General features: G+C 38.8%; 7 protein-coding genes across 7 annotated transcripts; all 7 read left to right on the top strand.

The window, feature by feature from the left end:
- The first annotated feature begins 30932 nt into the window (after positions 1–30932).
- LOC121960985 (beta-1,4-galactosyltransferase 1-like) lies at positions 30933–36880 on the top strand. The gene is made up of 2 exons (XM_042510888.2): positions 30933–31382; positions 35291–36880. Exons 1-2 carry the CDS (start codon positions 30990–30992, stop codon positions 35957–35959), a joined length of 1062 nt encoding a protein of 353 aa, XP_042366822.1. The 5' UTR covers positions 30933–30989; the 3' UTR covers positions 35960–36880.
- A 2236-nt stretch (positions 36881–39116) lies between these two features.
- Positions 39117–41498, top strand: LOC121960986 (beta-1,4-galactosyltransferase 1-like). The gene is made up of 2 exons (XM_088071905.1): positions 39117–39556; positions 39966–41498. Exons 1-2 carry the CDS (start codon positions 39203–39205, stop codon positions 40674–40676), a joined length of 1065 nt encoding a protein of 354 aa, XP_087928031.1. The 5' UTR covers positions 39117–39202; the 3' UTR covers positions 40677–41498.
- A 2798-nt stretch (positions 41499–44296) lies between these two features.
- On the top strand, positions 44297–47314 carry LOC148186026 (beta-1,4-galactosyltransferase 1-like). Its single transcript, XM_088071922.1, has 2 exons — positions 44297–44733; positions 45665–47314. The coding sequence occupies exons 1-2, from the start codon at positions 44365–44367 to the stop codon at positions 46373–46375; spliced, it is 1080 nt and encodes a 359-aa protein (XP_087928048.1). The 5' UTR covers positions 44297–44364; the 3' UTR covers positions 46376–47314.
- A 1965-nt stretch (positions 47315–49279) lies between these two features.
- Positions 49280–52748, top strand: LOC148186025 (beta-1,4-galactosyltransferase 1-like). The gene is made up of 2 exons (XM_088071903.1): positions 49280–49902; positions 50777–52748. The coding sequence occupies exons 1-2, from the start codon at positions 49534–49536 to the stop codon at positions 51443–51445; spliced, it is 1038 nt and encodes a 345-aa protein (XP_087928029.1). The 5' UTR covers positions 49280–49533; the 3' UTR covers positions 51446–52748.
- A 2036-nt stretch (positions 52749–54784) lies between these two features.
- On the top strand, positions 54785–56165 carry LOC148186024 (beta-1,4-galactosyltransferase 1-like). Its single transcript, XM_088072021.1, has 2 exons — positions 54785–55177; positions 55497–56165. The coding sequence occupies exons 1-2, from the start codon at positions 54788–54790 to the stop codon at positions 56163–56165; spliced, it is 1059 nt and encodes a 352-aa protein (XP_087928147.1). The 5' UTR covers positions 54785–54787.
- A 2531-nt stretch (positions 56166–58696) lies between these two features.
- On the top strand, positions 58697–62771 carry LOC121940346 (beta-1,4-galactosyltransferase 1-like). Its single transcript, XM_088071882.1, has 2 exons — positions 58697–61305; positions 61777–62771. The coding sequence occupies exons 1-2, from the start codon at positions 60913–60915 to the stop codon at positions 62443–62445; spliced, it is 1062 nt and encodes a 353-aa protein (XP_087928008.1). The 5' UTR covers positions 58697–60912; the 3' UTR covers positions 62446–62771.
- Positions 62772–65515: 2744 nt separating this feature from the next.
- On the top strand, positions 65516–69338 carry LOC121966086 (beta-1,4-galactosyltransferase 2-like). Its single transcript, XM_088072029.1, has 2 exons — positions 65516–65905; positions 67013–69338. The coding sequence occupies exons 1-2, from the start codon at positions 65516–65518 to the stop codon at positions 67772–67774; spliced, it is 1152 nt and encodes a 383-aa protein (XP_087928155.1). The 3' UTR covers positions 67775–69338.
- Positions 69339–71752: the final 2414 nt, after the last annotated feature.

The following is a 71752-nucleotide window of genomic DNA, read 5'->3' as shown; positions in this document are numbered from 1 at the left end:
ACACGCAAACGCCACATGCCCATTTATCCTCGGCTCCTCACAATGAACAAAAACACCAAATGTATACATCAATACAGCCATATATTTTGTTTGCTCTGACAGCTTTTCAACAGTTACTCTTCCCTATGCAAATGAGCCGACTCTCCCACTCCCAATCGTGGTGAAGTGATATGAGCCGCTGAATATAAATGATTGGGAATGATTGATAGACCCTCCCACTCGCCGCCCTCCACAGACAGATAGAAATTCAGACAGACATATGCATCTCTCCTGCTTCTTCCTTGCATTCCTCTCCGTCTCTCTCACTCTCTCTCTCTCACCCACTCACTTACTAATCCACTCAGTCACACATAAAAACAGGCTAATTGTCAACAAGTTATAAACCATTAATTGTGCTTTAATTCAGCACCGATGGCCAGTCAATATTAGAACTCATGCATTCAATATTAACCTGAGTTTTAACCAATCTTAAAAACTATTATACATGTGGAATCTTTCCTATAATTAGTATATTAATAAAATGTTTTCCCCGTCCTAATTTTATGACAGAAGCTGCTTTAAAGATATTTTGATGACTTGCTTCCTAAGAAGTCGAACATCAACTCTGTGGACTGCAGGACATGACCAGTATACATGAATAAATCAACTCAATGGACCATGAGAGTTTTCAATAAGTCACTGCAGCCATTTTAAATCCCTCAAGGTGTCAACTTTCCTCCACGTCGAGCCTTAACGTGTGACAAGTAACTGCTGAAAAATCCATCTAACTGGTTCTGCAACATCCCGATTGACAGCACAACTCACCTCACTGTTCAGTGTATTAAATTTGACTGCAGCTCTCCCGTACCTGTGCATGCACTTACTGAGATCTTTCCATGACAAAGCAGCAAGCGATGAAGAAACAAGACCCATACTCAAGAGGGCCAAACTCGAGCAGGGGCCTCTTTAAACATACACAAGAATGAAAGCCTGTTTACAATCAGAAACTAACAAAACCACACAGCTAAGACTGAAAATACACAACGCTGTGGACAATGAAGAGTGAAAAAATAAGAGGAGATAAGGCTATATACGGCATGCCGACGCAGACAAACACCAAATATCTACAAAAGAATGTATTTACCCGACTGTTTCCATCCGTTCCCTTTCCCAAATGCCCGACTGGCCAGGTGTGTGTATGTCAGTGTGTGTGAGCTACTGTTGGAGGGTCTGTGTGTGATTTCTTTCAGACAGGAGACTGGAAATGGGGTAGAAGCCATTACACTGGGAGAATCACCCAGAGCACCCCGAAATGAGGGGCAGGGGCCTGTCAGCACGCATGGATGTGTGTGTGTGTGTGCGTGTGTGTGTGTGCAGGCAGGGTCCAGCCGGTGACCTTCTTCCAATGAGCCCCCCATGATTTATTTACTGTGCCCTTATCCAACCTCTCCCTGCACACACACACTCAAGCGTGCGCGCACACATACACACACGGGCAAACACATGATTTCTAGTATTTCAGTGATAAGGTAGAATCTGCAAATGTGGCTTTTTTTCACTCAGGACAGGACAGATGGGAGAAAATGGTGTTTGGTGCGAGGAGAACAGATCTGTCACCCTATCTCTTACTGCAGTAGCATCTTATTTTCCCCTCCATTTCTCTGCTCTCTCTGTCCTCTCCTCATTTTAGCTTCTTCTCCAGAGCCAATGTCTGCCTCTCACCCTCATTCTCCCATCCTCGCCCTCCCTGCACCTTCCCCTCTCACATTTTGTACCGCCCAGACTGGCGAGTCGAGATGCCATCTCCCGCTTTCACTCTCTCCCTCTCTCTCTCTCTGTTTCACTCTTTCCTTCTTCTCTTCTCTTTTTCTCTCTCATTCATTCGTTTCCTGTCTCCCCCACTTTCCCTCTCTCTGTCTCTCTCTGTGAGAGGGGGTGGGGTTTAGCTGTCGTGGAGCGAGATGAATTTCTGATTGCTGTCGGGCAGCAGAGAGCTCTCTCATTGGTCAGAATGAGCCAGAGAGGAGAGGCAAGGGCTGCAGGAAAGAAAAAAAAAGAAAAAACGACAATTTTTTTTTCATTGGCTGCATATGACCATAATTGCACCCCTCCCTTTTTCTCCCCCTCTGTTTCCCTCTCTCAGCAGAGCAGCAGCAGGCTATAATTTGAACCACCAGAGCCAATTATGCAAATTAGCTTGCCCCAGGTTGACCAATGACCTTCTCCCCCCCCGTTTACATTTGTTTACAATATGCAAATTACCACTGGGTTCAAAAACTCGCTAGAGGGTGTCAAAACACCTTTAGACTAACATTTTAGTGCCACAAAAATGCCTCACCCCCTGCTAGCTCCTCCCGCTCACAAACGTGAGTGAACATGTGCAAATGAAACAGAAACAGCTTTGCAGGAGATGCTGTTTGATCAAGTGTTTTTATGAGGAATTATTAATATGGCAAGGTTTTGCTTCTGACACCGAAATTACACTCTAAAATGTAAAAAAGACACTTTTAATGTTGTTTGGTCGGCCTTTCCCTTGTTTTTTCATCAGTCTTTCTCTCTGTCTCTCTACATCCTCTCCTCCTTGCTTCCCCACCTTTCTAGCCTTTACTCCCTCTTCCTTCTCTTTCTCACTCCCTCCCTTCATCCATGTTTCCCTCTCTCCATTCATGCCCCTCCTTCCTCTGAACCCCTCCACCACCACCACCAGCACCACCCCGCACCCACCTCCCCCGTTGGTACAGAGATGGAAGCTGGTCTGTCTAATTAGCTGTATGGTTTACCTTGGCTCAGTGGGGCCTGGCTGCCTTAGCCGGGTTTAAACAGGGAGATGGACGGGCTGAAACGCTGAAACCCTAGACTGTAATTAGAGACAGGCTCACAGAGGGCACACCACTGCTGACACAGAGCCTCTGTTCCACCACACACACACTTGGGAAAGCTTGAGATTCAGGCGCACACACAAGCTTGTGGCAAACATAAATGCATGAAAACAAAAGGTGTGGGCATTAAGTGCACCCATCCATCCAGGCACAGCCACTGGCATGAAAACACACATACATATGCAGAGAGTTGGCATGCACTCCTGCCAACAACGGGAGTGTCTGTGTGGCCTTAACGCACACAAACACACACACGGTACTGTATGGTCCGAAATATACATGAGTGCTCTCATTTGGTTCCATCTCTCTTATTCCAACTCAGATTTTTGCGGTTTATTTTACTGTATTGCAGCAAGATGTCCCCAAACACAGTACCAATTATGTCTTTCCCCCTCACCTCATCTATTCTAGCCTGCTCTCCACCACTCGTTCCTTTTTTTTAACACTCTCTTGCTTTTCCCTCCCCCAATCTCATCCCATGATTTATTACTTCTTTCTTCTGATTTTAATTCTCCCTCTCTCTGCTACGATTGTATGCTTTGTGGTAGGGCCTATTTCTATTTTCTCCTGCTGGACAGATTAAAAAGACACACCACCGCAAATCGGCCAAAGACAACACACACACAGCCGATGCCACACACATGAGCACACATGCACGTCTGCAGCTGCTCTGATTGCGCTGGAAGTGTTGTGTTTATTCCCCTCAAAGTTAACTTCATCAAAACAAGGAACAAAGAGACGGAGCCAATCAATGAAATTCATTAATGAAAACTGAAATGCATTTTATTCTTTTCTAATTACACGCATTGTAGCTCATAATTGAGCGGGGTGTATCAGACTTGAGATTACTTCACACTCGTGCGTGTGCAGCTTTCTGTGTGTGTGTATGTATACGTGTATATGTGTGTGTGTGTGTGTATGATTGTAGTGTATGTATGCGTGTACAGTATGTGTGCAGGCAAAAGGAGTCAGAGAAAGACAGGCATACAAAGAGAAAGAGATGGAGCTGTAGAAAAAAGTGATATGGAGAGAGGACTGAGGGAGAGGGTAAATGAGAGACAGAGAAATATGAAGCAACGAATTGTATCAAATCTAGTTTTCCCTGGTATTATACTGCCCCCCTCTGTTCATGAACAGAAGAACGTTTGCTGTCAGTCAGCTTTACCAGTGTCTGTGATGAGACCTTCTGTCCCACATCTTCTCAACAAACAACATTCGCACAAACTAAACCGACACACTGCATCAAGACGGCATGTATAACTTTGATTTGAGTTCATATTTTGACAGTATAAACTACATTTGGTTGAGTTTATTGACTTCCCAAGGGAGAGATCTTGGCAGAGAGCTCAACTGCGAAGACAGAGTCATCACTAAGGAAAAATGTGTGAAGCCAAAGCAAAATTGATTAGATTTTATTTTTCTCTATACTTATTTCCTTTTTATCTGTCTAGAAATGTGGTGTTTTGTCATGAATCCGTGTCAGCACAACAACCCTGCTGTTACATCTCATTGCTAAATTGTGATTGTTGTTCTTGAGATTAAAGTGGACCGTTATAAAGAGAGCATGTACTTACAGGTGTCATAGTGTTTTAATGTGTTATGACAACTGCAAGGCACTGTCATCATCACTGTGCATACGGAAAGTACAGACGCCTCGTATTCTTTTAGGCATCGTTCACCCCCAATCAAACAGACAATGATTAAAGAAAGGTTGATGCAGTGTGCCTGAGTGTGTGCGTGTGCGTGTGTATGTGTGTTTGTACTGTTTGCCATCTGGCCCTAACTGCCCCACAATAACAAATGTTCCAGCTCTCTGATTGGGCAATTAAAAGCAGCAGGGGCACTGTGTTGACGGGTGAGAGTGTGACATCCATCATCTGAAACAATCGGCCCCTACCAAGTAGAGGTGTGTGTGTGTGTGTGTGTGTGTGTGTGTGTGTGTGTGTGTGTGTGTGTGTGTGTGTGTGTGTTTGTTTGTTTGTGTGTTCGTGTGCACACATGCTATAGGCTCCTCAAACTACCCCATGCCCCCTGTGTCTCTATAATAACTTCATGAAATCAAACACACAACTCCTTATTCCCAGGTGATGCACAGTTGCCAGTGGCATCAAAAACAAAACAAAACAAAAAAAAAATCAATAATGGCCATGTGACCAAACCAGGAAATGCTTGGACAAAGGGGCACGAGGGGCGGAAAAGACATAGGGAAAAGTAATAGCAAAAACTGTCAAGTCTGCTGATCACTGAACATGACCCATAACTATTCTGTTTGCAAACGGGACGACATTTGGTCACCAAATATTGTTTATCAATTAGGATTTTGTACTGCAATTGGGGCTGAGAAAGAAAGAAATACTGAACTTTTTCAAGCATTTTTTTCTGAGGATCTGAGCACAAGCTGAGCATCTAGTGGCCATTAAAGGAAACACAACTTAGGACTCGCCTTTTTGAGCCTTGGAGGTTGCTGCTTCCTATAAAGCTACAACTAAAACTACTAATATGAATTATACGACTAATGTACATAAAGTGTGAATTAATGTGTCGCTTACTTGTCAAAGCAAATGAGCAGCTCGTCTCTTTTTCTCTTTTCAGAATAAGAATAAACACACACGCTTGTTTCAGTATATCCTAATTTTGTTAATCACTGTTTATCAGAGTGAATTTTAAGTCATTGAAATGTAAACTCAAAAATGCTGGGGTTATGGCTAAGAACTGCTGTTGCAGGTTTGAGTTAAACTTGGCTACAAGTTGAAACAAACACTGTATGGCAGTTTCTCCTGTAAGTGATTCTATATGTAAGGTATTAATGTGGACTACTTGGTGATGGTGTTTACTTGTTCATTTAGAGATCTGTCCCTCCACACCTGAATATTCAAGCATGCTGTCAGACTCTGTCAATAATTAAATCTGATTTCTATCAGTTGTAGTCTGAAGAGAGCGACCATCATGTGTCTCATTAAATCCCATGGGGACTCAGTGATTACCACAACCCAGCAATCTGACAAAAAGGAACTGAGTGATGTCTAACCAGTGACTGACAATCCACAGACACATACCAAACTGGCTCACTAGCATTAGGTGAAATTCACATACCGATCAAGTTAAGAAGTAGCCAACTCTTGAGTCTGGGTTTAAACTTAAAGTAACTCAACACATGGCAGTGTCTCACTGCTCTCTATTTAAAAGTTTCAAGTCTGTTTTACCTCTGACCACACCCAGCAGGAGGTGTTTTGTGGCATCTGTAATCACTGAGTAAGGACTATTTTCAGCAGTATTAAGGTACTCTTTATGTCTTGCAACTTGCCGCCCATTAAGGCCCTGATCTGACACAGGGCCTTTTGCAAGTTGCAAAATGCAAGGTGCACCACACTGCCTTTTAATGTTTAAGCCTTTTTGCAACTTGCTGCACCTTTTCTTAAAAATTGTTCTCAGGCATACACCAATTCACCTGTCCTTAGCTTAACTGCTATTTTTCTGTGAACTTTACTCATCCGTAAATTAATGTCTAGCAAGAAGGCACTTGCTCTGGCTCTGATTGAGGATGAGAAGCTGTTCCCAAATAGTGTACTGTCATAGGGAAACAGAGATCAGTGTGGGTACATGACACATCACAGGAAGTACCACTAGCTGGTGCAGGAGCCTCACCTGGATGACGGTCGGTTCGAGGCTTATCATAGGATGAGTCAGGGGCACTCTGACAATCTGCTGTCAATCATCAGGCCTAATTATGGCTGGTAGAACTCTAGAAAGTAGTTAATGCTACAATATGTTTAGATATGTCATGTAGCCTACCTTAGGCAACCATGAAAGTGAGCCTAACAAAAACCATGAACTGTTTGCTGTACTTGTTGTCATCGTCTGTCTCCCAATTCATCTGATTGGACAATGAGAAAAAAAATGCCAGTGACACCAGAGGCTTTTTCTGCTATGATTTTCAGTTTTGCCAACTTGAGGCTTTCAGGGTGCTCCCCAAAAATGTGAGGTGCACAGTGTGGAAAAATGAGAAGCATTCAGCAACACAAAAGCAGCAAGCGAAATGCTTCACTCTCATTGAAGACAATTACAAAAATTGCCCCAGGCTGCTAAAACACGCTCTGTCTGATTTGGGCCTAAATGTTGCTAAACATGCTATTTTTTACTGGCATATACGTGTTTTTGTAAACGCAATACCTTAAATCAATATTTTTATGCAAAACTTGTGGATTCTAACATTATTAACTGCAAATCTTACAAATAGGTAATCATATATATCTGATAGTTTGAGGATTTATCCTCCAAAGCTTGAGTGATCAGGAGTCACAAATTAAGTCTACTTGATTACCTTACCCACTGTGACATAAAAAAACAAACCATCACTGTCACTGAAAGCTGATGTGTACTTATTATAGAAAATTTCTGAGGGAAAGTTCTCCCAGAAAAATGAACAGAAATAAGTCATACAAGCCAATATTACTAATTTGACAAGTTTCACGTGTCTCTTTGGTATGCAAAAGATGTACTATATTTAAAAAAGAAAAAAATAAATAACACTCATGTTTCTGGTTCAGCGCATATTCAAGCAGGACTTATACTTTCTGCAGTGCAGAAATGAAGCTCAGTATCAAAGTGGAGCCTTAGTCTTAGCTGTTGATTGTCTAAGAGCATAATTAATACAGCAACTAATCCAACATGCCATCGAGCCAACCCAGAAATGTCCAATCACATTTAGTGCTTCAGCTAGGGTTTGAAGCTGCTCAAAGCCTGAGTCCACAGCTGAGGAGCTTTGAGACCACTGAGTGAGGCACTAATCATGACACCATTAACTAGGAAAACACTGGGAATTAGTCAGATGAGGGAAAGTTGTGCTTTTCTGCGGAGCTTTTGTTTAGTTAATTCCCTGTTGACAGCCAAGTGCTCCACTTGCCTGGAGAAAACTTCCTTGAGAGGGAAAGATTACTTTTTATCCCTAATTAAGGCAGCATATTTGCATAGCTCACCAAGTCATAATATATGTTAATGTGCATTTACATTGGAGAGCGCTGCGTAGGCAGTTAATGTGGCCTAAATATGTCCATAAATATTATTTTCTAATGTTATTTTAAGCCTTATCATGCATCTTTTCTATATATTTTATGTTGGTTGGTGGTTCTTCCCATGGTGTTCTTAGTGTCTTAGGTCTTGCTCAATTACACTGAAGTATAAATGGCTTACAACAAGTCACAAGGCATCTGCAATCAGAACATAACTCAAAACATGGAAGAAATCATTGATGGTTTAGGTTTGTGGTGGATGTGGTTGGGGCAAAATGTAAATGTTGAGTGTTTGGGATGAGGACAAGACAGTCAGGCCAATGTGGTGTGTGTGTGTGTGTGTGTGTGTGTGTGTGCGCGCGTGCATGTGTTTACTTTACCAGTAGACCATCCTGCAGACCAATCAACCACTGAAGAAGAAAGTCTCAAATGATACCATAAAATGAGAGGAAGAATATCAAAACTGTGTTTTCAGTGCATCTTACATAGACTGCCAGAGGGAATGAACAAATCCTAATGTTTAACAAGTGTAGCGGTAGAATAAGAGTCAGCAGCACAACTATGTGGTTTTAAAAAAAGAAAAAAACAAAAAAACGCTCAATCTCTACCAACTTAAAAGAAGAAAATAAAGCTTTACATTAATGTAAATTACTTTCTGTTATTAAAGTGAAAGAATACTGCTAGGTTTTTGATAAAGTTAGGTCCTTCCCTCTACTTACAGTACATTCAAAATGGAATGGTGAAAAACATTCCTGAACCTGATATTGAATAAATTAATTAATTAAAAGGAGACATGGTCCAAAGCAGGCCCGAGGTCAATCAGACAGGATCTGAACAGACGCAAGGAGGGTCAGACCACAGACAGTAAAAGATAATGGCTGTAGTTACCTTGACTTCACCCATTAGTTTTTTGGACTCCTGTTTTGAAGCTCCTAAATTCGACATCTCAGCTGTCAGCATGCCATGTTTTTGGAGCCTATAGAGGCCATATTTGGACAAGTGGGTCAAGCTGTAGAGATGCCTGTAACTCAAAGCAGCAACCCCACTAATCATGCACAATTTTAAGCCTTAGTTAAATCTAGGTAAATTACCCCTTGTACAGTTGTAGTGATTGTTGAAATTAGCTATAGAGACCACAACAGGCTGTAATGTTTATTCTGCAGTGAAGTTTGGTATTTTAACATGGGTGTCTTCTGAGATTAACTGGCTTCTGGAGCAAGCCTCAAGTAACTGTTCAAGAAACTGCAGTTTTTGACAGTACTGAGTTTGCTTAATTTTTCAGCCACAGTATTAATTTCGTAGTAATTCACAGCTCACACTCTATGTCTTGCAAGCTCAACCCTCTCCAACTTTAGAGATTAGTATAATTTGGACCCGGTCCTACTCGGGTCTAGGATCAGGTCTGGATTTACATTGGACCTGTGGGGACCTCTACTACTTCTAAGTACCCGCACTTTAAATCAAACTTTAAAAAGATAGATTCTTTCAAATATGTCTGAGACAGCTTGTAGCTGATCTTATTTCTGTCCTGAATGGTTCAACAGCTCAAAGTGTGTGACAACCCATGTCTTCACACTTTGTGTAGTGGTTTAAGACCATCTGGATTAAACCTATTCACACAGAATTTTCAAATGTAATTTTAAAATACATCGTGGTGTACAGACGGAATAGTGGTAAAGTTACCCAGAGACCAGTGGATTAGTTCCCAGTATCAATACAACATACTGTATACCATCAACCTTCCAGTTAGCAGTAATATGGACTGCAATACATAGCACATTGGGCAACCAAAGTGGTAGAACAAGGTGGAAAACTCTTTTTTTTTTTTAAATATATCAAATTTTAAATGAAAAGGGGGAGCACAGAATTGCGGATTGTTGATACTAATCGACTCATCCTATTGAGTCCTATGTCTCCATTCTGCTGGAGTAAAGTGGATGCAAGGTCTCTGATATTTCCCTTCTCTCTGGTCATTTGCAAGCCTCACTTATCTTCCCCTGAGTGATTTCATTTGGCATTGAGTGGTTCTGAGAGTAGAAAAACACCAGATGAGGCCAACTTAAAAACCAGGTATCGTGAAATGTCCTGTCCTCCTAATGATTATTAAGTGTAGTGATCTCAAACGAGCAAGGCTCTCCTTAGATGTTGCAAATGGTAAAAAAAAACTGGGGCATTCTGTTTTTACACAAAGAAGGAAAAAAAGAGACAGAGATGAGGAGAGCATTAAATGCGGTACATGAAAACAATAAGCACTTTCCTCTCAATCTGAGATATTGTTAGAGTGGTTTTCTGGTAATTGGCTTTGCCTAAAAGATGGGGAGATTGAAGAATGTAGCAAAGATGATGGAGAAAGACGACCAGACCATCATTTTACAGAAGATGGGGAGAGCAATACTAGAACAACAGCCTACCGTTTTCTATTCAAGTGCTCTCTCGTTTGATTACCCCTCCTGCCCTCCCCTCCACTTCTCTTCCTTCCTATGAGTGGTGATTTGTCTGCCTTCCTGTAGTATTTTGGTTTCAACACCAGGAATTCTGAGCCACAGAGGGCAATGTGCATGGATGTATATGCGCATGTCCGTATCTACAATAACAGCATATGCGTGCACCCGTGCCTGTGCATGCCTACACAGAAGCTTGACCGCGTGTCTATAAACTTTTCTGTTTTCACCCATGTGGCCGAGTTAGAGACCATATTCCATCTTCAAAACACACGGCAGCACCAACGAATGAGTCACCCCTTTCATCTGCTTCCACTGCTCTCGGTTTCTCCAGCTTCCACGCCTTGCCTAATGGATTTTCAAATGCAGGTACACGATTTCTTTCAAGACTTGACAGGCATTTTCCTTTGTGTTTAGAGATGGGGATCAGGCACTGAGTGGTTCGCTGGTGATGGTGTTGTTAAAAGATTCTGCATACAGACTAGAAACATTTTCCCTGAACTTGTTTGAAAAGGCCAAATGTGAGACTTCATGCACATTTTTCGCATCTGACCAAACAAAGGTAATAAAAGCAGCCCTGAAATACTTTTTTCTCTTATGTGCAGTTTTTGTTTGTTTTGGGCTGTATTCTTGTATTGAACAGCAGATGGAACTAAAAGATGACTGTTCAGGTTCTTAGGACAGTTCAGAGGAGCCACCTCAAACTTTACTTTGTCAAAATTTAAATTGGAAAAAAACATGAAACACATTACTTATGGGTGAAAATCTCACAATTGGGCTTTTAAGCAAGATCTGCTGTGATTTCATTAAGATTTTTAAGCTGCAGTGCATGGTAAATAAGATGTTGAAAATAATCATTTTGCTTTTTACTGTTTCTTGCATCTCAATAAAAATTATCTCTATTTTGCTTAAAATTACTCAAAGAAAACCATCTGTTTGGTCATTTGGCTGATTTGTTTCTTTCAGAATGACATCCCAAAAAAAAAATACATTTTGCACTAGTATGCAGTAGACTCTAGATGATGTGCAGACATCATTGACTGTAAATGTATAGCATGAAGCCATTATGGTCAGCATCAGATAAGCTGTGACAAGCTGACTTGCAGTGCCAAACTCATGTTATAACCTGTATGTAATTGACTGTGATTTCCAACTGCCCTCTCCGAGCCAGAACGGCAATGTCTCCTAATTAACTAGAGAGCACTGACAGCCTGGTGCCACCTCCATTTGGTCCCCACTTGAAACGAGTGCCATGTCCTGAGGGTTCCTGTCAGACCTAGTGCTCTGTGAATGGTATGACATGTCCCTTCATGTCTCCATTCATCTCTCTCTCTCTCTTACTCCATTTCTCTCTCTCTCTCTCTCTCTCTCTCTGACAACTATTTTCTTCTAATCATGCTCAGGAAGAAAATGAGCGTGTGTGTGGCTGGAAGGAAGAAACAGACTGCATCTACTGTACGTGCATGTGATGAGAAAAAGAGAGAGAAAGAGAGAGAGAGAGAGAGAGAGAGAGGAGAGAGACAGATAGAGAGACAGACAGATGGAGAGAGAGAGAGAGAGAGATGTTCATAAGTCTGTCGTCTTATCTGTCTGTCTCTCTGTACACTGTGCTTCATTATCTGTCTGGCCTGAAGAGTGATGTCTTCCTAAACCAGCACCAGAGCCTGCGGGCTGCCACCACCGCCTTCACACTTATTGCAGCACACACATCAGCTCCATCATTTATTAGACACACACACACACACACAATTAAACCCTTCAAAGCTTCTGAATTTGCACAGACAAAAAGGGGGGAAAATAGGATACATGAACAATACACATTTCGTTGAACACATTCGGACTACTTAAAGGACAAAAGCCAGGGTGCTGCCGTTCTGATGCATGGCTCATGAGGGAGATGGAAAAAGGAAATATGAAGAAAATGTATAGTGGAGCAGCCATCTAGCAGATAGGAGCATGTCACTAATGAAATAACTAGATTGGTAAAACCCCATTAATTGTACTGAAGGCGATGAGGTTTAATTGAGAACAAGGCCCAGGTCACTCAGAGAAAGGCTGCTCAACATTTTTTTGAAGCTGGAGGAGCAAAGAGATTACAGTGAGATACACAGTTGTGTCCTGGCTCATTTAAAGGGCAAGTCGGACCTTACACCTTATTGACATAGTTCAGCTGTTGGATTTATACCTTTAAAGCTTTAAAAGCCTTATAAATTTCTAATCTGTACCAATATAGTAAATACCACAATGAAAGTGACCATGTAGCAATGATTAGCTGCACTCTGGCTAGACTGTATTCCACCTTATAAATGTTTTAAAGAGGCTCTATTATGCAAACTTTCAGGTTAATACTTGTTAAAAACCCATAATACATGTTTACATGCTTTATGGCCAAAAGTGTTGTCTGTGCTGGAGCATGTGTTTTCACCCTCTAGCTGTGAAGGCTCCCATTTAATGCCAGTGTTTTTTTTTTGGTTTTTTTTTAGTTTCCTTGATGTTAGCATGTAGCTTCATGTAGGAGTGTAAGGTATATAATGTTAACACTTGGAAACAGAGTATCCAAAACAGACACAAGAAAAATCACACCAGACCCAAAATGTGGTCGACCAGAACAGACCCAACAACAAAGAGACCAGCAATACTGACAGCAGAATTAACAATCAGGAAAAAAAATTGAAAACCTACCCAACTAACAAATGGTCCAGCTCTATTCATTTCATGGTAAAATTTTGCTTGCAACAGAGCATTGTGCTCTCACTGAAAACTACTGATAGCTGAGTTTTCTATAAACTAAACAGAGCATGAACACAGCTTAATTCATTAAACATACTGTACTTGAATGCAATACCATCCAGTGCTATTCCTTATATCCCAAACCAATGGACCAACTTTGCATTGATCAAGTAACTTGTGTATTTTTGCCAAGTTTTTTTTAGAGAAGGAGTTAAGAAAATATACATAATATGATTGTGACAGAAAGCATGTGTTATGTGTTGCACTGTGTTGTTAAAAAGAAAACTACAACATAAAACCAATACGGATACAAAATGTTAGGCTTGACTGCGTTGTCAAAAAACCTGTATGAATTTAGCTGAGTGATCATCTGTAACTAAATATACTCTGTAAAAATGTCTGTCACTTCCTATTCTCTCACATCTCTTTTTGCTACTTTTTAATAAAGTCCAGAGCACCACTTTAAGTTTAGACATTTTTAAAATTGAACTCTGTTAAAAAATTAAAAAATAACTTAAACCTTGGACAACCTGTTATTCTCACCACTTCTTTGACATAGAGTAAACTGACGTTGGAACTTAAATTTAGCAGAAAGACTTTTGTCCTTTTCTGACAACTGACTCTTCAAGTCCCCTCAATTACCCTTCACTAAACCTGGATTTACAGAAAGACATTTGTCACAAAACTGCAAAAACATCCCTCTAGAGTAGAAGTATTTAGTGTGTTTTGCTAAATCTCTGTGCCACACCACAGGATCCGTCTAGTAGTTTGAGGTGCATCACAATCAGCCTAATTGGACAGGTGTTTGCAAGCCATTATGATACTAAACCGTTGTGTCAGTAGAAGAGCCCCAAAACAGCATGATACCCCCCAAAACCTGCTGAAGGATTAGCTCTGTGGTTAAGATGGGAGCGGAGGCTTTTACGTGTCAGGGCTGAGAGAAATTAAGATGGGGGAGAGAGAGAAACACAGAGAGAAATAGAGGACGGGAGATTAAAGAAGAGCAGCACTCTCAGTGTGTGGTAAGCCACAGTCATCTCTTGTCAGCCACCCCTGGTGGGAGTATGTACCCCACACAGAGAAACAGAGACAGACATTAACACTCCACTCAACCTCAAATGACTAATTTACCCGAAGAAAAAAAAACATACAGAAAACAGCAGTTAACTGACACTTGTTCCTTTTACAAGAGTATCACATCAACATACAGTATGTAATGCTAAACAGATCTTGAAACATATGTGCAATGAAAACTGACCTTTATTATGTGCCAATGTGTTGATTAATGTTAACATGAACTGTTCCATCTAGTTTGTTAAAAAGAGCCCATCACAAGTTCTAAGATATCAAATTAAAAATTATATAAAACAGACAAAAGTAGCAAATTGTCACATTTGAAAAACTGAAACCACAGAATGTTTGGCAGTTTTGCTTGATAAATGACTTTTAATGAGCAATTAATCAGTTATCAAATCAGTTTCTGTTGATCAACTAATCGATTAATCAATTATTAGACTGAGGTGCACAACTGATAATCTAAGAATCCATTATGCAGCAGAAACTTTTTAATTGACAGAATATTGAATCACTTTTGCATTTAAAAACAATATATTAGAGTGTGCAAGTGAGGGCTAAAGTCAGACAGGCGTCAACTTCAAAGGTTGAAAGGTCAAAGTGGAAGACAGAAGTTCCCCACTTGGGGTTATAAACTGATCTGTAATGCACTTATCCATCTCGAAAAAAGAGGTACACGTACTGACAGAGACAATGAATATCTCCACCTGTTATTGACAGAGGCACACGAGCCTGGAGTGAGGCACTCAATGAATAGATCCTTATTGATTTCACCTTAACGACATGTACTGTAGGGCCAATTCAGCCTCTCTACAACTCATGCCACATCTCCTATACAAGCAACTAATCCCAACCATGAACACACACACACACCGACACACCGACACACACCGACACACACACACACACACACACACACAGTGCAAACCCACTCCCCACCACTCCAAGCTCTCCTAAATGACCTCATGAAGTAGGGTGAGGCTCTTCACACATCTAGCAACAGTGGAGGAAACAGAGCAAAATATCCCCTCATTGATCGGTTGACGGCACCCAAAGGTCAACAAGGCAGCGTTCTCAGCAGGCTGAATGGCCCACATTGGGTCCTGTTGGCGACCGATGAGCAAGTGAGAAACTCTCAGTACTTGAACGAGATGAGCTAATAGCTGGTGAGCAATTTCAAGCATCAGGGAGAGAGTCTTTTTCTTCTTTTCATTTTGTCAAACCAATGGGTCCAGTTTGTTTGCTAAACTGCTCTCTGCTTTTGCCTTTGTTAGGTTTTACTCACCTGAGGGATCTTTTAGGGCCGTGCAATTAATTACATTTCAATTTCAATTTCAGCTTCCAACAATTATGAAAAACAATGCAATTGAGAAAAAAACAACTATTTTTCAACATTCCATTTTTGTGTACCCTTATTTTGTCTTGCGCCCTGAATGCTACATGCATGTGCATTTCCCCCCCCTCTTTCCCTCAGCCTAAGCTTATCACTTGCAGCCAATACTACCAGCAAGGCAAGTTGTACCAACGCAAGAAAAAGATGACAGAAAAAGAGCAACAGCGTTTAGTGAGCAAATTAGGCAGAATAAATTTCACTGTGTGGAAACACTTTGGACACGAGGCATCCGACGTGGCGCAAAAAATGAACTATTTTCTTTCTACTGATTTACTACCGCCAACCATATCATCGCACAGAACGATGCAATCATCTACTGAGCTAGCTAACATTACACCTCAGTCGAGGAGGACATTATCAATTTTTAAATCTCGCACTGTCCCAAGTAGGAGCTTCTCGTCTATTAGTATGCTTCCTTCTAAGGTGTGACACAGTTGTCGAGTGCAGTTTGGTAAAAAAGAAAATGCTTCTGCATGGAACTATCTTGAGTAACCAGGTCAGGATTTATGGCAAGAGATATTGCTGTTTTTTGGGGGGTTTTTTAGCGCTTTGAGCCCTTCAAGCCAAGTGTCATCTTTTTCTGCTGCAGGCTCACGATCTGCAGTAATATTTTCAGCATCTGGTCTATCTTTGTGTGGGTGAATCAGACAGGAAAACACACAACGATATAAAGGATATACATGGTCTTATAATGATAAATTCTGCTTCAAGTTTGAACTCAGCATTAGGATATGTCTACACAGATGGCATTTCAGCCATTTTTTACAGTCATTTATCTCTTGCATGTCTGATGGAACAGTCACACCCCTATTTTAATAAATGCAGCTGTCAGCGTAATGGCTGGCATTTGTCTCACACTGCACAGGTGTAAACCAACACATTCTCACTCCGAACTTATCACATCGAGACGTTCGGTCAGGTGACCTTTCACGCAAACTCCAGACTCCAGCACAAAAGTCAATTGTTTGTGCGACTTATTCACCTCCCCACCTGCGCACCCTGTAAGTGCACTTGTGCTCCTTAATATTATGTGATTGCATAACCCATTCTCATACTGAACTCAGAATGTCAAAGCTTGACTTGACAGGGTTACCTAAAACGTCATAGGGTGATGTGGATGGTCACTGCCCAACCGTCACCATGTGACGACTTTGGAGTGACACTGGGTTGTGTAAACACATCCCAAAGTTTATTCTTTAAATTTATTTTCTTCCATCTAATGCTTTGTAACTATAGTGTTTGAGTATTGGACCCTAAGTGCTGCCATAACGTGGGTGACATTTGACACTGTGCCTGAATGCATTCTGTGTACACATAGAGGACTGAAGCTGCTGCTCAGCTAATACACTACTCATGTTGAGCGTCTGTATTTCTGCCCCCCAAAATCAACAATGTCTGTTACTATGCAGTACTGTCAAATCTTCAACCTGCTTTATATGCAAGTCTGTGGCAGGAAAACAAGTCATAGAATAATTTTGCATTGTTTTTGATCTGTGGACTGTTCCAATCAAAGGTCTGTTTGTGATCGAGAAATCCATCTTCTAGACAATCTGAAGCTCACAGTGGGACTCCAGACTATCTAAGTCTGAGCACACACTTCCTGCCTTTGTGTGTTTATACATGCATGTGTAGACAATGGTTGAACACACGTGTCTTCTGTGTGTGATTATAATGTTTGGAAGAATAGATAACCTCAAATATAATTTAACAACATTTACAATCTTCTTCAGTATCTAGTCAAAACCAGGACCCAAAAATAAGCAGTAATATTAGAGCAGAAGAGTTTAGAAAGTGAGTAATACTATTTGGCTCATGCTGTGGGTTTGAGTGACGTTGGAAATTATCTAGAATATTACAGTAATGATGTGTTTAGGTCTTGGCAGAGTAAGGAAGTTGCCATCATATAATTTTCTACATGGGTTGCATCACCACTTTTATATTTTGTTATTTTACTTGGAATTCAACTCAAGTTTATATTGTTATATGTCAATTATGTTTTACACATAAAACCGATGTAAACCTGATACAAACTGGAAGAAGACTGTGTATGAACACTGATCACAGACATATACCATTTCGATGACTTAAAATCCATAGTGTGTCATAAATGCTGCTATCTACCAAGAAAAGAACAACGTCATCTGTACTTAATACTAAAGGGATTCAGAGACTATGTGAGGAAAAAATGAAGGCACTGATTAAAGAGGCTACAAGCTATGGATATCTTACAGCTCTATCAGCTCATGATTTTCTGCATTGTTAGTGGAGGTAGTTGTAATATCCCCATAATTTCAGAATGAGCAATGTGTAATCACACGCCTTGCAAGCTGCTTTTGTTCAGGTTTTGGCAGATGAACATTTGACATCTAATTCACCATTTTTCACGGATTTAGATTTCATGGATTCCCAGGATGTATTCATTTTTTTGTGTGCGTGTGTGAGCACATGAGAGGGCATCTGTGCATTGTGTGTGTGTTTGCATGTATATGTGTCACTAGGGTAATTAGGAATAGGAGGAAGGGAGAGATCAAAGCAGGCACTATACACTCTCCGTTTTAGTTCTGATGTGTGTGTGTGTGTGTGCGCGCGCGCACATGCACGCGTGCGTGCGTGCTTGTGTGATGATCTCCTCCAAGCTTTGATGCTGTAAGCTCCGCCGGTTAATGTACTACGGATAAAAATACTACACCATGTAATCTGGCATTTATCCCTCGAGAGCAGAAGCCCAAAATGTGACACATGTCAAGAGGAAGGAGGTAGGGAAAGGGGAGAAGAACAAGCAGGGGGAGAAGAGGAGGAGTAATGGAAGCAAGAGACTGCATTTCTCCTTCTTCAGCTGTGAGATGATTCAAAGATTGACAGTGATTCTTAACTGTGCAGAACATTTTCCATTAATTATTAGAATTAATTCAGCACAGTAAAATACAAAGCTACCAGTTCCTCAGAGATGCATTGCAAGCTTGCAAGTAGAGTCTGTACAGTTATTGCAACACATCAGAAGCAGCGGAGACAGGCACCATATTGTGGGATGCTACTCCTTGCAACCCACAGGGACGTCAAAGAATCTACCTTGGACGCCCTGGTGATCAATATTATTCACTTCACCTTTCACTTTTTTTTGTCACTGCTTACCAACTCAGCATCATCATTACCAAGGTGTACATAAAATCCTATCAGTTCCTATCCCTAGGGTTGACTACCCGCTTGAAGCACTACATTATGGTGGAGGTGAGAGCCAAAGGGTGGTAGTCATTCACGCAGAAGGAGCACGTGTTATAGTGAAACAGTTCCACTGGAAGAACAACATGTGAAGCCATAATGAAAGCAAAACGTTGCACAACACCATGCTATAGCACCGGACGCTGAACAGATGCATACTGGCTGTGTATTGTATACTGTATGGTATCAGTGTCTATGATAAATGATGATGATTCACAGTGACGCTTCTTTTAAAGTGTTGAACAAAGTCCTACAAAACAACACACAAAACCCAAGGAAACCTTGAACAAAAAGCTATACAGCAGCTGTCAAACATATCTACACCATGTTGACCTTGCTCATTTTAATAAAGGTCTACTTAAAGACATGCTATGCAGAATTTTCTGTAAGAATGTATAAACTCGTACATAAGTAATCCCTTAATTACAATTTATGGCTCTTCTCTAGATGTGTGTGGCAGTGTATTTGTCTTCAGACTCTGTCCTCTGCTTGTATGTTGTGTGTGGGCAAATACCCCCCACAGCAGGACTGGCTTGTACAAGCAAGCATTTTTACAAACATCATCTGGCAATCCTGCATGATACAGCTTTAGTTCTTGGGTAGTTCCCAACCTTTTTTCCTTAAGAGACCCCCTTTCAATCATCAAGTAAACTGATGACTCCTGACTCAGTGACATGTTTTTTGATCATCATATTCAATATACAACAATAAAAGTACAAAACGACTGACAAACCGCACAATTAACCCAAAAATTGAATGCAATAATTGTAGGAAGTGTGTGGAAAAACTAGCAATTTCTCTAAACATTTGAGCAGATTATTCCCATCCCAATTTTACACCAGAAGAGTTTTCCATTTTTTGAAACTTTTAATAAAATTCTCTGACTGTACTGACTGTTGTTGGGTTGTTTTAGTGTTTTGTTTCAACTCATATTCATATGTTTATGTATTTATTTATGGAATTAAGTATTTATTTTTAATTATTTTATGTTATAAGTACACCTTTAAAACCTTAAGGATCTCACAACCCCCTGTTAAACTTTTGTGATCCCTAGTGGTGGTCAGGACCCTTAGGTGGGGAACCAGTGAAGTAGACTACTCAACTGTTGTATTATGCAGGGCAATATAAATTTCAGAACTATTAGCATGCCTTATGGACTTCAAAATCAAAATTAGGAGACTGGTCACTAAGCAGAGAGACAGAGTAAACAATGTAACGACAACACAGAGTAGAACAGCATCTGAGATGAGGCATAAGCTCACGTTTTGCACTGAAAAGCCTTCACAGCACCACACAAGAATGCAAATGTCATCAAATGATCCTTGAGAAAGGAGAGGCTTATAGAATATGCCGAAAACTGTACTGTGATACTGTGACAGCGTGTTTACAGACAACCACAGACTGATAAAGAGGGAGTGAGTGAGAGGACCATGACAATGTGAAAAACAACTTAATACAATGCACACAACAGCAATAACATATTGCACACGTTACTCTTTAGAGACCACGGACACCCCAGGACTATTTCAATTTTGCAACACAGCAAGTGTCCAAACGCGACCCATAAAATAACTCAGAAAGGGAGTTCCTTACCTTTTAGAAGTGATGTAGGCCCACTCTGGACATACTTAGCGGCAGTATATTCCTTTCAGGTCAGTAAAATCCACCTTTCGAAGCTTTTCACTCAAAAGTCATATAACGTTAGCGAGCTTGGTTTTTTTTTTTTTTTTAGAAAAGTTCGTTTTACATTTCCTCCGTTTCGCTGTCCTCTCTTCGGTCCCCAAACGTTATCTCCTACGTTAGTCCTCCATTTGCGGAAGCAAGCAGCGTCCAACGTGGACTCACCTCTGACCTCCGCATGACCTTTCCCCTCGAGACAAAACTTTCTTTGCGTTCTTATTGCAGAAAAAAAACGCAGGTAAACGTTGGTATTTTTACATAAGCTCTGTCTCCGTCGCGTTTAAGGTAGTGAAAATGTGAAAGACTGGAGTGCAGCCTTGATTAACTAATTACTTACACCTGTGCTCCCTCTGCTATGACGTCAGACTCTCTGCTTTAAAATGACATCAGGACATCAAATGCACCAAAGGGATCCGGACTGAAAGAAATGACAAATTCAAACCAATATGCAGTTATGGAGGATGTATTCAGATATTTTACTGAAGTAAAAGTAATAACACCACAGTGCAGAAATACTCAAGTAAGTCCCGAATTAAAATATTTACTTAAATAAAAGTACAAAAGTACTAGCATCAAAATACTTAAAGTGCAGAATGTAGAAGTACTCCTTGTTTGATTTAGCTTATTTCATAATAATGAATATTATATGATTATAATTATTGATGCATTAATGTGTTCATCACTTTGGTATTGCAGCTGGTAAAATTGGAGCTCATTTTAATGACTATCAACTGCTGGGTAGTTTAACCTATATGAATACACCATACTGTATTAGTTGATTATAGTTTGGTTAAATAAGCAAAATCAGTAAAGTAACTAGTCGCTAACGCTATCATATACATGTAGTGAAGAATTATTAAAATATTTGCTATTAAGATGGAGTGGAGTAGTAGTACAAACCTCAAAGTTGTACTTAAGTGCAGTACTTGAGTAAATAATATAGTTACTTTCCACCACTGCCAATTTAAAAAAAAATATTCAGTTTTAAGATATATGCTGAAATTATGAACTTTAATTACTTTTTGATTATAATTTTACCCTGAGGCTAATCAATTAAAGCATCATCATTTAAACTCTACCTTTATTAAGCCCAAAAGGATTTTTTTATTATTGTAATTTAACAATTTAATGGAATAATTTGACATTTTGAAAAATTTGCTTTTTTACTGAGAGTTAGATGAAAAGTAATGTCTGTATGGTGGTAGCTAATTATGAAATGCCAGCATTACCTAATGGTCCCCACATTGTTTTGCTACAAAGCTGGTTGAACATCAGTAAAGTGTCCCTTTAAGGGAAATGCCAGGAGTATTCCTGCTATGCTGTAGCCTGCATGTCTTTTTTGCAGAGTCGGAGGAAACCTAAAGAAAGACAAGTACAAATATGAGAGCAGATCACTTGAGCTTCACCATGAACGATCCTCATAGACCTTAAAGCTAGAATCTTCTTGCTTTTTGGAAAAGATTTCAGAAAAAAACCCTCACCTGATCAGATTTGGTATTTCTATTCACAAGCATATACTTATCCTAAAACACTAATGCTTTTTTGAAAATTTGATAACTGACCTTTCACCAACACCGAGAAGAACATATCAGCGTTATTTGTACATATTGGCATAAAGTCAACTATTACCTTAAATTTCCAGTAACTGACAGTGATGCTGAATAGATATTCTGGTTCAGCAGGGTAGAATAAGGAGGACATGTTTTAAAATGGTGGCAGGCAAATAAATGAGCATGGAAGTCTATCTACCTGAGATAGAAAGGACCTGCGTTAATGAAGAGGGAAATGAGTGAATGAGAGAGCAAGTGAGCGAGACAGCTAGTGTGTGGGTGTTCGAGGTAGCAAGTGTGTGACTGGGCGAACAAGTGAGGGAGAGTGAGCCTCTACAGAGCTACCTATCAAGAATGGGAGAAAAAGATAGTTAGGCCTGAAGACCATACGTCAATGGGCCCTAATTGAGCGCTTCTCCTTCGTTCTCCACTTGCTACTGACACATCGCCCCAGGGCCTATTGGGAGAACGCCGGCTTCACGTCTCGTAGAAAACGAGAGCGATGGATGATAAGGGTAGCAGAGGATGGTGCTTGTCGTTTCTCCTTCCCTGGGTTCTCGTCCCCAGCCCTGTGACTTCAGGCTGATGATTCTTCAACTTTTGAAGAACTGAAGTTGCCAGCTCAGCTCTCTTTTAAACAGTGCAAATGGTTGTGGCCTGAAGGGTAGAGTGGCAGAGTTGTGACCACAAAACTGCTCTATCAAATACCTGGACAGGCTATGAGAACCTGGTCTGAATAGTGGAAGAATACGCTTTTTAAGCACGATACTTGACCTGAAATTTGAGTTTAGTTGGTAATGGCAAAGATATTCCAGAGGTTGTGTACACTGCGTAACTGCAGGATGTTGACTCGTGAATGATTTCAAAACCTAAACTAGACATATTAACCTCATTCACACTATATTATATGTCTTCTTTTTATATTTCAAGAGGCCATTTCAGTTGTTAGAGATGAGGTCTGGTGTCTATTTCTTTGTGAATTCTTTACTGGTCAGACCACCAGTGCATATAAATACAGCGTTTTAGCCAAGTAATTTGGTATGAATTATTTAAGGTCACCAAATAGACTTTATTTTATACTTAGAGCCATGCAGCACAAACAGTGCAGGATAACATGTTTTCATAATTGTTCAATGAATAAATTACCTTCATCAGCCAAAATACATTGGACACAGATGCGACATGTAAGTGGGGCAGAGCTGGGTTTTTTAACCTGCTACACGGACACCGTCATCATAGCATATATTGCGTATCACCTTACTATGTATGTATTAAGTTTTGCTAAGTTGGTTGTGCAGATTTGATTTGATTTATGTTTAATGCCAATGGTTAAAACACCCACAAGGTTACTCTGCTGTGTTCCATTCTCTCTGGTGCAATAAGATACCTAGAGTATTTTAATAATTTTTAAACAGATGGTACTCGTTTTTTGCACTACTTTATGTAGTTTTTACCTTTTCGACAGTCACACACATAGAAAAAGAAGACCAGTTGCATAAAAATGAAGAACAGCACAGGCAAGTCTTCCATGGTCAGTGTAGCAGCTTCAGTTGTTTCTTTATGAATGCAGTGCTGTGGAAAACTTGTTGTGCCATAGCTGTGTTCCATGTATTTGCTCCGTAAGTTTATACAAAGTAACTGTTGAGCAGAAATTGTCAGGTCAGGTGTAGGCCTAAAGGGTTTCTACGGGCAGAAATGGCATATTATATTCATAATAGTGTTTTCATTATTTTGTAATAACCTGAAAATAGCAATTGTTGTGTTAGTTTGGGTAAATAACCCAACAGTAATATGAAAAATAACTATATTCTCAACAGTGGGTCAAACAATCCATCACCTTGGGTAGGTTTCTACCTAAATATAGGCTACTGTGTAAAATTAACCTATAACTATATTTTCCTTATATTGTGATGGAAATGATTCACATTGCAGGTGTGATGGCCTTTGAACTATGTGCCCAATTAGTTGACTAGTTGATTATACATGTCGGTCAGCACAAAAAATACTTAGCAGTTAAACTTATTAAAAAAAAAAAAAGTTAACTTTCATTTAGTGAGTTGATGTCTTGTAGGATAATGTGCACAGAGTGGGACACATTTCAGACAGTTAAAATATGATGTGTTTATTGAAAAATGTAATTAATGGTTTTAGATAATTCTAAAAACATCTGACAGTGTTTGACCTTAAATATTCCATTGTGTTCATTTTGGACTATTTTATGATTTTTTTGCTTTTGCTTTCCGGCTTGTCTATCTTTTATGATATGACAGGGAAACAATAATCCCAACCCCAAACTGAAACCCCAACACCAACTTTTCTTGTTTTTAGAGGGGGAAGGACGAAAAAGGTTGGGATAAGGAAAGTGTTGAAGGCATCTCATCTTTTTCATTCAGTCAAAAATTAGTTTGTGCATGGCTGGGAGAAACAAAATTAGCTTAGCTGATCACTAATTTAGGGGGAAATATTACATTCAAACAGATCCTGGAAAGCTATGTGTTGTAAAGAGGTTTAACAAGCAGCGAGGCTTCTCAAAAAGGAGACAAAAAAGCATTTGTATTAATTTATTTGATTATTTTCTATTCAATAACTTTCATACATTTCTATCGTTTTGCTGCTAGGGAATAAAAGCTTTGGAGCACAACTGCTGAATATATCATAAAACAGATTTTGTCAGACCATTTGAGCAATGAGAAGCAGGTGGAGTGCAGAGTAAGGTTGAGAGGTGTGCACTGAACACACTCACATACACACACACACACACACACACAAACTGCTTTGTTCCCCCGGGTAGACCATGGAGCCGTCAAAACCACTCTGGTTCTGAATTAGCTCTGATTGGCTGTCATTGCAGTGTGTCCCACACAGCTGAGACCACTCAAAACCACACACACACACACACACACACACACACACACACACACACACACACACACACACACACACGGTTTTATGGTCTGGGCATCATGTTTCACTAAACTGCTGAGTTCTCTAGGCTGTAACTAGGGCTGTTTTAAGAGCTGTGGTTGAGTATACATGTGCATGTGTGTATGTGTGTGTGTGTGTGTGTGTGTGTGTGTCTCTGTGTGTGTTCACAACTGCAGTAAATGCATGTATGCAATGTATTCAAATTTTCAGATAGTGGGTGTGTGTTGTCTTGCCCATTTCAAGCTATTCTCTAAGGGTCTACACTAAACCATAAAGCACTTTTTACACTACAAAATTCCATAAACTAAAGTCACATATACAGTGCAATTGTTAAATATTGCCATGTGCCTTTTCCACAACAGATCCTGTATTGTTATTCTATTCTTGGCACCCTTGTGGTCTGGGACCAAAGAGACCAGAGCTATAAACAATCACTTCAGATTAAATAGATAGTGCGACCCATATCAAAGTACACTGAGTGTAAAAAAGCCGATGTATTTGCAGAAATGAAAAGCATCTGCATGCATGTGGTGTTCTGTGTTACTAAATCCCACTAATATGGCCTTTAAGAACTACTGTTTGACAAAAGCTTGGGAAAATATATCTGTATCACCACCACAGAATTTGTAAAAATCTTGGATCCAATGTGAGAAATTCTCAGCAGAGCATAAAGGAAAGCACTTGTTTTAACATTCTACTCATCTATTTAATTAAGAAATTATACAGGTCTTCCATAAATGTCACTCTGACACCACAGGCATGCACGCTAAGTAAAATGTGGGTCCAAAAAAAGCAGAACTGCCCACCTCCAAAGGGATGCCACAGTGCCAGCAAAGACTTATGTGGCTAAATCAGCAGGGGTTTACCAGTCTTTCTAGCTCAGTTTGGGTTGGATGTCCCTCCTACAAGCCCACTTCTCTGGTTACAAATGTGTCTCAGTAAGCATCATTTTTGTTCTGAAACTCGAGTTGGTGGGAGCAGCAAAAATAAGCAAAAGGGAAAGCAGGAGGGGGCATATTAAATTAAAAAAGAAAAGAAAGGAATGGAAAGGAAAAGAAAAGAAAAAAAAATCTATTAAAATTTCCAATGCTGGATTCCATCTATAGAGGCCTTGGGATCAGGTTTCTCTACAAACAGCAGCACAGTTATCCAAAAGTGTGTGGTTAAGAACAAAAAGCAGATAGAGACAGCATATATAGAGATATAGACGCACATGTGCAGTAACATAAGCTCACTCATTATTGCACATAGGCATACATATAATATATGTGTGTGTGTGTGTGTGTGTGTGTGTGTGCGCGTGTGTGCGTGCGTGCATGCATGTGTGTGTGTGTGTTGGGGGATGTACAAGATCCTATACATAGGCAAGGCAAAGTTTTGTGTGACCTCAGGAAAAAAAAAATCCCTCCTATGGCACCTCCTATCAGTGATACACGAGTACTCTCTAGTGGTGATATACAGGATTGCACTCATCATATCTCTTGGCACACTTACAGTAGAACATACAGATATTGTTCTTTTTCCTCTCTCTGTACCTCTGGTGATTTGTTCGCCAAAGTTTTCAATACCTCCCTGTTTTACACATTCTGTTTTCTCCAAATGAGTAATCTTGAAATTAAAAAATAGTTCCCCCCACAGCCCATTGTAACTATATTTGAGGGGACATCTTCCACCCGCCACCCTCAAATATTGTTTAAAGTAATAATAATAATTAATTAAATATTACTAATGTACAAAAGGCATCATGCACTGCTGCCCAAAAGAATTATTTGCAAATGTAATCATAATCAGAAACAAATTGCCATTATTATTATTACTAATGACTCTAGTATTACAGTGTACTGCAGTTCTATGTGTGGTTTGTCTAAGTGGTGTTCCCATAACCAAGCAGAGCACAGCTTGCAATTTGATTGGATAGTGCTTGTTTTCTTCGTTTGCTGGATTAGTCAGGTTTGGGCGGTGTGTCCATGCTTTTTTTTTTACTGGGGTGGCCCAAGTACAGAGTTGATGTATGCAGGGGTGGCCTGAAGTACAAGCACTGCTGCAGGCACATGCATTGGCATAATGTATAATTTTTGTCTCCACAACCCATACCTATTTTAATTTTTTAACAAAGAAGCGTCATTTTACATGTTACATTTCTGTTTATAGTTTACTAAAAAATAACCAGATCTATCAATCACAACACAACAGTGTGACACCACAAGTATAAAGTACCAACAAAATTAAAATGCCAAAAGATTAAAATGAATACGCTTATGTTTTCTAGTTCTTTGTTCTATGCCTGTGTTTATTTCATCATTATGTGTTTCCGCCTCCCCTTGTCCCCTGCTTTCTCTCTCTCTCTCTCTCTCTCTCTCTCTGTGTGGAGACATGGCCACCCTTCCCGCTGGACCCAGAGGAGCACACCTGTTCCGCATTCACCGCAATCACTGCTGCTACATATACCCAGTCTTCCCATTACTCCAGTGCCAGATTGTTCTGTTCACTAGTAGTAATTACTGGCTAGAGCGCTCAGCATTTGTAATGTTTAGTCTGTAGTGTTTTTTGCATTTGTGACTTTTTGCCGTGGACTCACCATTGCTTGTCTGCCTCTTCAGATCACTCCCTGTGTGCTCCCTGCTTTTCCTGCATTGTCATCTGCAGTCATCACCTCCACCTGGTTTCCTGCTGGCTCATTCTGGGACTCAAGATCCACACTTCCCCTCCGTGCCATTTTGTGTTGTAAATTAATTGTGTAACTGCTTCAACTCTGGCTCTCGGCTTTTTTGGGCCCAGCCAAAACTCACACCTTAAGATATGTGAGCAAACTTTTCAACATTTGTATCAACTCACGTGCACATAAAATTAGTCAGGTTAGACACAACTCTGGCACCTTACTGCCTCTCAGGTTTAAGACTGAATTGCGCCTTTTAATGAAAATTCAGTTCCGTACTCATCAAACAGTTCAAACCGACATGGCCAGTCATAGAGAGGTGGCAGCAGTGGCCCATGCCACCCCAGGCCACTCCCTAGATGTGCCCCTGACTACAATAGAAAAAAGCTTATTTGGGTACAAAAAAGAAAACAGGAAGTTGTTAGGTCAACAAAATCAGGCTCCAATTTGCAGCTCCAGATTTTGTACCCTATGAAAGTACAACTTTGAGACTTCCTTCTCTGAGTTCTGGATTTGGAGATAGTAGTTCATGTCCACAATCACTGACTGAACTTTCCTAGGCCATGGAAATAATGTACTGGAATTCTTAATTTTGGTGGTGTTCCCCCGATAAATCCAGTAACAGTGTTTTCCTTGGACCATGTAAATTGCACTAGAGGTCACTGTTTGTGAGGTTTAAAAATGACCTGCTGCACATGTAGTTTTATTCAGCTCGAGTATAGTGTATTATAGTTGCCAGATGAATGTTGTGGCCTTTAGGCAACTGATGGGAAGAGCTTAGGTTGGAATGTATCCTTTTTACCTGAGGTTTATGTGGGTCTGTCTGTACTGGTAACAACAGAACAATGATCTTAGCACACAGCTGTGGTTCTTGAACCTTTTCACCAACATATTAAAATAACTTAAGCGATGACAGATAACATAACTATATAGAAAATGTTGGTATAACACTTGTATGGTACATGGCCCAAATGATGCTATTTGAATTTATGCCAAAGCCGTTTTAGAGATGATTTTGTTTTTCTTGCTTCATATCTAGATATCCTCTTAATTTATATAATTGATTTATTATATTTATTATTAAATTTATAACTAATTTAATTTAATATATAATGTCTCCATGTGTTACATTAACGCACATTGGACTGGATTTGTTTAGACGGCACACATTACATTAATTTATTTAGATAAAAAATATTTGCACTGCAACTTCAACCTCTGCACAACTGCACAATCCCTCCATTGCACCTTTTGTATACACATTTTGTGTCTATTATACTCTATTTTTCAGTTTTAATATTTTCATATTGCTTCTATATTTTTTATCTTATGTCTAATTCTATTTAATTTTCCTATTTTTATTCTTTCTTTATGTAAATTGTTTGCACCAAAACACTAAGTTGAATTCCTTATATATGTAAACGTACTTAATTGTACCCAATTCTGATTCTGATTCTGAGATAAATAGATTTTCTCTGCAAATCAAAATATCAGAGGGTTCTGCAGGAATGGATGATATGATGGTGGGCTGTGAGATAGATGGGAATAAATGTAAGATATTTTAATGAAAGAATAAGGTGAAATTGCTGAAACATAACTACAGAGCAACAAAAAAGTTGAACATATAGTTTTGCAGTTATGTGTCTGACTTAATTAATATTCAAGTTGCTGCATACTTTTTTAACCATGTATACCAGACAACTATTTCCTCTCACTCATATCCTTCTCTCTGGATTAACTGTGCTCCTGACACACTCATCCAACCAATTCCAAACAGCAGCATTGAATTTAGTTATGTCTGATTATCAGTAAAACTATCTTATGCTTTGAAATCATCATTTATGGGTGACATGGTCACATGACTTTAACACAGGGTGCTTTGTTTTCAGTGAGAAGTTTGTGTACTGATGTCACATGAAGACCATGAATCTACTGCATATGCTATGTTACTTTTCTGACAATAAATATGAGTAATTAGATGAGTAATTATAAATGTAGACACCGACACCAAACCAAAATTCAATTAAGGAATAGATTTTAAACATATTTTGGAATCTTGGTACTGACATGTTATTTTATTGGTTTATAAAATGTATGGATGCAAAAACAATATTAAAGAATGTTTTTTTTCTTCAGTTCACATGTTATCAATATTATATCTGAAAAAATAACACACATTTTATCTCCCACATCAATTCTCTGTTAGGAAAGTGGCCATTTTATTCATAGTGAAACCAAAATTGTACCTCCATGTTGCACCACACCCTCCAGCTTCCTCTCACGTACTCAGTGTGTGAAACCTGCAAATTTACATGTGAAAGCTGGTTTAGGATACTGGATACTAGGATACTATCAATCAGTTTAATGGCTGTAACTACTGTTAATGTATTGCAAGCCTGATACATCCAAAAACTATAAACTTTTATATTATGTAATACAGTGCTGAACTGGAATCCTTATTCATCAGTAAAGACATATTGCCTGCTGCAAACAAAGTAAAGTTGGGCGTGATCAGTGAAACTGATACCCTTTTCATTTGCCTGCATTTACAAAGGACAAGTTGCCTTATTTGAAAAGCACTCCCTTTACACAACCTGTACTTGGTTCATGTGCACACAAATAGGAAGTCAACTGCAGTGTAGGTTTATTATCAGTGACATTTTACTGAAAAATATACTGCAAATACCCTTAAAATCTTTGTGATCAAATTTTTAGGTATTTTCTGTGCAGAGTATAGTAATAAATCACATATACATAGCCACATCTCATCGATATGTGTCAATATGATTTACAAATCTTGAAGGTTTTAAACTCCAGACAGAAAGTTAATAGTGAATGGAAGAATAATGACCTGGTCATTAAGTGCCCTCTAAGGATGTAGGTTAAGGATAAGTTTGCCATTGCACACTCAGGACATTCAGCACAATCACTCACCACCAGATAGGCCACTTTGACAATGTACAGGAACTATCATTATGGCTTGGTTATTTATACCATATTAATTACGCTGTATTTTCAAAAGTCATTGAGCCAATACTCAAGTGTTTTTTTTCCCTCTTATGTCATATTGTTTTTTGTATGGGTTATCTTTCATAAAAGTGATCATCAGTCTTAAAGTACTTGGTAGATCACACACATATTAAACAAACATATATAATAGTATTGCATACTCAAACACACAGCAATACAATTCCATTGAAGTCAGTCATTAGATTCTAGGAAACATAAGGGGAAGCAAATGAAAAACAACAACAAAAAAAAAATTAATAATTAACCACATATGTGAGGGCCAACCTGATCCGCTAAGCTGAACAAGGAAGCTTCACCCAAGTAAATAAAACCTGTATGCTTGTGCTTTTGTTTGGGACACCTTTGACTTGCAAAGTGGAATGCGGGTCACAGAGCTGTAGGAGAGTAGCTGAGTGGACTGTATTCAACATTAGACACAGCAAAAATGCTGAAAAAAGTCTTTAACATCGTTATCATTTTTGCCGTCTTCAGTTTGGCATGTTTTGTTATGCTTCTATTCTACAGCAAAGACAGCACTTTATTTCTTTTTGCAAAACCATATCGCGTGACAATTGGAAACAATACACTTTCCCAGTGGATAAAAGAACTTGTTCAGCTGAAGACTAAAGCACCAAATGGCAGTCAAGAAGAGAAACAGATGTCACCTACTACACACAAGCCTTTGGGACCTTGCCCTGACATCCCTCCAAATCTTGTGGGTCCAATCCATGTGGAGTTTAAGTCTAGCCGGACTTTGGATGAGGTGAAAAAGGAGGTCGGTTCTCCTCTTCAGGAAGGAGGATGGTTCAAACCACCACACTGTATTGCAGAACAGAAGGTAGGTGATTGAATAGAGAGACAAATATATTAGAGGACAGTCCTCAATATGAAAACTATAACCAAATAGATTTAGATATTGATTAAAATAAAACTGCATTGATCTCCAGGGGAAATTTACAACATGCTACCCAGCAGTATATAAAGTAACTACAATTATTATAATTAAAATATTTGTGTGCTTGCTTGGAATTGTAACTACTAAGAATGTAATTTCAGATATCTAAAATTTCATTGATGATAAAATCCTTCCACATTTCTGCTTCTTGCTCATCCTTGGCCCTCCAAGCATAACACTTTTATTGACTGGTCTGTGGGGAGGACTGTTTGCTGGAGCAATTTCTGCCATGCTGTCTGTTTGCAGTCTGCCTTACCTCCTGCAGGGCGCACCCATACCTCATCAATCTCCAAGCCATGACTTGTATGAAGTATTTAGCAAAAGCAAGTCACTTTCTTTGACAACATATTCCTGTGCCATCAACCTCCTTCCTAGTACTCCTCTCCCTTACAGTCAACTATACAACCTGTCATGGAGACTTGCATTGAAGAGTCGATGGCTTCTCAGTAATTAGAGTGGCTGTGAGCCTTGACAGGATAAGCAGTTACGGCTAATGAATGAATGAATAATTAAAGTGGGCAAGTAAGGTCTGACCCTGAGAAGATCAAAACAAAGGCAGAGTGGCCCCAGCTACAAAAACAGGAAGGAACTTCAGGGTTTTTGGGATTTGCTAACTTTTACAAAAGGATTATCAAGGACTTTCACCATGTTGTTGCCCCTTTAAACCAATCTGACTACCTCCTTTGTGAAGTTCAGTCTCTGGAAGCTGAGACCACATTCAACAAACTTAAATCCTATTCTCTTCAGCCCCAGATCTTATGGTCCTCGAGGGGGTCCAGACACCATCCTTGAGCTTTTTTCTCTCGCTGTTTGTTCCCCGCTGAGAGGAACTTTGATGTCATCAGCCACAAGCAATTAATGGTCAACCTCGCCCTGGAGGATTGGAGGCACTGGCTGGAGGTGCCAGCGCAGCCTTTTGTGGTTGGACAACAAAAACTTGGCTTACACTTTAAGTCAGCATTGCTACTCAACTCCTGCCAGGCCTACTGGTCCTTGTTTGTTTGTTTTCTTGTCACTTTCACATCCCCCTTACCCATTGCTTGGGGTCTCGAAACATCAAGCCATATGCCCTCTCTGACCGCTTCAGTTCTCAGAAGATCCTATCAAACCAAAACTCTACTGGGAAATCAAGGTGCTCATCAAGGAGGCACAGAAGATCCAGCGTGACCCAGGAGGAGTTCTCTCTGGCTCTCTATTTGTCCCAAATTCCGTCTGCTTCCAGGTTCTCCAGCCAACCCACTCAGCCCGTTTGTCTTGTCATCTAGGAGTTAACAAAACACTGGTCAAATGCAACTTCTGGTGGCCCATTATGGACAAAGATACCAGGTCCCTTGTTCCAGCTCATCCCATCTGTGCTCAAGGTAAATCCATGCATTCTTCACCTAAAGACCTGTTCAGACCACTTCCTGTCAGCTGGTCCCACATTGCAATCTGGTTGTCTAAAGTTGCTCACTTTGGAGCAATTCCCAAACTCCCCTCTGCTAAAAAAACAGCAGATGTCTATTTCACCTATGTTTTATACCTACACCACATTCTTAAGGAAACAGTCTAGAAACACCTCTGGTTTTCATCCACTGGCTATCCCCCATTGCATCGGGGAACGGGGTCGTCAGAGTGATCTTTTGTGGTCTGTGTAATTGCCTCTGATCCCTCTGCCTGGAGTACATATCTTCCCTTGACTGAATATGCCCACAACTCCCTTGTCAGCTCAACAGCAGGCATGTCCCTATTTAAGGTTTCACACCTCAAGCCGTTTTGTTTGTGTGTTTCTCTCTTTCCGTTATGTAAGTATTGTCTAGACGTGGGTATGGCTCCCAGTTTCACCTGCTGCCACTCAAGCCTGCAAACCTGCTGCCCATCTGTAATCAAGCCACCACTCATTCTGCTGGACAAAAGCCCAGTTCAGTCTTTCACTCATTGCCAGACTGTCCATTTACCTCATGTGAAATTCTGCTCAAGCCAACTCTAAACGGGAAACATAATCATTTTCCCTGTGCACTGTTTTTGACTCTGTTTTCTCTGTATTCAGTTCTTCAAAAAACCCAGCCTACTATTTCCCTGTCCAGTTAGACCCAGTCACCCTGCTCACCCAAAAATCTCTGTCTCTGTCAGTTCTTCTGCTCAATGCTCCTATCTGCCTCAGCCTGGAACCTCGGCCCCCAAACAACAAGTAACCCTTTACCAGATGAGGCTGCAATCATTCTCTGTCTGTCCTTAATAAACTCACTCTCTGTTTTCAACTATGTTCTGCCTCTTCATTTGTGTTTGTGCCCTGGGTTCTACATGATATGGTGCCTACATATTCAAAAGGGTTTGCTATGTTAGATATATCAGAAATGCAGTTGTTTATCTGAAATGGAAAGTGGGGTCAAACCTACCAGCTTTGACCCTTCTGTGTGGAGTTTAGGTGTTCTCCCCATACCAGCATGATGGGTTTTCTCTGGCTTCCTCCCACAGTCCAACAACGTGCAGGTTAAGTTAATTGGTGACTCTGACTTACCTGTAGGTATGAATGTGAATGCAAATAGTCTGGCAGTCTGTTTAGGGTGTACCCATCTCTCACCCAGTGTCATCTGGGTTAGGTTCCAGTACCCCAGCAACTCTGTACCAGGATATGTTGTTATAGTAAAAAATGAATGAATCAATATAATTGTTGTCCCAACAAGGGGAATAACTGACATCTATAATTAGTTACTGTAAATCACTTTTGACTGGTTGAAACACAATTTTCCATATGAAAATATATTTGTAACCAGTCAACCAGTCAGTTATTTTACAAATATCTTAAATTAACCTTTTACCTTGTAAAAATGACATGTTGACAGGCCATTTCCACTTGTGAAAACTAAATAGCTATTTGTCAATGGACACCCTTTTAAATGTTAAAAGGCTGCCCATTGCTACCATTTTGTTATGGGGCTTCTGAAAACCTTTTACATGTAACAGGGGTTATTATCAAGATTAAGCGCAGAGATTAAAACATTTGAAAGGGTGTAACAGTAGTCTGTAGATATTAACAGATGTAATATATTTGGACTAAATATTTTACTGGATTTGGATCATCTGGACCTTTAATGATGTATCAGGAGCTCTTTTTGTTGGTGTATTATCAATTGATAGATTATGTTAGGCTTGAAAGGTGATTTGTAACTGTTTGTGTGTTGGTGGTCTGACAGAGGCATGACCATTTACCTTCTGAGGTGGTTGTATCAATTGAATCACAAGAATCTTAGCTTTATAACATATGTTGTATGAGTAACCGCTGAAACACTGCATTTACTTACATATCATAACTGTTTACTTCACAATATGACAGATTGTTGGATTGTTGAAATACACACACTATTTAAAACACCAAAGCAATAAAGGAATAATTCAGCAGGCAGGAGTACTGCCATGGAAGCTAAGCAATGTACTGATCTGAATGGGATCAGTAGTGAAACATTTTTATCGACCTAAAAAAAAAGCTGACCTAAACAAAAATCTGGTTCGGTCTAAATCTATGCTATATGTTTACAACTTAACCTCACAACAAAAGTCACACAATAAAATAATTAAACTATATATCCAAAGAATAGTGTACACTTAAACTAATTTTGATTTTTTTGGTTGGGCCTTTTTATTGGTTGGCTAAAATTCAATTAGCTGTTGGCCCTGTCATCAGTAGTGCATTGCCTATCTTCTGTGGCGTTACTCGTACAATCCCACGTCAGAAAGTCAGAACTATCCCTTTAATGATTCTCTAGATTGTATTTTAAAGCAAACTTATTTAACTTGTTTAATTTCTGTAGGTGGCGATCATCATCCCATTCCGGAATCGGCATGAGCACCTTAAGCACTGGCTGTATTACCTCCATCCTATATTGATGCGTCAGCAGTTGGACTACAGAGTGTATGTCATCAACCAGGATGGAGATGGAGTCTTCAACCGGGCTAAACTGATGAATGCAGGATACGTTGAAGCACTGAAGGAATATGATTTTGATTGCTTTGTCTTCTCTGATGTAGATCTGGTTCCTATGGATGACCGTAACCTCTATAGATGTTTTGACAATCCCAGACACTTGGCTGTGGCTATGGACAAATTTAACTTCCACTTACCCTATAACACTTTCTTTGGTGGGGTTTCTGCATTGTCCAAGAAGCAATACTTGAAGATTAATGGCTTCTCAAACACTTACTGGGGCTGGGGTGGTGAAGACGACGATATTTATAAGCGAATTATTTATCGTGGAATGTCCATTTCTCGACCTGACTCTGTAACTGGAAAATACAAGATGGTCAAACATAAGAGAGACTTGCACAATGAACCCAATCCAGAAAATCCTGGCAAACTGAGGAAAACCCATTTGACCATGGATAACGATGGGATTAATTCCTTAAACTACACAGTCAAGGAGATTGTGAAGGATAAACTGTACACTTATATCACTGTCAATATTTGGGCTGTGACAGGCTGAATAAAGCTGGAACCTGTGGATCTGCTGTTGGATGTTGTTGCAGTTCAGACTCAAACAAAAGATCATGTCTTTGAATTCTCTGATAATCCAGTTTGTCAAGTCTGTTTTAATTAAACTAGACCTTGGTATTAAGTTATGTATGCAAATCTGTGTGTGATGAATGCAATTAAAGTAAATATTTACTGTATAAATATGAGATATAGAGTATCTTTCAACTGTTGAATGACAATCATTAACATCAAAATATAATGTAAAATATCTATCCAATTGACACAATAATTGAGACACAATAATAGTCAATTGTCTGTTTACGAGGAATGGAAAATGGGATTTGGACAGATGGATTGGGGATTGTTACATCCAGCATTAATTGTTATGTAGTGCAAGAATAAATATTACATATGAATTGTATGACACAGGTCAGATGGCGGTGTTTCTTTTAAAATATTTTTTATATTACATGATTTTGTATACAGACATTTGTCTTTACTGTACAATGCAATAACATTTTTTGTTATTTTTGTACTTGAAATTACAGTTACTGTCAATATTTACTGTAAATATAAACTGGAAAGTGTGATAACATGAGTGTGTGGGGGCATTTTGGTTATGCACTGGTTGATATTTCCTTTTCTTTTTTTAAGCTGGGTTCACTGCTTTAAGTTATTTATGGTTATTTTTGCAATCAAAGTGTTCTGCAAAACTGATGTGATACAGTGAAGACTGGAAAAAAAAATGCATGGCCGCTATGGCCTGGCACTGAACATGCCTGTGAACATCAAAACAAAACTGAATTCATTTTCTCTCTATATTCGTACGATCTTGTAGTCTTTTTTACTGGTCTAAAGCTTACGCCATCCCTCGAAAAACAGAATACTGGCCATGTCAAGTGTTTTTTTTTTTTTTTTTTGCTTAATGCCAGACTTTTATTTATGCTACGCTACAAATGTCAGCTGCGCAACAAGGTGTCGATTTTCACTCACTCTACAGACTCAGGTGAGAATGAAGGATAATTTAACTCTCCGTCATTCTCACCATAGTAAATGAAAATAGTTTAAACAGGTAAATGGTTGGAAAAACTAATATCTCTATCAGAGTCCTGGCAAAATATTTGGGAATTTGGGGAGCATTTCTCTTTTTTTTAACCCTTCCCCCATAGCAGTGTAACAAACACTGCTTAAAATCATGGCTTGCATAAATACAATTAGCTGCTGGATAGAATCTGTAGAGCATGGGGCATACAATGTCAGCCATATATGCAGTAAACCTTAATGTGGATACAATATATCGCAATAAAAACAGCGAAGAAAAAGTGCTAACTAGTTTTGTCTTTATGATGGTGAAGAAGGAAATACTCAATATACATATGATTTGTGTGTGTATGGTTTATGTTTCATAGTAAGTCAAAAACTCAAACTTGAAAGTCAGTCAGTGACTGCCTTTCCTGACCTCAAGTCCCTGAGGTGTATTCCAGAGGGGTCCTGTCTCCTTGGTCATCTGGAAGGGTTCCTTCTCCAATCTCTCAGGTATTCTCCACAGAGGTCACTTCTGCTTCCTCCAGAGGGGCCCCATCTCAGACCCCAGCAGTGGTCCTGCTTACGTCACCAATCTGTAGGTCATCCTCCAGAATGGGTTTGCATGCTTGATTGTCTTCCTGCCCATCCCCCAGACACAGAACTCCTGCTCAACCAATTACAGAGTCAAAATCCATTTTAGAAGCAGTATGTCAAAACTAGCTCTCTACTCCTCAGCCAAGGCAGAAATCGTTCACAGACTCATCCAACCTTGTGATATCCAATTTCATATCAGCGACTGTCAGCTTCTCGAGTCCTTCGACCCATTGGCAGGGTTCAAAGTCTCCTACCTGGTCTGGATGTAAAGGTTTTTGTAGCAGAGGTAAATATTAAAGAGAGGACCTATACGTTTCTTGGGTCCAAACTGATTGCATTACCTGCCATCCGGAGAAGGATCCGATACCACTCCTTGACCCTCCTCACAGGTGTCAGTTACAAAAATCATAGTTGATGGGCAGCTGTTGTAAAGAACAGGTCTGGAGTAGGAGCCTGGCTTGATGACAGATTTATTAAATGGGATTGAATTCAGGTGTGGGCTGTTTTTGCATTACCTGCGGCTGAACCGAGTTCTACTGGCAACACTTGTTTGACCAGGTGAAAATATGACACCAGCATCAATTGAAGCCAGACACATGCCATACCACCTGAGTACATCAGCAATAATGTCTTAATGTGCCTGATCCAATGTATTAATCCAAGATCAGAATCATCATATCCCTTATACAGTCCCAACTAGAAAATATTTCTACACCTAAATTACACTACCATCATGATCATTTCTAAGCAGTAACAGCTCTCTGTTGTATCTCTATCTATCTATCTATCTATCTATCTATCTATCTATCTATCTATCTATCTATCTATCTATTCGACACTGGTTGTGCCAGTTGTGAGGATTTCAGAGCAGTGGACCAGTGGACAAGCTATGGAAGATCTTCAGTCATGCTTGGACTGTATGGGTATTTACAGTCTGGGATGTTTTCAGGACTGCTACCATCAGTCTGGGTGAGTACACAGAGGCTGTTACAACAATGACAAACAGTTCAGAGCTAAGCTCAGTCAAATAATGCTGCAAAAGGAAGAAGCATTTAGGAATGGGGGCAAGTAAGGGTTTAGAGCGGCTAAGTACAAGTTTAGCAAGGTGATGAGAGATGCAAAAAGACTATAATTTAAGAAACAATTTTAAATCTGAGAAAGGGGCCCCTGTCACCAGTTACAGACTTACAGCCCTTGACGTAACCAATGACTTGTGCCTGGCAAACAAACTGAATGACAATGGGACAGTCCTAACATCATTCGCCGTGACTCCATCCACCAACTTTACACCACCAGCCACCACTTTACTCCACCTACCTCACCACTTAATAATTGCCATCCCAGGGCCTCCGCCTCCACTGTGTACAACTCCTCCTTCCCCACCACATTAATGTCACTTTGTATCCTGGACGGGGACATAAACAGATGTCGAAAGAGGTGGAGCCCCCACCACCATCACCTCTACTCAACAGGGATTGGGCCCAACCTAATACATAAATAAGTAAGCTGCAACCAAGCAAATAAAACCTGTCCTATAACTCTTTTGCTTCAAACACATCTGACTTGCCAAGAGAGAGCAGAGTTATTGGAGACCTGTTGAGTGAACAATACTTAACATCAGAGGCAGCAAAAAATGCTAAAGAAATACAATAACATTCTGGCCCTGTTTTCTTTCCTCGGTGTGACATATTTTGTTTTTCATTCACAACTACAGCATAGGAAAATTAAAAACAAGCCATCTCTGTGGATAAATGACCCTGTTCAACTGAAGACTTATGCTTCAAATGCAGGTCAAGGAGAGACACAGAGGACAATGGCTGCCAGCAAGACTTTGAAACCCTGCTCTGACACCCCTCCAAATCTTGTGGGTCCAATCCATGTGGACTTTAATTCTGCACGAACTTTGGATGAGGTGAGAGAGGAATCCGGTTCTCCACTTCAGGAAGGAGGATGGTACAAACCACCCGACTGCATTGCAAAACAGAAGGTATGTGAAAAAATAGAGACAAATTAAGATTTCTTTTAAATCTGAAATAGATGAAATATTAAATTAGAGAAGATACCTAGAAAAGACTTTATTAGTTGGGCCTACTATAATAATTACCTTACAAAAAGTTGACCAACTTCTACATTCTACTGCTTACATTTTTACTCATATTATAACAGTTATAAGGATTTAAGCTGATATTGATTGTGTTAGTTGAGCCTCATTTTAGGTTGCTGACTAGGTGGCAACAGCAGCACGCGATTAGTGGTGGTACTCCTGTCTGCTTCTTCAAACTGGAGTCATGCCTACTGACACACACTGCACCTACAACGCCACGTCACAAATCTGAAGAGGTCTTGATGATTATTTACATTTATGTCAAAGCAACTTCCTTATTTCATTTCTTTAGGTGGCGATCATCATCCCATTCCGGAATCGACATGAGCACCTTAAGCACTGGCTGTATTACCTCCATCCTATATTGATGCGTCAGCAGTTGGACTACAGAGTGTATGTCATCAACCAGGATGGAGATGGAGTCTTCAACCGGGCTAAACTGATGAATGTAGGATGTGCTGAAGCACTGAAGGAATATGATTTTGATTGCTTTGTCTTCTCTGATGTAGATCTGGTTCCTATAGATGACCGTAACCTCTATAGATGTTTTGACAATCCCCGACACTTGTCTGTAGCTGTCGATAAATTTAAATTCAAGTTACCCTATAATGAGATATTTGGTGGGGTTATCTCGTTGTCCAAGCAGCAATACATGAAGATTAATGGCTTCTCAAACACTTTCTGGGGCTGGGGTGGCGAGGATGACGATATTTATCAGCGAATAATGAACCATGGAATGTCCATTTCTCGACCTGACATGGTGACAGGAAAGTACAAGATGATCAAACATAAGAGAGACGTGCAAAATCATTGTAATCCAAGGAATGTTGCCAAACTGAAACAAACCAAGAATACAATGGATAAAGATGGGATTAATTCCTTAAAATACACAGTCAAGGAGATTGTGAAAGATAAACTGTACACTTATATCAACGTGAATATTGAGGCTCCACCTCTTTTGATTGTGAAAGGACCCTGTGCACCTGGTACTGATGATGATTGATTCACTGGTGTCACTGTATCAGACTCAAAGAAAAGGAAGTGGAACTGGTGTGACGTCCTGTCTTTAAAATCTTTGGGCATTCGGTACTTTCATTCTTTCTAATTTAAGCTGGGGCAGTTTTTTCTCTTTGTGTTGAGATATGCAAAACTGTTTGCCTGTCTGCATCTATGTAGTTCAAATGCAGAAGCACAACCACCTTTTCAATGAATATGTGATGCTTTGAGTTACTTTTGGTGACACAACACTCAACAGTCTTGTCATGAAGAAGGAAATATGTGCTTTGGACAGGTGGACGCCAAAGATATATTGGGGATTATTACATCCTGCATTAATTACTATGTATTTTAAGGACAAATATAACGTGAAGATGATGACACAGAGGTCAAACAGTGTTTGGCTGGCTGATAAGGTGGTGAAGGGGGTTACATATTTTGCTTATCATTTACATAATAATTTCTGAATTTCACAATTTTGTATCAAGACATTTGTTATTACTGTACAATGCACTTTTTTTTTTACTTGACATTACAATTATTGCTGGTGCTCACTGTAAATACCAGAGATATTAGAAAGTGTGATGAAATGGATAGAGGAAAATTAATTTTGTTGGCAGTGATGCACTGGTTGATGTTTCAGTTTATTTTTTGAAGATGAAATTCTGCAAAATGATGCAATGATTGTATGTTTCCTTTGTAAAATGTAACATTTTTTTTCTATAAAATTAAGATGAACTGAAATAAAATGTATGGGTACTATGGTCCAGTACTGAGCTTACCTGTGAACATCACAATGAAATAAAAGTTCACGAAAAAATGAACATGAAAGTCAAGTCACGTCAAGTCAATTTTATTTATAGAGCCCATTATCACAAAACATGGTTTGCCTCAGAGGGCTTTACAGTGTACGACATCCCTCTGCCCTTAGACCCTCACATCACCCAAGGAAAAACTCCTAAAAAAGAACCCCTGTAACGGGGGAAAAAAGGAAGAAACCTCAGGAAGAGCGGCAGAGGATGATGAGGGATCCCTCTTCCAGGACGGACAGACGTGCAATACATGTTGTAAATAATAAATGAAATACAATTGTGGCAAAAAGGAAAGATGAAGGTAACCATTGTAAAAGAAATGTGGCGATATGTTTGGTCTTGGCTCTAAAACGCTGGTCCTACGTTGACCTGTGGTAGCCTGGCAATCGGCCCAGGGTGTATCCCGCATCTCACCGTACCTTGAATATGTGCTTAAGCACAGTATTCAGGCAAAATGATGGTGGTAGTGGAGGTGGTAGTGGGAGCTTTCCATGAGGTTCTAGGGGTTAAAGTCAGCAGTACAGAGTGAAACCTTTACATGAGGAATTGATGTTTTAAGAGAATGTGTGCAAAAGGTCAAAGTACTTTTCTTGATGCTCCTGCCATGGCTTGCATAAATACAATTAGCTGTTGGATAAAATCTGTAGAGCATGGAAATACATTTTCAGCCCTACATACCTTCAGTAAAACCCAATTTGAATAAAATGTAGTTGTAGTTATAAAATGTAGTTTTGTCTTCATGGTGGTGAAGAAGAAAATCCTCCATGTTTCTTTTTGATTGTATGGTCTATTTTATGTATGTATGAAAATTAAAAAAAAAAAAAAAAAAAAAAAAAAGACTTGAAATCTATATATGTTTTTATTTCATCACAGGTACTGGAGCAGAAAAATACACAGTCTGATAAACACAGTCAGTAGGCACATTGGTAGTTACATTGCAATGAAAACACCAGACCACCTTACTTTTAGCTGTCTTTTTACTGCACAAGGAACCCTCACTAAATTAAACAGCTAGTGTTTTTGCGTCAGCTGTGAAAACATATAAATTTAAATGGGAATTTGTTTTTTATTTTTAGCAATAATGTAAATAGAGTTCACTGCAATTGCTATGCTGGATCAACATTAACATATTATCCAGGGTACCAGGGAAAACATGACAGTAATGGACCAGGATCAATGTAAATATTGGTTAGTAGCATTGGTAAAAAGGATATCTTGTTTTAATTCAAAGACCTTTTACTAAAACATTTTCCTTCTTTTTTTAAAAGCATACTCAAAACTCTTGGAGAATCACTGCCAAACTTAATCAGCATTTACATATTACAACATAATTAAATGATCCTGGATCAACATTAACAAATTACCCAGGATCAATATGGTAATGATGGTTATGGTTGAACATAGCCAAAGTTTTCAGGCTAAACATGGCAGTGATGGTCCTGGATATATATTAGCACTGCGTGACCCACACAGAATGTGTTCACATTGGTTTGAAAATGTATTTTTTTTGTAATATAATGCTGTTTAAGGGGAGTATCAAAAGTACAAGTTAATGTCATGTTATGACACAAAGGGACCACTAGGTGGCGGTAGTAGAATGTTGAGTGGCCGAGAGCGTCTCTTTCTCGATGGAGCGGAGGCTCCTCATTCATACGAGAGCTGCCACGGTGAAAGCAACAACTTCTGCTCCTCGTTTCTTCTGTTATATACACGTTGGTCCAATGTTAAACAAGTCTGCCTCATTGGTTGAGATGTTGTGAACAATTTGAAATGAATGACAGAGTAATGTCAGTAATGGGAAAGGGTTTGTATTCCTGGTTAAACATGGTTTAATACTGTATGCTATATTTACAGGGTTTAATACTGTATGCTATATGTGTACTTGAAGCATTTTGGTGAAACATTTTGAATATTTGAAAGCATAATAGAAAGATGGAAATATTGTGTTTATTTTGAATAAATTCATACGAGAGCTGCCATGGTGAAAGCAACAACTTCTGCTCCTCGTTTCTTCTGTTATATACAGTTATATACAGTAATCTGCCTGCTGGCCCCATCACCTGGGACCTGCAACACAAGCTTTTGTGTTGAATAGAAAGGAGGGGAAACTTGTTAAGCACAGAGTTCAATCGAATTGACTTGAACTGAATTGAATTGAATTGAACTGAACTGAACTGAATTGAATTTTCCCACTTTCAGGTAATTGTTGCTATTGGACCTTCTTCTGGTTGACCTATTATGTAAAACCCAATTTGAATAAAATGTATCTTGAAGAGAGCAATGAGGAAGAGGGACAACTGGTTTTGTCTTCATGGTGGTGAAGAAGAACATCCTCTATGTTTATTTTTTATTGTATGGTCTATTTTTATGTATGTATGAAAAGTGAAAAAAAACAAAACAACAACCTGAAATCTATATTTGTTTTTATTTCAGCACAGGTACTGGAACAGAAAAATACACAGTCTGATAAACACAGTCAGTAGGCACATTGGTAGTTACATTGCAATGAAAACACCAGACCACCTTACTTTTAGCTGTCTTTTACTGCACAAGGAACTTCTTCTGGTTGACCTATTATGTCACATACCAAATAAGTTAGCAAGCAGCAAACAGGTTGCATGTCAAACAGGCAAAACATGGCAAACTTTTTGGCGCTGTACATTTCATATGGCTGTTCATTTTTTCTTGGATGCCCCCCCACCCCCCACTGTGACTCAAAGGGGATTTGGCACAACCTAATGTGTAAATAAGGAAGCTGCACTCAGGTAAATAAAACGTATCCTGTTGCTCTTTTGCTTGGAGCACATCTAACTTTGAAATGCAGGTAGCAGAGTTAAATGAGACCTGTGGAGTGAACAGCACTTTACGTCAGAGGCAGCAAAAATGCTTCAAAAACTCTTCTACATCCTGGCCCTTTTTAGTTTCCTCAGTGTTGCATATTTTGTTGTGCCTTTATTCTTTTTTACAAAGCCACAGCTTATTGCAGATGGAAACAACACACTTTCTCAGTGGCTAAATGAACTTGCTCAACTGAAGACTCGTGCTTCGAATGCAGGCCAAGGACAGACACAAAGGACAACAACTACTAGCAAGACTTTGGGACCCTGCCCTGACAACCCTCCAAATCTTTTGGGTTTAATCCATGTGGACTTTAAGTCTACACGGACCCTGGATGAGGTGAGAAAGGAGGTTGGTTCTTTTCTTCAGGAAGGAGGACAGTACAAACCACAAGAATGTATCGCTCAACAGAAGGTAGGTGACTAAATGGAGAGACAAATGAAGAAATGAACACAATAATAACTGAAACTGTTTACCATGATTTTAGATTCTGGAATCTATTTCTAAAAATTGTGTAAAAACTTGAGTGAACAGATTTCATATACAGTACCTACTATTTGTATAATGTACTAACATTTGGTAACACATTTTTATACAGTGTTTATTGGGTTTTTTCTCTCTCTCTTTAAAAAAATAAAATCTTGAAAAAATGAAGGGATAAAACATTTAAACAGAGAGGATACTTAAAGGGCCTACTATATGAACTCACTTTTAAAAATGTTGACCAATTTCTACATTCTACTGCTAACAGATTTGTGTATGTTAAAAAAGTTAAAAGGACCTTCAAAACTATATGAATATTAAACCACAAAAGCCTTCAAGGGATAGTTTTCAATTTTTGTAAGTGGCGTTATATGAGGAACCTATTCATAGTCATATAGCTGTAGGAGCTATTGGCATGCGTACATCCACAAAAGCCAAGCAATGCACAGCTTTGGACAGGGACAGCAACAAGAGGTGTTTTATCCATCTAAGAAAAGGCCCAGCTAAAAGTCAAAGTCAATATCAGTTTAAGTGAGCGTAGATAACTGGTTTAGTTCCCAGTTTGAAAGAACAGTCTGACAGCAAGGTAAAGTGGTGAAAGTATTCTAAATATGTGAACACTTAAAACCAATACTGACTTTTGCAGGTGGCTAAAATAAATTTTGCTGCTGCCAATGTACACAGCAATACATTGCTTAGCTTCCATGGCAGTTTTTCTACTGGCTTCTCCAATCTCAGGGCATGCTAACTGAAATTTACTGTAGATAAGTACCTTATACAATCTCAAGTCAAAAAATCCACACTCTCTTCGATGATTATCTAGATCTATGTTTATGTAAACGTATTTATTCCTTTTGTTTAGGTGGCGATCATCATCCCATTCCGGAATCGACATGAGCACCTTAAGCACTGGCTGTATTACCTCCATCCTATATTGATGCGTCAGCAGTTGGACTACAGAGTGTATGTCATCAACCAGGATGGAGATGGAGTCTTCAACCGGGCTAAACTGATGAATGCAGGATGTGCTGAAGCACTGAAGGAATATGATTTTGATTGCTTTGTCTTCTCTGATGTAGATCTGGTTCCTATAGATGACCGTAACCTCTATAGATGTTTTAACAATCCCAGACACTTGTCTGTAGCTGTCGATAAATTTAACTTCAAGTTACCCTATGAGGAGATATTTGGTGGGGTTATTTCGTTGTCCAAGAAGCAATACTTGAAAATGAATGGTTTCCCAAACACTTTCTGGGGCTGGGGTGGCGAGGATGACGATATTTATCAGCGAATAATGAACCATGGAATGTCCATTTCTCGACCTGACATGGTGACAGGAAAGTACAAGATGATCAAACATAAGAGAGACATGCAAAATCATTGTAATCCAAGGAATGTTGCCAAACTCAAACAAACCAAGAATACAATGGATAAAGATGGGATTAATTCCTTAAAATACACAGTCAAGGAGACTGTGAAAGATAAACTGTACACTTATATCAACGTGAATATTGAGGCTCCACCTATTTTGATTGTGAAAGGACCCTGTGCACCTGGTACTGATGATGATTGATTCACTGGTGTCACTGTATCAGACTCAAAGAAAAGGAAGTGGAACTGGTGTGACGTCCTGTCTTTAAAATCTTTGGGCATCTGGTACTTCCAGTCTTTCTAATTTAAGCTGGGGCAGTTTTTTCTCTTTGTATTGAGATATGCAAAACTGTTTGCCTGTCTGCATCTATGTAGTTCAAATGCAGAAGCACAACCACCTTTTCAATGAATATGTGATGCTTTGAGTTACTTTTGGTGACACAACACTCAACAGTCTTGTCATGAAGAAGGAAATATGTGCTTTGGACAGGTGGACGCCAAAGATATATTGGGGATTATTACATCCTGCATTAATTACTATGTATTTTAAGGACAAATATTACATGTGAAGTTGATGACACAGAGGTCAAACAGTGTTTGGCTGGCTGATAAGGTGGTGAAGGGGGTTACATATTTTGTTTATCATTTACACAATAATATCTGAATTTCACAATTTTGTATCAAGACATTTGTTATTACTGTACAATGCACTTTTTTTTACTTGACATTACAATTATTGCTGGTGCTCACTGTAAATACCAGAGATATTAGAAAGTGTGATGAAATGAATCGGGGGGAATTAATTTTGTTGGCAGTGATGCACTCGTTGATGTTTCAATTTATATTTTGAAGATAAAATTCTGCAAAACTGATGCGATGATTGTATGTTTGCTTTGTAAAGTGTAACATTTTTTTCGATAAAATTGAGAAGAACTGAAATAAAATGTATGGCCACTGTGGTCCAGTATTGAGCTTATCTGTGAACATCACAACTAGATAAAAGTACACGAAAAGATGGACACGAAAGTTAAGCATTGTGAAAGAAATGTAGCGATATGTTCAGTCCTGGCTCTAAAACGCTGGTCCTACGTTGACCTGTGGTAGCCTGGCAATCGGCCCAGGGTGTACCCACCATCTCACCTGAGATCAGCTAAGATCGGCTCCAGCCCCCCTGTGATCCTGAAACCCGGATAAGTGTTAACAGACAATGAATGAATGGTTTGGTTTAAAAAGAGGGAGAATTTTCCCAACACATAAAGGAACATCCTTGAGTTTTTTGTAAACATCCCAAATCTCCAAATTTGGGGATACATGGTTTTCACTGGACAGGACAGATATAATAAATTGTAATCTGTAAAGTCCCTAAACTGTCAGATAAATATAGTGGAGTTAAAATATTTGCCTCTGAGATGCAGAAGAGTATAAAGCTGCATAAAATAGAAATTCTTTAGTTCAGTACAAGTACCTTGAATTTGTGCTTAAACACAGTAGTTGAGTAAATATATCTAGTTATATTCCATGACTGCTGGTATTTATCACATTTTAGGGGAACTGATTTAGGAAATCAGGACATCTTGTAAATCTAACAAAAGTGTCAGCACAAACTCAGTCAAGTGAAAATATTTGTGATGATTTAAGCCATTGTGCTGTACATCAGATCATTAACTGACTTCCCTGGCCTAAAGTGAACATCAGTTGCTTTCATCCTGTAATTCATAATTCATTTCATAATCTATTTTGCTGCTCACAAGGTACAAGTCAGTTAACTTAATGAATCATTTCATTTCTGGTCTTATAATTTCCAGGTCAGAATTTATCACTGTAGAAGCATGTGCTCCTCTACAGTGATCATCATCTTTTATACCAATAAAACCAGATTTCAAGGTCTGCAAACAGATCCACCGATTCACAGAGTCAGAGGCTTGTCTGTTGACTGTTGATTATTGACAAGTGAAATAATTACACAACATTACCTTGAGAGAAAATGTGGCATCATATGAAAGAGAGGAGTGAGGGAAGATGACAGGTACAAGGCAAAATGATGGTGATAGTGGAGGTGGTGGGGGGTGGGGGGTGTTTCCCATGAGGTTCTAGGGGTTAAAGTCAGCAGTACAGAGTGAAACCTTTACATGAGGAATTGATGTTTTAAGAGAATGTATGCTAAAGGTCAGAGCACTTTTCTTGATGCTCCTGCTATGGCTTGCATGAATACAATTAGCTGTTGGATAAAATCTGTAGAGCATGGAAATACATTGTCAGCCCTTCATACCTTCAGTAAAACCCAATTTGAATAAAATGTATCTTGAAGAGAGCAATGAGGAAGAGGGACAACTGGTTTTGTCTTCATGGTGGTGAAGAAGAACATCCTCTATGTTTATTTTTTATTGTATGGTCTATTTTTATGTATGTATGAAAAGTGAAAAAAAAACCCCAACAACCTGAAATCTATATTTGTTTTTATTTCATCACAGGTACTGGAACAGAAAAATACACAGTCTGATAAACACAGTCAGTAGGCACATTGGTAGTTACATTGCAATGAAAACACCAGACCACCTTACTTTTAGCTGTCTTTTTACTGCACAAGGAACTTCTTCTGGTTGACCTATTATGTCACATACCAAACAAGTTAGCAAGCAGCAAACAGGTTACATGTCAAACAGGGAAAACATGGCAAACTTTTTGGCGCTGTACATTTCATATGGCTGTACATTTTTTCTGGCTTTCCTCCACAAATTTGTGCTGTTTGACTTCCAGGTCAAAGCCCAGTGATTATGGAGCAGAACAGAATGCCAAGTTACTTCAGATCCAAATATGGCATATACATGAAAGAATAAATTGTCCCCCAATCGCATTATCTTGGTGTGTTAGTCTGACTTTGAGAAATTTGACTTAGTACAATATCAGTTGGGCAAACAGTCCAGCTTCACGTAGATTAAGACAATAATTCAACTTCTTCTTAACATCATGTCAAGGTACTTAAGGGGACAGTCCTGATTCCTGTAACTCTATCAACCACCTCCTCACCACAAGCTTCTCCCCCCACCCCACTTCTTCACAACAGTCATCCCTTAGGCATCCTCCTCTTCTTCCAACTCCTCTTTTTCTCACCACACTGATGACACTTTGTCTCCTGGACAGGTACATTAGCATCCATGTCAAAAGGCGGATCCCCCCCCCCCCACTATGACTCAAAGGGGATTTGGCACAACCTAATATGTAAATAAGGAAGCTGCACTCAGGTAAATAAAACGTATCCTGTTGCTCTTTTGCTTGGAGCACATCTAACTTTGAAATGCAGGTAGCAGAGTTAAATGAGACCTGTGGAGTGAACAGCACTTTACGTCAGAGGCAGCAAAAATGCTTCAAAAACTCTTCTACATCCTGGCCCTTTTTAGTTTCCTCAGTGTTGCATATTTTGTTGTGCCTTTATTCTTTTTTACAAAGCCACAGCTTATTGCAGATGGAAACAACACACTTTCTCAGTGGCTAAATGAACTTGCTCAACTGAAGACTCGTGCTTCGAATGCAGGCCAAGGACAGACACAAAGGACAACAACTACTAGCAAGACTTTGGGACCCTGCCCTGACAACCCTCCAAATCTTTTGGGTTTAATCCATGTGGACTTTAAGTCTACACGGACCCTGGATGAGGTGAGAAAGGAGGTTGGTTCTTTTCTTCAGGAAGGAGGACAGTACAAACCACAAGAATGTATCGCTCAACAGAAGGTAGGTGACTAAATGGAGAGACAAATGAAGAAATGAACACAATAATAACTGAAACTGTTTACCATGATTTTAGATTCTGGAATCTATTTCTAAAAATTGTGTAAAAACTTGAGTGAACAGATTTCATATACAGTACCTACTATTTGTATAATGTACTAACATTTGGTAACACATTTTTATACAGTGTTTATTGGGTTTTTTCTCTCTCTCTTTAAAAAAAAAAACTCTTGAAAGAAATTGAAGGGATAAAACATTTAAACAGAGAGGATACTTAAAGGGCCTACTATATGAACTCACTTTTAAAAATGTTGACCAATTTCTACATTCTACTGCTAACAGATTTATGTATGTTATAAGTTTTCAATTTTTGTAAGTGGGGTTATATGAGGAACCTATTCATAGTCATATAGCTGTAGGAGCTATTGGCATGCGTACATCCACAAAAGCCAAGCAATGCACAGCTTTGGACAGGGACAGCAACAAGAGGTGTTTTATCCATCTAAGAAAAGGCCCAGCTAAAAGTCAAAGTCAATATCAGTTTAAGTGAGCATAGATAACTGGTTTAGTTCCCAGTTTGAAAGAACAGTCTGACAGCAAGGTAAAGTTGTGAAAGTATTCTAAATATGTGAACACTTAAAACCAATACTGACTTTTGCAGGTGGCTAAAATAAATTTTGCTGCTGCCAATGTACACAGCAATACATTGCTTAGCTTCCATGGCAGTTTTTCTGCTGGCTTCTCCAATCTCAGGGCATGCTAACTGAAATTTACTGTAGATAAGTACCTTATACAATCTCAAGTCAAAAAATCCACACTCTCTTCGATGATTATCTAGATCTATGTTTATGTAAACGTATTTATTCCTTTTGTTTAGGTGGCGATCATCATCCCATTCCGGAATCGACATGAGCACCTTAAGCACTGGCTGTATTACCTCCATCCTATATTGATGCGTCAGCAGTTGGACTACAGAGTGTATGTCATCAACCAGGATGGAGATGGAGTCTTCAACAAGGCCAAAGTAATGAATGCAGGATGTGCTGAAGCACTGAAGCAATATGATTTTGATTGCTTTGTCTTCTCTGATGTAGATCTGGTTCCTATGGATGACCGTAACCTCTATAGATGTTTTGACAATCCCAGACACTTGTCTGTAGCTGTCGACAAATTTAATTTTCAGTTACCCTATGACACCATCTTTGGTGGGGTTTGGTCATTATCCAAGAAGCAATACTTCAAGATTAACGGCTTCTCAAACACTTTCTGGGGCTGGGGTGGTGAGGATGATGATATTTATCAGCGAATTATTTATCGTGGAATGTCAATTTCTCGACCTGACATGTTGATTGGAAAGTACAAGATGATCAAACATCAGAGAGACAAGCAAAATGATATTAATCCAGAGAATCCTGGCAAACTGAGTCAAACCCATTTGACCATGGCTAACGATGGGATTAATTCCTTAAACTACACAGTCAAGGAGATTGTGAAAGATAAACTGTACACTTATATCACTGTGAATGTTGGGTCTCCACCAAGCTGAATGAAGATGGAACCTGTGGATTTTGGACTGCTGCTGGCTATTTATTCTCTGGTGTTGCAGTCTCAGACTCAAACAAAAGGAGGTGGAACTGGTGCGATTTGGAATCCAGTTTGTCCAGCGTATCTTATAACCTGACCATGTGTGTGTCTATGTGTTGAGTTATGTTTGCAAACCTGTGTGCAAGAATGTAATTCAAATGTATAATCACATTTACTGCTAATGAACATATGATGCATTAAGTTACTCTTAGCAATGGATACAAAGTGTATGTCATCAACCAGGCAGGAGATGGGGGTCTTCAACAAGGCTAAACTTATGAACGCAGGCATAGATCTGATTCCTATGGATGACCGTAACCTCTATGAATGTTTTGACAATCTTCGAAACTTGGCTGTGGCTAACAACAAATTTAACTTCCAGTTACCCTATGAAGAGATTTTTGGTGGGGTTATTTCAGTTTACGTACAAGAAGCAATACTTGAAGATTAACGGCTTCTCATCATTTACTGGGGATGGGGTGGTGAAGACGATAATATTTATTGACAAATATTTATCATGGAATGTCCATTTCTCAATCTGATATGGTGGCGGGAAAGTACAAGATGATCACACATAAAAGAGACTTGCACAATGAAGCCAATCCCAAGCATCTTTGCAAATGGAGAAAAACCCTATGGACCATGGATAAATATTGAATTAATTCCTTAAGATACACAGTAGAGGAGATCATGAAGAAAAAACTGTACACTTACATCAGTGTAAATGTTAGGTCTCCACCAAGCTGAATGAAGATGGATCCTGTGGGTCTAGGACTGCTGTTGACTACTGAATCAGTGGTATTACAGACTCAAGCAAAAGGAGGTGGAACTGGTGTGGATTTGTAAATCCAGTTTGTCAAGTCTATCTTATTTAACCTGGGGTAGGTGTAGGTTTTGGTATTGAGTGATGAAATCATATCTCTGTACATGTGATATATGCAATCCTGTGTGCATATTTTGGTCATTGTGAACTAATGTTAACTTTATACATTTTCTGTACAATACCATTAAAACTTTTTTTTGTAACAGTGCTGCTCACCGTAAATATGGGTCATGATGGAACCTGTGATGAAATCAATGGGGGAATTAATTTTGATGGCAGTGTTTCACTGAGGAGTTCTTTTCGTTATTTGTTTTTACTTATTTTTTGCTGTGATATTCTGCAAAACTGTAACAATGTTTTAGAAAACTTAGAGGACCTGTAATAAAATTGGCCACTATGTTTATCTGTAAGTGGGAATATTAAAGCAGAGACTCAATCCTCAGAGGAGCACACTGTGTTTTGTGTTAAGAAGTAATAACATGTCACATAACAGATAACTTGGATAATTAATAGGAAAGTGAAAATGCTTATAATCATTACCATGGTGAACTGAAATGTTTGGCCTCACTCACTCTTGGGACTCAGTATGGTAAGAATGAAGGAGAGTTTATTACTCCTTCAATCTCACCTAAGTGAAAATGGTTTAAACAGGAAAGTAGGTTATGTAAGACAAACTGATGTCTCTGTCATTTGGGAAAATGTAAGGGAATGTGGGAACATAGTTTATGTAACCCTTCTTCCCATAGCTTTGTCAGTAATGCCCCTTTCCGATCAAAATTAGCACATGCACACAGGTGTTTCAACATAGGTAACCCCACATAATATGGGCATTTGGCTGTTCCCACTGCCAGTGACTACAGCAGCATACGAGTTTGCCTTTCTGTCAGTTGACGTGTGTGTGTATGGGTTGTTTTTTTGGTGTGTTCGTGCATCATCCTGGACAGGCAGGAGAACGTGTAATCAGCAGACAGCAGTAAGGACAGATTTGAAAACTTTTCAGTGGTTTCTTCTGTTTCAATATGTCTTACTCATTCAGTCTCTCTTTCAAACTTGGTGCAGACTAACTTGGAATAAAGTTTGATTGCAGCTAGGGAGGAGATAAATAGTTATTACTGATGGTGCATCATTGCATCCCACCGGTTAAGGAGATGAAATTTCTCATCAATGCAGATCTGAGTCGGAGGCGATAAAAATCTGTGTCTACTGCAGTCATTTGGCCTGGGTTTGAATGTCGATTGTATGCATTCTCTTTACATTAAAAAGCCAGATGCTTGCTGTTTTTTGTGCAGTAGGAATGAGGCTTAATACTGCTTAAAGTCATTGCTTACATTAATACAATTAGCTGCCCGATAGAATCTATAGAGTATGTTATTTATATAAGAACTATATGTGTAATCAGTTTGTGCATTCAATTACACTTCTTTGGGTTGAGGCAACACAGAGGCTACTAAGCGCAGTGGTGTTATGTACCCTAAAAAGAAGCAGAAGAAGAAGATAGCTGAGATAAAACAGTCAGGTGGTGGTACTCAACTGTTTTGCTGTGAACTGACCAGGTCATTATGTTGTAGGTCAAAACACACAAACAGAGTGTGCACTGTCTGTGTTGCACAGTTCTTATCATGTGTCATGTTTTCTTACTGAACATGCAGCAACTGATTAAAGAGTGAATGCAGAAAATGCATGGAAATAGTTATTGTTTTGTTTTGACAAATTGTGCCTGGCTGTGTGCCAGCTGTCTGCGCATTTGGATACTAGAGTGCCGCTCGGGCTGCACATTCATGTCTGACCCCCAAGTAACTGAGCCTAAGCTATTAATTTAACTATTTTCAACCACTGAAAAAAACAAGGAGGCCTGAAAACAAATAACACATTTTGCTGATCACACAGCTAATTAATACATCTCAGTAGACTGACATCACAATGAAGTGACAGAGGCATCCAGCTGCTCTCTGCTGCTTTCGTTATTATCAGAGGCGGATTTAGTGAGTTTAACTTAGCTGCTTTGCTTTGATTTCAGCCATTCTTTAACTGGGGATGATGGTGGACTGTTGGTGCCTGTAGTTATGCTGTTTTCTACACCCTTGGTGTAACTATTGATTAGTGCAGGTGATGTAGAATTGCAGAAAATTTGTTTTAAATTACATTTTTTTCCTGGGGTAGTATCCCCAGATCCCAGGTTTGCTCCCCCCATTTTAACACATATAAGGCACCATTATGTTTGTTTGCGTGGACCTTTATATGAACAGTTAAGAATGAGGGCAAACTAGTGTGATCTTTATGAAGGTGAAAAAGCACTGCTATGCCCACTAGGATGTGTGCAGCCCAACCTGAATAGTTTACGTAAAAAAGGAAGCTTCCCCAAAATAAGTAAAACCTGTCTGGTAGCTCTTTTTGTTTAAATACCTTCGACTTGCAAATAGAAATGCAGGCAGTATAGTTGTTTGAGAGCTGTAGAGTGGACCATACTCAGAGGCAACAAAAATGCTGAAGAAACTCTTTAACATCCTGATCTTTTTTTCTTTCCTCAGTGTGGTATGTTTTTTTGTGCTTCTAGTCTACAGCAAAGACCACAGTGTAATTTCTTTTACAAAACCACAGCGTATGGAAGATGGAAACACTCTTTTCCAATGGATAAATGAACCTGTGTATATGAAGACTACAGCATCAAATGCCAGCCAAGAAGAGACACTTATGTCACCAACTATGAGTAAGACTTTGAAACCCTGCCCCGACACCCCTCCAAATCTTGTGGGCTCAATCCATGTGGAGTTTAAGTCTAACTGGACTCTGGATGATGTGAGAAAGGATGTTGGTTTTCCTCTTAAGGAAGGAGGACAATACAAACCACCAGACTGCACTGCAAAACAGAAGGTAGGTGACTAAATGGAGAGAAATTAACAGAATAATAACTGGAACAGTTTACTGTAATTTAAGATTTCTGGAATCTGTTTTAAAAACAGGATTTAAAAAAATGAGTAAAATGATTCTTTATACAGTATGTACCATTTGTATAATGTGTTATTATTATTTTCAAGAAAATAAAATGAAATTTAATTTAAAACAATCTAAACAAGACTGAACACAGTTCTTGCCTGCTTCTCCAAACAGGAGTTGTGCCTACTTTTACATACTGTACTACCTCTTTAACAAAGTATATGTTAAAGCAAACATACTTATTTAATTTCTTTAGGCGGCGATCATCATCCCATTCCGGAATCGACATGAGCACCTTAAGCACTGGCTGTATTACCTCCATCCTATATTGATGCGTCAGCAGTTGGACTACAGAGTGTATGTCATCAACCAGGATGGAGATGGAGTCTTCAACAAGGCCAAAGTAATGAATGCAGGATGTGCTGAAGCACTGAAGGAATATGATTTTGATTGCTTTGTCTTCTCTGATGTAGATCTGGTTCCTATGGATGACCGTAACCTCTATAGATGTTTTGACAATCCCAGACACTTGGCTGTGGCTGTAGACAAATTTAATTTTCATTTACCCTATGACACCATCTTTGGTGGGGTTTGGTCATTGTCCAAGAAGCAATACTTCAAGATTAACGGCTTCTCAAACACTTATTGGGGCTGGGGTGGTGAAGACGATGATATTTATCGACGAGTTATTTATCGTGGAATGTCTATTTCTCGACCTGACATGGTAACGGGAAAGTACAAGATGATCAAGCATAACAGAGACGTGCACAATGAACCGAATGCAAAGAATTCTGTAAAACTGAGCCAAACCCAGTGGGCTATGGATCAAGATGGGATTAATTCCCTAAATTACACAGTCAAGGAGATTGTGAAGGATAAACTGTACACTTATATCACGGTGAATGTTGGGGCTCCGTCAAGCTAAATGAGGATGGAACTTGCTGTTCTGGGACTGCTTCTCACTGTTTATTCTCTGCAGTCTCAGACTCAAACAAATGTAGATGGAACTTTTTTTTAAATTCAATTCAATTTTTTTTTTATTTTTAATAGAATTATCCAACATTAGAAATAACAAGGTAAATACAAATATATATATATATATATATATATATATATATATATATATATATAAAAACATTAAAACAAAAAACAGACAGACAGACAGGAGGTACAGCAAACATCCACAAGTATCAGTGTAAAAGGGTAGTCTATTAATTATGATGATGTGCTAAACATCAAAGCTAGGTATTGCAAATGTTCTCTATGGTCTCCATAGCATCTTTACATGATCGGGTTGTTCCTTCCATACACATATCGACTGAAGCTGTCCTATTGTTCAGTAATCATGTCAGTTTCACAGTTCAGTTTTCCTAGCATCTTTTCACATGCAGCGGTTACCATCATTTGAAACTGGTCTGCTTTTACATTCTTTAGGGTCTTTGAGAATCCAGTTTGTTCAGTCTGTCTAATTTGACCTAAAGGCAGGTGTGTGGCTGTATGTTTAGTTTTACAAACCTGTGTGTCATTCAAATGTACAAACACATTTTGGTGATGGATTCAGACACAACAACAGTAAACATTCTGCTCATGATGACGGAAAGATTTAGTTTGGACAGGTGAACATCTACGTCTTGGGGATTGTTACATCTAACATTTACTGTTATGTGTTGTAAAGACAAATACTGCATGTGAAATAGATGATACAGGCCAAGCAACAGTGTTTGGTTGGCTAATGGGTGGTGAAATCTGAATTCTCATTTACACAATATTTTCTTAATTTCATGTTTTGTTTTTTTATTGAGACAATTGTCTTTACAGTGCAATAATAACTTCCATTAACTTATTGTAATTATTTTTATATTTAACATTACAGTTACTGTCACTGTTTACTGTGAATATGGGACTTAATGTGATAAAATTAATAGGGATATATATATTTTTTTTCATCACTGGTTGATGTTTCAGTTTGTTTTTTCAAGATGGGCTTCCTGCTTTAATTTATTTATCACATTAAGTAGTAACCATTCATACTCACACTCCAATGAGTATGAATGGTTACTACTTAATGTATGGAATGAAACCTTAATTAACATTACCACCACTAATGAATGACTACTTGAATCTTGCATTTGTCGATGCAGCAACTAACTGAGTTTATCGATAACCGTTGTCCAAAGTGTTTCCGAGCCTGTGTCGTGATATCCTTAATACAGTCTTAGTTTTGTGATGCAGTTCCACTATGGGGCTAAAAGGTCATGGGTATTCAATGTGGTTTTTAGTCATGCCCTTTATGTGCAGAAGTTTATCTGATTCTCTAATTCTTTTAATGATACTATGAATTGTTCATGGTGAAATTCCTATAATTCCTTGTGAGAAACGCTGTTCTTAAACTAGTGACCTATTTGCCCATGCAGCTATTCACTGTGTGGAGTTTGGAATTAGGGTTGTACATTGCTTTTGTTACTTATTTTGTTTCATAAGAATTAACGTCAGTCAAAAAGTATTTGGTAGATAACTATCTATCTATATATAATATTCCAAATCAAAAGAACTAACAGAATAGTATTATACATACTCAAGACACAGCAATATACTTTTAATTAAATAAGTCATTACATTATGTGAAACATAAAAGGAAACAAATCTAAAACATCATGATTAATACTACAGGTATGAGGCTTTTGTGCATGGACTACCTTTGATTTGCCAAGAGAGATGCAGGTAGCAGAACTCTGCGAAAGCTGTTGAGTGGAGAGTACTATAACAGAGGCTGCAATAATACTGAAAAAACTATAAATAAACATCCTGATCTTTTTGTTCTGTCCTCAGTGGGGCATGTTTTGTTGTGCTTATATTCTGCAAAGACAGTTTAATATTTTTTTACCAAGCCGCAACATATGCCAAATGAAAATGGTACACTTTTCCAGTGGATAAATTAACTTGTTCAACTAAAGAGTACAGCACCAAAAGCTGGCAAAGAAGTGAGACAGATGCCACCTACTATGAACAAGACTTTGGGACCCAATCCTGACACCCCTCCATATCATTTGGGTCCAATCCATGGGGAGTTTAAGTCTACACGGACTTTGGATAAGCTGACAAAGGATATTGGTTCTTTTCCTCAGGAACGAGGACGGTTAAAACCACCAGAATATATTGCCCAACAGAAGGTCGGTGACTGAATGAGAGGAAAATGAAGAAATGAACAGAATAATAATTGAAACTGTTTACCATGATTTTAAATTCCAAGAAACAATTTCTAAACATGGTTTTAAAACTCGAGTGAACAGATTTTAATACAGTACCTACTATTGGTACAATGAACTACATTTGCATGACACATTTTTATACAATGTTGTTTTTTTTCTGTCTCTAAAAACTGTTTGTTTGTTTTTCAAAAGAGAATAAAATCACATACAGCACACACACAGCAATTTAAAGTTCTTCGCAGGGGCAAAGAAATACATGAAATACAACACATTAAGAAAACATTAAAATTGCACTTACTGATATTAGTATTAGTTACAAGGTTTTTTTACACACCATGTAAACATCAAACCACCAAAATAGTTTGGATATCTTATTGTGGGGTTGTATGCGGTTCTTATCCATAATCCAAAATGTATTATCTACAGTAGATGGTGGTTGGCACACACCTAGTTTGGAGACAGACTTAAAAAAATGGCAGACCTAAAATATATATCGCTCAAAGTGTACATTATATTTGAAATATTCTTACCACTTTACCTTGCCACTAGGCAGCCCTTTCTGATGGTGAAATAAAGACCTTATATACATCTATGCTCTCTTCAGCACCACTAGACTCCTTTAACAGAAACTGTTATTTCACCTCTCAGAACACACAAACTGATTTCCTGCTGCCTCAGTAGTTGAGTTTATTTATTTCATTGTGTGACTTTGGTGAATCCAAACTAATTCTTCAAACTGCACAGCCAATGAGATTATGAAGGATATACTGTACACTTATATCACTGTAAATGTTTGGGCTCCTTCAAGCTGAACGAGGATGGAACTTGCGGATCTGGGACTGCTATTGACTGGTGTTGCATTCTCTGACTCAAACAAAAGGAGGTGGAACCGGTGTGATTTTATGTCTTTAATATCCAGTTTGCCTATCTGTCCTCTTTAACAGGGCAAGTATGTGTCTTGGAGTTATGCAAATTTGCCTGTGTAAATCAAATGTATAGACACATTTACCTCTAATGTACTTTTGATGCATTTAGCTACACTTAGCAATTGATAAGTACACAACAGTTAATCAGGTTAATGTCACAGCACTTGACTCCAGGTTTTCCTTGTGTTTCTTTCCCTGTCTCCCTCATGTTTCAGCCTCCCCTGTGTGTCTGTGTGTTATGGGCGTGGCTTTTCCTCATCTGGCTCCTGATTCAAACTACACTCCTGTCTTCAATCATCTCATTACCATGCAGTATAAGAACCCAGGGGCATCACTCACTCATTGTCAGATTGTTCTTCCAGCCTCAGTGACAGTAACATCAAGGGCACTCTGTATCTTGACGCCACAATTTTTTACTTGCCTTATTTTAAGCTGCTAATTGACATTTCTCTTCTGTGCCTCAGATCGCCAGCTTCTGTTTCCAGGTCAACCCACTGCCCTCATCAGAACCACTACACGCAGCCAAGCAAGCCCATTCCATTCATCTGCTGTCCCCACGCAGCCCTAGCCGGTGCCAACTCCTTGTCTTCCTTTCAGACCTGCCTGCACCTGCCATCTCCAGATTCCCACATTCCTCCAGCTATCTTCTCTAATAAACCAACCATCATCATCCACCCATCTGTGTTTGAGTCTGTTTTTGGGTCCTCAAGAACACTAAGCCCTAACAGTGAGGCTAGTGTAAGCTTATGTCCTTAAAATCTCTAGGAATCCAGTTCATCCAGTCTGTCTTACTTTGGAAAGAATGTGTTTTGGCCTTGAATTAGATTTTAAAACCTCAGTGCATTTGTGTTTGTATGTGAACTAATGTGAATAAAAACTTGATGAATGTGAAGTACGGAGATGCTTTCAATCATTGAATGAAAACCATTACTCTCAAAATAGAACATGAAATATTCTACAGCTATCAAGTATCTATCATGCTCCCAAACATAATTCAAATACAGAAAAACAACTATCTTTAAATGAACATGTGATGCATTGAGACACAACAACAGTCAACAGTCTGTTCCTTCCCCTGCCTTTACTGACTTTAATGTAAAGGACATGGGCCAAATTTTATGGGAAAATCCAAAGGATGTAACGTTATGCCTGTTTCTTTGGCTGGACCTTCTTCAGCTCTGCTATGGCACTATCAGTGTGCAACAGTAGCTGATGTTAGCTTAGAAATGGAGTCTGCAAATGCCAACAAGAAATCAACACACCACCTGCAAGACTGAGACAACACAGTATTTGCAGTGAACAGTTCTCTCATGAGGACTATGTTAAACTACCAACAAATAAACAAGAGAGAAAGACATCCCCTACTCCAGCCAAACCTGAATAGCTTACGTAAAACAGGAAGCCGTCCCCAATTAGGGTGAAACTTGCCTGGTTGCTCTTTTGGTTGAAATACCTTTGACTTGCAAAGAGAAATGCAAGCAGCATAGTTGTCTGGGAGCTGAGGAGTGGGCCATACTCAACATCAGAGGCAGCAAAAATGCTGAAAAAACTCTTTAATACCCTGGTCTTTTTTTCTTTCTTCAGTGGGGCATGTTTTTTTGTGCTTCTAGTCTATAGCAAAGACAGCACTCTCAGTTTTTTTACAAAGCCAAGAAATATATCAAAAGAAAACGACACACTTTCTCAGTGGATAAATGAAGTGAGTAAACTGAAGACTACAACCCCACAAGCCAGCCAAGAAGAGACACAGATGTCACCCACTACAAATGTGACTTTGGGACCCTGCCCTGACACCCCTCCAAATCTTGTGGGTCCAATCCATGTGGACTTTAAGTCTACCCGGACTTTGGATGAGGTGAGAAAGGAGGTCGGTTCTCCTCTTCAGGAAGGAGGACGATACAAACCACCACACTGCATTGCAAAACAGAAGGTAGGTGACTCAATGCAAAGACAAATGAAGAAATGAACAGAATAATAACTAAAAAAAAAGTTTACTTTGATTTTAGATTTCTGGAATCTATTTTAAAATCAAGTGTCAAAACTTTAGTAAGACATTTTATATACAGTATATGCTTTGCATATTGTGTGAGTTAGATTTAAAAAGTAATAAATTAAATTTTTTAAAAATCTGAAAGAAAAAAAACCCAACAACATTAAACAGAGGATATTTCCAGGGCAATTTATAAGTGGACTGATGACATGAACAGCAATAAAAAAAAATGTGGTTTGCTTAGCATCAGTGGGTGTGCTTCTGCCTGCTTCTCCAAATTGGGGTCCTGCCTACTGGCATTTACTGTAGATGAAGTACCTTGTACAACCCCACTTCAAAAAAGTCTGAAATATCTCTTTGGTAATTATTTACATACTTATTTACACAAACATACTTATTTAATTTCTTTAGGCGGCGATCATCATCCCATTCCGGAATCGACATGAGCACCTTAAGCACTGGCTGTATTACCTCCATCCTATATTGATGCGTCAGCAGTTGGACTACAGAGTGTATGTCATCAACCAGGATGGAGATGGAGTCTTCAACAAGGCCAAAGTAATGAATGCAGGATGTGCTGAAGCACTGAAGCAATATGATTTTGATTGCTTTGTCTTCTCTGATGTAGATCTGGTTCCTATGGATGACCGTAACCTCTATAGATGTTTTAACCATCCCCGACACTTGGCTGTGGCTGTAGACAAATTTAATTTTCAGTTACCCTATAACACCATCTTTGGTGGGGTTTGGTCATTGTCCAAGAAGCAGTACTTTAAGATTAATGGCTTCTCGAACACTTTCTGGGGCTGGGGTGGTGAGGATGATGATATTTATTTGCGAATTGTTAACAGAGGAATGTTTATTACTCGACCTGGCATGATGATCGGAAAGTACAAGATGATCAAACATAATAGAGACAAGCTCAATGGTGTTAATCCAAAGAATCCTGGCAAACTAAGACAAACCCATTTGACCATGGCTAACGATGGGATTAATTCCTTAAACTACACAGTCAAGGAGATTGTGAAGGATAAACTGTACACTTATATCACGGTGAATGTTGGGTCTCCACCAAGCTGAATGAAGATGGAACCTGTGGATTTTGGACTGCTGTGGACTATTTATTCTTTGTTGTTGCAGTCTCAGACTCAAACAAAAGGAGGTGGAACTGGTGCGATTTGGAATCCAGTTTGTCCAGTGTATCTTATAACCTGACCATGCGTGTGTCCGTGTGTAGAGTTATGTTTGCAAATCTGTGTGCGAGTATGTAATTCAAATGTATAATCACGTTTACTGCTAATGAACATACAATTATACTCTTGTCAATGGATTCAGATACAACAATGGTCAAAAGTCTGCTCATGAAGAATGAAAGATGTGGTTCAGACAGGTGGACACAAGATACAGCCTGGGGATTATTTAATTCAGCATTAATTTTTGTGTGTTGAAATGACAAGCATCACATGTGCAGTAAATGACAGAACAAATAACAATGTTTTGTTGGCCAATAGGTGGTGACAGGGGGTTTGTTATTATTTTTCTGTTTTCACAGTTTTTTAAATTTAATGATTTTTTATTGAGATATTTGTCTTTACAATGCAATGACAATGTTTGCTATTATTATTATTATTATTATTATTATTATTATTATTATTATTATAACTGTTGTTGTTGTTGTTGTATTTAATATTACAGTTACTGTCAGTGATTTCTGTAAATTGGATATACTGGAGAATGTGAAGAAATGAATGGGAAAAATTATTTTGGTGGCAGTGATTCACTGGTTTCCATTTCTCTTTGAAAATGGATTTACTACTACTATATTTTGCAATGAAATTCTGCAAAAATGATGCAATGATTTTACATTTGATTTGCAAATTGTAACGATGTTTTATAAAATTGAGAAGAACTGAAATAAATTGTATGGCCACTGGTCCAGCACTGAGCTTGCCTGGGAACATCAAAATTAAATTAAATGTATCGTGAGTACACTTTGAATGAATGACAATGACAATTTGCTCAGCGAAATTGTTCTTGCAAGTTGGAAAGGCACTTACAAACATATTTTACCATACAACCTCTCTATATACAGCAGATCTATAGTTGTCTTATTGATATAGAAAACAATGTTTCACCTTCACACCCCCTTAAAATGAAACATTTTTGTGTCATTTACAGTTTAGCTCTTTTTTAGAGGGGCATTCATTTCTGAACGGTTTATTCAAGACTTCTGTTATGATTGTCTTGGATTATACCGAGTATTGTGAAGCAGATCCCTTGCTGTAACGAAAATGAATGCAAGAGGAGCAGTAAAATTAGCCGAAAAATTTGTTTTTTAAACACAAAAGATTTTTTAATTTTTGGCAGAACAAGTTCAAGGTAATTAGCAAACAGATGCATTAGCAAGTTTCAATTTGGTGATATTGACCCTCATTCAACCAACATTTTTAACATATAGGACCACCGACTGCTGTCCCTGGAGACCCGAAAAATATATTACTCAATAACAACAACAGGAAAGTTACAGTTAATATACATATTGTGTAAAAGTAAAATGTTTAATTTTCTTTGGTAAAAATTGCAACTTCTACAATCTGAACAATCCACATTAGTACTGAAAATATTAGCATAATTTAATAATAGTATCATTTAATTTCAATAATTTTAAATAAATGTGTTTTATATATGTTATGGTAAAACTGTTATCTTTGTTTAATTGAAGGAAATTTTGGCACATCCAATCACAGTTCAACAGAAAAAGGCTCAAGACTGGAGCCTTGGGGAGCTCCACATCATTTTGACTCACTCAGATAGATAATTACTCATGTACACAAAATGGCTTCTGCCCCACAGACAGGGATGGTTCGGGGCTGTGCCAGAAAGTCTCAGAAATTTTTCCAGACTGTCTGGTTTGTCAGGAGTGGTCTGTCAGGACTGTCTGGTCTGGCAGCATATTGTTGTTGTTGTAGAAAGTACCCTGATGCTTCTGGGATGTCCTACTTTTGTATTTGCTTTGTTTGTCAAAGCACTTTGTAGAGATGTGGTTCTGGCAGCAATGATGCAAACACACACATATATATATAGGGACCAAGTTCGTATTGAAGAATTTAAGACAGATTATGCTTTGTTTGTGACAAATGTAATTGTAAATGCAATAAAACTGATAGTTCGAATTTTTTAAAGTCAGGTTATATGAGTTTATTTTCCATAGTCAGTGTGTAACCAACCCATTCTTATTCATGTCAGTTGTTACTCTCACAGTTTAGAGAAGCAGAAGGGAGAACCACCACAACAGGTAAGCAATGTACAATTCAGGATAGGGATTAGCAGCAAAACACATTTAGGCACTTACAAATGGTCTACCAAATAAAAATCAATGTTTCTCAAAGTGGACGCTGTACTGAGAATATTTTCACTGCTTGACTATGGGGTCAGGCAGCCCTTCCCTTTGGCACTACATTTTGTCAAACATAGAATTTTCTTATTCCTACACATAAGCTCAATTTTATGCAATCTTTGTTATAATCTTTTCTTCAGTTAATTATTATAGTTATTTAATAGGGTAGTTATCTCTGTAAGCCATTTTTGGCATCTAACCTCTCCCGCACAATGTTTAAACTCTTTCTTTTTCATTTTATGTCTTTTCTGCACATATGAAAATAAAAATAAACTAAACTAAACTATTTTTGCCACATGCTGTATTATGCTGCAAGTCAGCAGTTCATGTCAAAAAGTGCTGTTACACAATCAGACTGAAATGAAATGTCAAAGGTATATGCTTGTGTCTCTCAAGGTGGCTCAAACAAAGAAATGAAAACAGCTGTGGTTAGATGCATTAAAGAAATAAACACACTACTTGTTAGACTAAGACAACATAGCATTTGTAATGAACATTTTTCTCATGAGGATTATGTTAAACTACTGCTAAATAAGAGAAAGACATCCTGAGGGCCACTGCTATACCCAACCTGGGTGAGCATCCAGCCCAACCTGAAAAGTTTATGTAAAACAGGAAGCTCTCCCCAGTTAAGTTAAACTTGTCTGGTTGCTCTTTTGGTTGAAACTCCTCTGACTTGCAAAGAGAAATGCAAGCAGCATAGTTGTATGAGAGCTGTGGAGTGAACCATACGTAACGTCAGAGGCAGCAAAAATGCTGAAAAAACTCTTTAATATCCTGGTCTTTTTTTCTTGCCTCAGTGTGACATGTTTTTTTGTGCTTCTAGTCTACAGCAAAGACAACACCTTATTTATTTTTACAAAGCCACAACGTATGGCAAATGGAAACAACATACTTTACCGGTGGATAAATGAACTTGTTCAACTGGAGAGTAAGGCTTCAAATGCCAGCCAAGAGGAGACACAGATGTCACCCACAAATGTGACTTTGGGACCCTGCCCTGACACCCCACCAAATCTTTTGGGTCCAATCCATGTGGAGTTTAACTCTACATTAACTTTGGATGAGGTGAGAAAGGAGGTTGGTTTTCCTCTTCAGGAAGGAGGACGATACAAACCACCAAATTGCACTGCAAAACAGAAGGTAGGTGACTGCATGGAGAGACAAATGAAAAAATGAACAGAATAATAACTATAACAGTTTAATGTGATTTTAGATTCCTGGAATCTATTTAAAAAACCCGAATAAAATAATTCAATGGACATTATGTCCAGTTGTATAATGTGATAATAATTTGTCACACATTTTTACATGTCACTTACAGTTTCATCTATTCTCTTTTCTTTAAACAAAATCAAATGAAAAAAAAAAATCTGAAAGAGATAAGATATTAAAACAGACAGGACACTGACAGGGCACTTTTTATGTGCTATGAACACAATTACTCATATTACAAAAGTTAAAATGATTTTTGCACACCATTTAAACATAAAACTGACTTAAAGGGATAGTTTGGATATCTAGAAGTGGGATTGTTTGGGTATATATCCATAGGCAGTGTATTACCTGCAATGCATGTGGCGACCAGCCTGGTGAGCACTAGTTTAGAGAAGGATCCAGGAATACTGCCATGGAGGCTAAGCAATGTACTGTAGTGGACTGGCCTGACAGCAAAACAGATTCTAGCCACCTAAAAAAGGACTGACCTGAAAAAAAAATCTATGTAATTTTCATATTACTTTGCCACTAGACAGCCCTTTGACTGTGGTAAACCTGACGAACTCTTTGAAACACCAAAGTCAAACAATAACACAATCTAGCCAGTTTAGACAGTGGTAGACAAGTCCCTTGTTTTATGAGGTAAAATCATTGTTTTATTAAAGGAATCTGGTGGCTTTGCAGAGATCATACAGCACCCCCTTTTTCCCCCAGTCGGAACAGGCTTATTCAAAGTAAGGTAAAATGGTGAAAATATTCTAAATAAAGCATTCACTTAAATTGATATCTGCTTTATTTGGTGGGCCTTTATTCTGGTGGCTTAGTTTGTTTTGCTGCTGCCCATGTCCACAACAGTACATTGCTTACCATCCATGGTGATACTTCTGCCTACTGCTCCAAACTGGATTGGTGTCTACTGACATGTACTGTCAATACGTACCTTATACAACTCCACTTCAAAAAATCCAAACTATTGCTTTTCTAATTATATACATTCATGTTAAGGCAAACTGACTTATTTAATTTCTTTAGGTGGCGATCATCATCCCATTCCGAAATCGGCACAAGCACCTTAAGCACTGGCTGCATTACCTCCATCCTATATTGATGCGTCAGCAGTTGAACTACAGAGTGTATGTCATCAACCAGGATGGAGATGGAGTCTTCAACCGGGCTAAACTAATGAACGTAGGCTGCTTTGAAGCACTGAAGGAATATGATTTTGATTGTTTTGTCTTCTCTGACATAGATCTAGTTCCTATGGATGACCGTAACCTCTATAGATGTTTTAACAATCCCAGACACTTGTCTGTAGCTGTCGATAAATTTAAATTCAAGTTACCCTATGAGGAGATATTTGGTGGAGTTATCTCGTTGTCCAAGAAGCAATACTTGAAGATTAATGGCTTCCCAAACACTTTCTGGGGCTGGGGTGGTGAGGATGATGATATTTATCAGCGAATAATCAACCATGGAATGTCCATTTCTCGACCTGACATGGTGACAGGAAAGTACAAGATGATCAAACATAAGAGAGACATGCAAAATCATTGTAATCCAAGGAATGTTGCCAAACTGAAACAAACCAAGAATACAATGGATAAAGATGGGATTAATTCCTTAAAATACACAGTCAAGGAGATTGTGAAAGATAAACTGTACACTTATATCAACGTGAATATTGAGGCTCCACCTCTTTTGATTGTGAAAGGAACCTGTGCACCTGGTACTGATGATGATGATGATGGTGATGATGATGATAATGATGATGATGATGATGATGATGATGATTGATTCACTGGTGTCACTGTGTCAGACTCAAAGAAAAGGAAGTGGAACTGGTGTGACGTCCTGTCTTTAAAATCTTTGGGCATCCGGTACTTTCATTCTTTCTAATTTAAGCTGGGGCAGTTTTTTCTCTTTGTGTTGAGATATGCAAAACTGTTTGTCTGTCTGCATTTACGTAGCTCAAATGCAGAAGCACAACCACCTTTTCAATGAATATGTGATGCTTTGAGTTACTTTTGGTGACACAACACTCAACAGTCTTGTCATGAAGAAGGAAATATGTGCTTTGGACAGGTGGACGCCAAAGATATATTGGGGATTATTACATCCTGCATTAATTACTATGTATTTTAAGGACAAATATTACATGTGAAGTTGATGACACAGAGGTCAAACAGTGTTTGGCTGGCTGATAAGGTGGTGAAGGGGGTTACATATTTTGTTTATCATTTACACAATAATATCTGAATTTCACAATTTTGTATCAAGACATTTGTTATTACTGTACAATGCACTTTTTTTACTTGACATTACAATTATTGCTGGTGTTCACTGTAAATACCAGAGATATTAGAAAGTGTGATGAAATGAATCGGGGGAAATTAATTTTGTTGGCAGTGATGCACTGGTTGATGTTTCAATTTATTTTTTGAAGATAAAATTCTGCAAAACTGATGCGATGATTGTATGTTTGCTTTGTAAAGTGTTACATTTTTTTCGATAAAATTGAGAAGAACTGAAATAAAATGTATGGCCACTGTGGTCCAGTATTGAGCTTATCTGTGAACATCACAACTAGATAAAAGTACACGAAAAGATGGACACGAAAGATAAGCATTGTGAAAGAAATGTAGCGATATGTTCAGTCCTGGCACTAAAACGCTGGTCCTACGTTGACCTGTGGTAGCCTGGCAATCGGCCCAGGGTGTACCCCACATCTCACCTGAGGTCAGCTAAGATCGGCTCCAGCCCCCCTGTGATCCTGAAACCTGGATAAGTGCTTACAGACAATGAATGAAAGGTTTGGTTTAAAAAGAGGGAGAATTTCCCAACACAAAACAGAACATCCTTGAGTTTTTTTTTTTTTTGCAAACATCACAAATCTCCAAATTTGGGGATACATGGTTTTCACTGGACAGGACAGGTATGACAAATTGTAATCTGAAAAGTTCCTAAACTGTCAGATAAATATAGTGGAGTTAAAATATTTGCCTCTGAGATGCAGTAGAGTATAAAGCTGCATAAAATAGAAATTCTTAATTAGTACAAGTACCTTGAATTTGTGCTTTAACACAGTAGTTGAGTAACTATATCTAGTTATATTCCAAGGCTGCTGGTATTTATCACATTTTATTGGAAATGATTTCTTTAATCAGGACATCTTGAAAATTTAACAAAAGTGTCAGCACAAACTCAGTCAAGTGAAAATATTTGTGATGATTTAAGCCATTGTGCTGTACATCAGATCATTAACTGACTTCCCTGGCCTAAAGTGAACATCAGTTGCTTTCATCCTGTAATTCATAATTCATTTCATAATCTATTTTGCTGCTCACAAGGTACAAGTCAGTTAACTTAATGAATCATTTCATTTCTGGTCTTATAATTTCCAGGTCAGAATTTATCACTGTAGAAGCATGTGCTCCTCTACAGTGATCATCATCTTTTATACCAATAAAACCAGATTTCCACACAGGTCACACTGCAACATCCTCAAGGTCTGCAAACAGATCCACCGATTCACAGAGTCAGAGGCTTGTCTGTTGACTGTTGATTATTGACAAGTGAAATAATTACACAACATTACCTTGAGAGAAAATGTGGCATCATATGAAAGAGAGGAGTGAGGGAAGATGACAGGTACAAGGCAAAATGATGGTGATAGTGGAGGTGGTGGTGGGGGCTTCCCGCCGGCTTTAACTTCTACAACATGAAGTTGTAGAAGTTAAAGCCAGCGGTACAGAGTGAAACCTTTACATGAGGAATTAATGTGTTAAGAGAATGTGTGCTAAAGGTCAGAGCACTTTTCTTGATGCTCCTGTTGATGGTTTAGGGAGACTTTGAGTGAATGTGCATCGGCAATTAAACAACTGAATTTGTGTCTACAACCAGATTATATTTGAATTTCAACATGTAGGTTCATGTGTGTGTTTTTATCAGTATGAATGTTTTACTACACCACTTCAACTCCAATCATGTCTCTCACACACTGTGTCAGCAACCAGCACCACCACCCCCCAAACACTCGCCCATCCTCCTTCCTGCCCAGCCCCCTCTTTTCATTGGTTGACCTAGTGGAGTTACTATGGGAACGACTAGAGAGGCTGCCATGAGAAATGTGGGGTTCAGCTTTTGAATGGTGCTTAGGGCTCCATCATACACACACACACACAAACACATACACATATTTTTCTCATGGCAAGCAAGCCTACCTACCATTATGATCTAATGTTTTCTGAATATCAGTATGACCTTCATTCTACTCTTTCTATGTTAGCACTTTTCTTCACCAGCATCTTTAATTTAAAAGGTCGTTCTTTAGAGGAATCCTTGAACTGGTCCTTCTGAAAAGATAAAATGTGTTTTTTCTTCTATAATACGAATGATGTTCCACTGTACTATAGTCCAGTTTAGTAAAATATACACCCCATCCTCTTAAGCGAGATGATGATAGTGTCTTCCTCATATACTGTGTCAAAATATTAACAGATGATTGTATGTCACTTAAAAGGACATTGCATCAATTTATTGTGGGTTAGTTCCTCACCAAGAGGCTTCTTTGGCTACCTACTCTTAACCAAAAGTTTAAACTGAAGATATAATTATTTGCCTTGTGAAGATGTGGGTCCTCATAATGTTTGTGTATAAACACAGTGATAGATGATTATTAGTTTCACTAAGAGGGACATCACATTGATTGACTGTACATCTGTTCCCCAGTGACTCACCATTAACTTATGACTACCTACTCTTTACCAAAAACTAAAGTTAAAACTGATGATGGTTTGACTATTGGGGGTGTGGCTCCTCATAATGTCAGTGTGTAATCACACTAGCAGATGACTCCTTAGTTTAAGTTATCAGAATGCTGTAATTGAATATTAACAAAATATAGTTTTGTTAAAATTACTGTAGTTTTACTGACTTAAACAGCAGTAGAAGTTTGGTTGAAATAATATCATTTTCATGTTTTTAGCTCTTTAGAAAGACAACTAAAAGAGATGCTAGCTAGTAATTATCTAGTAACAACAAACCGATAATTGATTTTTAATATGTACTCACTCCTCTTTCATAAAAGACTATGTAACTTTTAAGAGAAATAAACAGCACATACTCCTAAAATTACAAAGTTTGAACATTAAAGCAATGAAATTTATCCTTGTTTAGCCTACATTGGGGTTTGCCACCTCAGCCTTACTTGTCCTGGCGTGTAATCAACATTGTAGGAATTGCTGTAACTGACATTACTGAGTCGGATCTAATGATCTTCTTTTGTGACTGCTACATTTTAGCACACCATTGTTGTTGCTGCAACTTGTGGCTGCTGTTTATCAAAAGTCATTATCGGCTCGCTAAAGCTTTTTTAAGAGCACTGAAACCAGCCCTTCATTTACATTTAAAATACATCTTGTTCTCCCACTTTTCCCTTTGCATTTCTTCCTCCCTCCCTCTCTTCTCTCTTCAGTGACTCGTATAACAACTTTGTTGTTTAGCACAAACTAAATCCTCCCAGTCATGCACATCATGACAGATTCATGCACCAAAACAAACCCGCAAACAAACATGTCTCACAATGAGGACAAGTGTCCACATCCAGCACCCAAGCAGCAGCAGCGGCAGCAGATTAATGATGAGATCAGCCAACACACGCGCACAAGCACAGACTATTCTCACTGTCAGCATCATTGGCTTTGATCTGGTGGGCTGGTACAAGTGAGTGTTATGGTCTTACGTAAGGCTTTTACATAAACCTCAGCGTGCAGA

This window comes from Plectropomus leopardus, chromosome 21, assembly GCF_026936395.1.
Source record: "Plectropomus leopardus strain MGB_pleo_1.0 chromosome 21, ASM2693639v1, whole genome shotgun sequence".
Lineage (NCBI taxonomy): Eukaryota > Metazoa > Chordata > Actinopteri > Perciformes > Serranidae > Plectropomus > Plectropomus leopardus.
The sequence above is the reverse complement of the archived record's forward strand: the minus strand, read 5'-3'. Positions and strand labels throughout refer to the sequence as shown.

Coding starts and splice junctions, on each gene's coding strand:
- LOC121960985 (XM_042510888.2), top strand. CDS start 30,990: ATGCTGAAAAAAGTCTTTAACATCGTTATCATTTTTGCCGTCTTCAGT. Junction 31,383..35,290: donor ACTGTATTGCAGAACAGAAG/GTAGGTGATTGA, acceptor TAATTTCTGTAG/GTGGCGATCATCATCCCATT.
- LOC121960986 (XM_088071905.1), top strand. CDS start 39,203: ATGCTAAAGAAATACAATAACATTCTGGCCCTGTTTTCTTTCCTCGGT. Junction 39,557..39,965: donor ACTGCATTGCAAAACAGAAG/GTATGTGAAAAA, acceptor TCATTTCTTTAG/GTGGCGATCATCATCCCATT.
- LOC148186026 (XM_088071922.1), top strand. CDS start 44,365: ATGCTTCAAAAACTCTTCTACATCCTGGCCCTTTTTAGTTTCCTCAGT. Junction 44,734..45,664: donor AATGTATCGCTCAACAGAAG/GTAGGTGACTAA, acceptor CCTTTTGTTTAG/GTGGCGATCATCATCCCATT.
- LOC148186025 (XM_088071903.1), top strand. CDS start 49,534: ATGCTTCAAAAACTCTTCTACATCCTGGCCCTTTTTAGTTTCCTCAGT. Junction 49,903..50,776: donor AATGTATCGCTCAACAGAAG/GTAGGTGACTAA, acceptor CCTTTTGTTTAG/GTGGCGATCATCATCCCATT.
- LOC148186024 (XM_088072021.1), top strand. CDS start 54,788: ATGCTGAAGAAACTCTTTAACATCCTGATCTTTTTTTCTTTCCTCAGT. Junction 55,178..55,496: donor ACTGCACTGCAAAACAGAAG/GTAGGTGACTAA, acceptor TAATTTCTTTAG/GCGGCGATCATCATCCCATT.
- LOC121940346 (XM_088071882.1), top strand. CDS start 60,913: ATGCTGAAAAAACTCTTTAATACCCTGGTCTTTTTTTCTTTCTTCAGT. Junction 61,306..61,776: donor ACTGCATTGCAAAACAGAAG/GTAGGTGACTCA, acceptor TAATTTCTTTAG/GCGGCGATCATCATCCCATT.
- LOC121966086 (XM_088072029.1), top strand. CDS start 65,516: ATGCTGAAAAAACTCTTTAATATCCTGGTCTTTTTTTCTTGCCTCAGT. Junction 65,906..67,012: donor ATTGCACTGCAAAACAGAAG/GTAGGTGACTGC, acceptor TAATTTCTTTAG/GTGGCGATCATCATCCCATT.